The sequence below is a fragment of the Pseudoliparis swirei genome, chromosome 23 (assembly GCF_029220125.1).
Source record: "Pseudoliparis swirei isolate HS2019 ecotype Mariana Trench chromosome 23, NWPU_hadal_v1, whole genome shotgun sequence".
Classification (NCBI taxonomy): domain Eukaryota; kingdom Metazoa; phylum Chordata; class Actinopteri; order Perciformes; family Liparidae; genus Pseudoliparis; species Pseudoliparis swirei.
In genome coordinates, this window is record NC_079410.1 from 2960249 (window position 1) to 3021196 (window position 60948).

At 41.8% G+C, this 60948-nt stretch overlaps 4 protein-coding genes and 1 long non-coding RNA gene across 5 annotated transcripts in view; all 5 read right to left on the reverse strand.

The window, feature by feature from the left end:
• hlfa (HLF transcription factor, PAR bZIP family member a) overlaps positions 1–6272 on the reverse strand; it is a 7140-nt gene extending 868 nt beyond the window's left edge. The window contains exons 1-3 of the mRNA XM_056406744.1: positions 5960–6272; positions 4739–5071; positions 1018–1232 (exon numbers count right to left, since the gene is read on the reverse strand). Of these exons, the coding sequence (XP_056262719.1) occupies positions 1018–1232; positions 4739–5071; positions 5960–6074 (663 nt within the window). The 5' untranslated portion in view covers positions 6075–6272. The remainder of the gene's footprint in view (positions 1–1017; positions 1233–4738; positions 5072–5959) is intronic.
• A 20960-nt stretch (positions 6273–27232) lies between these two features.
• foxk2b (forkhead box K2b) lies at positions 27233–42299 on the reverse strand. Its single transcript, XM_056406712.1, has 9 exons — positions 41920–42299; positions 37842–38036; positions 34461–34614; positions 34153–34299; positions 33327–33520; positions 32603–32811; positions 31771–32013; positions 30862–31074; positions 27233–28862 (listed from the first exon to the last, which is right to left on the reverse strand). The coding sequence occupies exons 1-9, from the start codon at positions 42213–42215 to the stop codon at positions 28702–28704; spliced, it is 1812 nt and encodes a 603-aa protein (XP_056262687.1). The 5' UTR covers positions 42216–42299; the 3' UTR covers positions 27233–28701.
• Positions 36181–37834, reverse strand: LOC130188412 (uncharacterized). The gene is made up of 2 exons (XR_008830616.1): positions 36872–37834; positions 36181–36521 (listed from the first exon to the last, which is right to left on the reverse strand). It is a non-coding gene; the product is annotated as an uncharacterized LOC130188412 (long non-coding RNA).
• Positions 42300–47799: 5500 nt separating the features above from the next.
• On the reverse strand, positions 47800–51499 carry LOC130188400 (transmembrane protein 238-like). The gene is made up of 2 exons (XM_056406759.1): positions 51004–51499; positions 47800–48206 (listed from the first exon to the last, which is right to left on the reverse strand). Exons 1-2 carry the CDS (start codon positions 51478–51480, stop codon positions 48162–48164), a joined length of 522 nt encoding a protein of 173 aa, XP_056262734.1. The 5' UTR covers positions 51481–51499; the 3' UTR covers positions 47800–48161.
• Positions 51500–54142: 2643 nt separating this feature from the next.
• LOC130188464 (phosphoinositide-interacting protein-like) lies at positions 54143–55703 on the reverse strand. Its single transcript, XM_056406838.1, has 2 exons — positions 55558–55703; positions 54143–54566 (listed from the first exon to the last, which is right to left on the reverse strand). The coding sequence occupies exons 1-2, from the start codon at positions 55701–55703 to the stop codon at positions 54143–54145; spliced, it is 570 nt and encodes a 189-aa protein (XP_056262813.1).
• Between the last annotated feature and the right edge of the window lie 5245 nt (positions 55704–60948).

Sequence of the window (60948 nt, forward strand, 5' to 3'; positions counted from 1 at the left end):
AAATATCTTATATATATATATATATATAAATACAAATATATATATGTATATATAAATATAGTTTATATATATATATATTCATATATATAAAATAATATACATATAAAAATATATTTTATATTTATATATGTACAGGACTGTCTCAGAAAATTAGAATATTGTGATGAAGTTCTTTATTTTCTGTAATGCAATTAAAAAAACAAAAATGTCATGCATTCTGGATTCATTACAAATCAACTGAAATATTGCAAGCCTTTTATTCTGATTTATTGCTGATTATGGCTTACAGCTTAAGAAAACTCAAATATCCTATCTCTAAATATTAGAATATCATGAAAAAGTATACTAGTAGGGTATTAAACAAATCACTTGAATTGTCTAATTAACTCGAAACACCTGCAAGGGTTTCCTGAGCCTTGACAAACACTCAGCTGTTATAAATCTTTTTTTTTACTTGGTCTGAGGAAATATAAAAAATTTATGAGATAGGATTTTAGAGTTTTCTTAAGCTGTAAGCCATAATCAGCAATATTAAAAGAATAAAAGGCTTGCAATATTTCAGTTGATTTGTAATGAATCCAGAATGCATGACATTTTTGTTTTTTTAATTGCATTACAGAAAATAAAGAACTTTATCACAATATTCTAATTTTCTGAGACAGTCCTGTATACATATATTATATATAAATATATATTTTATAAACAAAACACATTTTATATATATATATATAAATAAAAGATTAGATATATATATTATATATATATATTTAATATATATAATATATACATATATAATAATATACATATAATAATATATATACAAATATATATATTAGATATAGTTTTTGATTTATATACATACAGATATTTGTAAACCTATATAAAAACATTTATTTAGTGAAATAAAAAGGAAAATGTGGGATTTTAAAAAATATGCTAGACTTCCCTTTTCTTTTTTATGTATAAATTAAATCCCACGACCCCTGACCCCCCCCCTCCCCCGCAGCAGCCCCTCACCTTCAGGTCCTCGGGGATGAACACCTTGCGGGCCTTCTTGATCATGGGCTGCGGCTTCAGCTCCTCGGCGGAGAACTTGCACTTCCTGGGGTCGAACATCTCCTGGCCCGGCACGCTGGACAGGGCCAGGTCCTGGGGGTCTGGCTCGTAGACCAGGGGCACCTGGATGAACTCGAGGTCGATGGGGGGAGGGGAGTCGCGGGCCGAGGCCGGCGCTGCGGAAACACCAAATCATACCAATTATTGGAGCTTTGTTACCTTCGCATTGAAAATGCCGGAAGGTTATGTTTTGATCGCCGTGTATTTATTTATTTATTTGTATGCGTGTTATTCGCAAAACTCAAAAAGTATTGAACCGAATCGCATGCAATTTGGTGGGATGATTGTTTATTATCCGGGGACCAGTTGATTAGATTTTGGGATCGATCGGGTCAAAGGTCATGATCAGGTCAAAATCTTTCGCAGAACTCAAAAAGTATTGAACCGAATCGCATGAAATTTGGTGGGATGATTGTTTATTATCCGGGGACCAGTTGATTAGATTTTGGGATCGATCGGGTCAAAGGTCAAAGGTCATGAACAGGTCAAAATCTTTCGCAGAACTCAAAAAGTATTGAACCGAATCGCATGAAATTTGGTGGGATGATTGGTTATTATCCGGGGACCAGTTGATTAGATTTTGGGATCGATCGGGTCAAAGTTCAAGGTCAAAGGTCATGAACAGGTCAAAATCTTCTTGAATCGCATGAAATTTGGTGGGATGATTGGTTATTATCCGGGGACCATTTGATTAGATTTTGGGATCAATCGGGTCAAAGGTCAAGGTCAAGGTCATGGAAAGGTCAACATCTTTTTTTTACCATAGCACGATACATTTTTGTCCAATTGGCATGCAATTAATGCCAAAATGTTCATAATTCAATGCCCAATCTTGTGATATGCGAAGGTATGCACTCTACCGAGTGCCCATTCTAGTTTATGTTGTTTTGATGTTAAAAATAAACAGCATTATTACTATCACTATTTTTAAATTATGTATATCAAGTATTATTATCGTGAGTACACGTCATGATGACATCATCAAAAAGTCAAGATGACACTTTTATTACCTTCGCATTGAAAATGCTGACGGTAATGTTTTGATCGACGTGTATTTCTTTATTTATTTGTATGCGTGTTACTCGCATAACACAAAAAGTATTAAACCGAATCGCATGAAATTTGGTGGGATGATTGGTTATTATCCGGGGACCATTTGATTAGATTTTGGGTTCAATTGGGTCAAAGGTCAAGGTCATGAAAAGGTCAACATCTTCTTTTTACCATAGCTCGGTCAATTTCTATCCAATTGGCATGCAACTAATGCCAACATGTTCATAATTCAATGCCCAATCTTGTGATATGCGAAGGTATGCGCTCTACCGAGTGCCCGTTGTAGTTTATAGGGTGTATTTGGTCACCAGGTGGAGAGGTGCAGTGCCTCATCCGAACCGGCAGGGGGAGCCCTCTCATAGCGTTTCATTGGTTTTCATACATCTTTAACTCGGCTGATCCCAGACCAGCAGACCGTCAGGCCAACGGCCTCCTGGCTTTGGAGAGCTTTCATAAAAACAAATGAATAAAAGAGAAAAAAGGTGCATCCGGAAGGGAGTAACGGGCTTCTTCATAACAACAATAACAACAACAACGAGAAAGAAAGTCATGAATTTGGGTTTTAAACGTGTTTATAAACCCGGAATGCAGAAGAACCGGCCGAGTCCGGGATTCATTTAGGGAAACGTGTCACGTCGTAATTCCTCAAATGTCCAAAAGTCCAAATCACAAAAGATGTAAAAAGAGGGGTTTTTAAAAACATGTATTTAGTTGTTATTGTGGATGACTGATGTTCAAGCACTAAAGTAAACAAGACAACAAATGTGTTTGGAAGTCTCCTGATGAGTCATGATGTCATACTTTGAGTCATGATGTCATACTTTGAGTCATGATGTCATAATTTGCACTCAGTACAATTTTTCTTTATAAATTAGCATCATTTTACGTGATGCTAATTTTTTTTTTGACCTTGAAGGACATGAACGTGTTTCTGACACGAAAAGAAGACGAGGCGATCCTCATGTGCCACACACACACACACACACACACACACAGATTGCACAGCACCAGCGTGCCCTTTAGCCACGAATAGACTTTAAACTAGTTTCAAAACGTTAACACGAAAAACTGTCACATGACCCAGTAAGAAACACTCACACACACACACACAAACACATACACACATAGGGATAAAACCTGCACGACAGGAAAACCCGCGGCTTCACACGCTTCTTCACACCTCCTACAGGTCATGAAGGCTCCAGAAGGCTGTGACACACACACACACACACACACACAGCAGTTCAATGGGATTAAAGTCACACACACACACACCAACACACACACACACACATCGTCCTGCTGCGGTCCAATGTGGCTTAAGCCGCCGCTGAAAATAGTCCTCAACAAAAGCCCTCTTTCCTTCCTTCCTCCTTTCCTTCCATCTTTCCTCTTTCCTTCTTTCCTCCTTTAAAGAATTTTTTTAAAGAAAATAATACGTTACACAAATGAAAAATACTCTTCTGTGATTGGACATTGGGGCTTTTATTGTGAAAGGTCCAAGTGAAAGCACTAAAGAACCAACCACAGCCTGCGGATGCGCATTTACTTTGAAGGACACACACTTCCTGTTCCTGCAGGTCGCTCATGACATCATCACATGACACCCGAGAGGACGATCATCACCCAGCCACCTCGACCTTTGACCCCCCCTCGGTCGTCATAACAACGCTATTTGCTGCAGGGCAACAGAGGTTTGTGTTTGTTGTTGTGGGCGGTTAGACGGGGCGAGCTGGAACAATATTGCGCCTACATGACAGAAGCAGCTCAAGCGCTGCTGCACACGGCGCCTGCATGTGTCCATCACACTGCACATACACACACACACAGACACACACACACAAACATAGACACACACACACAAACACATAGACACACACACACACAACGAGGCACACCTGACATAAAATGAGGATTTATGTTCAGCAAACATCACAAAATATCACAGCTCTCCTTCTAGACCTCCAACATGTGTGTGTGTGTGTGTGTATGTGTGTGTGTACGCGTGTATGTGTAGCTGCATACTTGTGTTTTATAGTTGTATTGAGAGGTTATATAAATGAAGCTGTGTTAACCCTTTAAACCACGAAGTCCAGCAGGACCCATGAAGTCCCACAGAGCATGACTCTTCTTCTCGGTGTGTGTGTGTGTGTGTGTGTGTGTGTGTGTGTGTGTGTGTGTGTGTGTGTGTGTGTGTGTGTGTGTGTGTGTGTGTGTGTGTGTGTGTGTGTGTGTGTGTGTGTGTGTGTGTGTGTGTGTGTGTGTGTGTGTGTGTGTGTGTGTCACAGCCTCCTGGAGCCTTCATGACCTGTCGGAGGTATGAAGAAGCGTGTGAAGCCGCGGGTTTTCCTGGCGTGCAGGTTTTCTTCCGTGTGTGTGTGCGTGTGTGTGTGTGTGTGTGTGCGTATATGTACATGTGTGTATATGTGTGTGTGTGTGTATATGTGTGTGTGTGTGTGTGCGTGTATGTATATGTGTGTATATGTGTGTATATGTGTGTGTGTGTGTGTGTATATGTGTGTGTGTGTGTGTGTGCGTGTGTCTTTCTCACAGCATGTGGTTTTCCTACCTGCTGTTCCGGGGCTGCGGAGGCAGGTCTGAGGCGCCATGCCCGCTGCACGGCGCCCGCCAAGATCAGCCGCGGTGGGCGTGCCGGCGGCGGCGGCGGGGGTCGTGGCCTGCGGGCCCCGGCGGGCCTGCTCGCCCGGCGCCGCCGTGCTAGCCGGGATGCCGTTCTCCGATAGGAACTCCTCCAGGTCCATGTACTCCAGCTGGAAGCTGTCCCCGTCGTACGCCAGCGTCTTGTCCCACAGCGTCGGGCCGAGGAACGCCGACTGGGGGTGGCTCGCCTCGCGGCCGTCGTCCTCCAGCTTCTTCTCCTTCTCCTGGGCCTTCCCGAAGCCTGAGAGTATACGCATATGTATGGATAAACATATATATATATATTTTCTTACATTTTTATTTTATTATATATATATATATATTTATTTCAAACATTAAATTAACATTATATATACATATAAATATATATATTAATTTTTTTAACATTAAATTTATATATATTGATATATATTCATTTCAAACATTAAATTAACATTATATTTATATATGTATATATTATATATATATTTTAAACATTACATTTATATATATATTTATATATATATAATATATATATATATGGTCAGTTTAACCAATTTACCAAAACGTTTGTAATTTTCCATAATACTGACGGCCATGAAGTTATTGTTTTGCAACCAAATACTACATTGCATGATTATTTTTAATTGTTTTATTTGATTTAACATCACTACAATACAAACGACGTCCTCTATCGACAGATTGCGGTACCACTAATATAAATCCCCCTGAAGACAAGGTCTTAAAGGTTAAAGACGCACCGGTACGCTTAATAAAAATAGCACAACAACAATAACAACAACAACAAACGCTAATCGGTCTTCAATTGTGCATTTTTAGATATTAAGTACGAGCTAACACGAGCTTGTTAGCCTGAAGTGAAGTTCATGCCAACTGAAATCCAGCCGAGACAATCATCTGTCTGTTTGTTCATATCTCTGCTGTCCTCGACTCTTCAACAATACGTTCTTTTTCGCTCAAAGATCGCGTATAATTAAGAGGGGTCACTCGGCGCGTATTTAGTTAAACTGTGTTTAAAACCGGAATTTAAATGAACACACCGGGAGAGGAAGCGAAGGCAGAGTCGGTGAAGACAAGTTTATTAGAATTTATTTGAGTTTATTTGAGTGTTTACTAAATGAACACGTACCGTCATCGTGGTGGAAAGGCAGCTTCAGCGGGTTCTCCAGCAGCGACTTCAGCACGCCGTGAGGCGGCGGCGCGAACGACGGGTTCATGGCGAGAGCTCTGGCCATTTTCTCCATTCTGTCTTTTAAAGGGCAGGTGGAGAAAGAAGAAGTGTGTGTGTCTGTCGTGGTTTTCTCCCCCTCCCCTCCTCCTCCCCTCCGCCACCAAAAACAGACTGATGGATCCTCTGGAGTCCTGAGGGGAGAACCGGCGGCTCGGAGGCTGAAGACGGGACTCCGCGCGGCAGCAGGACGGAGAGAGGCTGGCAGCCTGGAGACCGGCGGCTGGAGATGGAGGGAGGGAGAGAGAGGGAGGAGAGGGAGGGAGGGAGGGAGAGAGGGAGAGAGAGAGATGGAGGGAGAGAGAGGGAGGGAAGCGTCGTTCATATAATTAAATGAATATATATATTATATATTATATATAAAACATATATATATATATAATATATATATTAATATATACATTATAATATATATATTATTATATAAATTATTCAATACATAAAGCATAGACTATTCAAGCAGAGGAATAATTATTTTGGTAATTATTAGCATGCATTTGTGATCGAAGATAATGCCTCATTTGCATATTCGATCATTTCAGAACACTAAATATTGTCTTAATGTAAAGTATTAAACTGGAGATATCTTTTATTTACATTTCATTTACAAAAAGATCAATACCAGTAATGTATTATCTTTGTTCCACTTCCCCCCGCTGGCTTCTCCTCTCACACGTTCTCCTCTCACACGTCTCCGATTATAAAAAGTGAGCGTTTGTGTGTCTTTAATTTTATTTATTTTAAATGTTTAGATGTCAGAATGAAGCCGGTCGGAGTGCCACGGTGACGTGGAGCCTGACCTACTTTCAGCAAATCGGTGTTGTCACACCGCAATCCAATCCCCGAGGCCCATAACTCATGCTCTCTGCTGGAGTAGTTGCTGAGTCATGGTTAAATGTCTGTATCATCAGTACCACTTCTTACCCCCCCCCCCCCCCCCAAAAAAACCACACAAATAACATGAATGACAAGATATATATATGCTATATTTCAAATATACGATGAAAAGCTTCATGAGAGTAGCCGATGGACGAGAGCGAGGCCCGACCACTGTTTTTATTTATTTGTTTACATGAAAAGTTAATATTTTTTAAATAATAACAAGAAGAATTTAATAATAATATGGTTTTTTTATTGATGAAAATGTTGTTGTCGTTAATCCTATTTTTATTTATTTGTTCACCACATCAAAAGTTTAAAAAAAATCTTTAGCATCACAAGTATAATTTTTTTTTTTTAAATGGATGAAAATGTCTCAAACCAGGTGAATTTGACCTTTAAAAAATAAATAAGTGTCTTCGTGAAGAAGGCTCCTGAACTCCTTTGAGCGTATTTTAATTTTAATATTAAATATTTTTAAAATTTGTCTCACACTGATTCACCTGTATGACTTTGTGTCCTGGTCTGAACCGTGAGAGCCAATCAGATTTCATCTTAATAGCGATGACTTTGGTTAAAAGGCAAAGTGTGTGTCGTTTGTCCGTTCTGGGCTCCCGTAGAAACATGGCGGCACAGATACCCGACTCATTCTCAGGGCACGAAAAACACAAAGGATTCTTATTTTCTGGTGATTACACACTAAAGAAAACGTATCCGTCATCCTCCTTTTCCCTACGTGCACTGTACCTTTAAGACTAGGGCTTTTAGCAAATCTATTTTCTACATTGCACACAATCAAAAATCAATATTTCCTATTTTTTACAGTCCTTAAATGTGAATAAGTGGCAGAAGAAAGAAGCAGACGCGTGTTGGATTCCCCGGAGATGAAGCCGTGTCTGAAAGCTTTCCCTTAAAGACAGGAGAGCGGTGAAGAGCTGCAGGGAGGCCTCGGGTCAAAGGTCGTGGGTCTGAGGTCACATGCAGTCAGCTGCAGGTAGAACGCTGACGTTGCTCTCTCTCTCTCTCTCTCTCTCTCTCTGACGGGGAGGAGGAACAGAAGTCCGTTGTGTGGAGGCGTCAGCAGCCTGAGTCAGGGACACACGGAGAGAGAGAACACACGGAGAGAGAGAGAGAGAGAGAGAGAACACATGGAGAGAGAGAGAGATAGAGAGAGAGAACACACGGAGAGAGAGAGAGAGAGAGAGAGAGAACACACGGAGAGAGAGAGAGAGAGAAAGAACACACGGAGAGGGAGAACACACGGAGAGAGAGAGATAGAGAGAGAGAACACAGGCGAGAGAGAGAAAGAACACACGGAGAGGGAGAACACATGGAGAGAGAAAACACACGGAGAGAGAGAGAGAGAGAACACACGGAGAGAGAGAGAGACGGAGAGAGAACACACGGAGAGAGAGAGAGGGAGAACACACGGAGAGAGAGAGAGAGAGAGAGAACACGGAGAGAGAGAACACACGGAGAGAGAGAGAGAGAGAGAGAGAGACACACGGAGAGGGAGAACACACGGAGAGAGAGAACACACGGAGAGGGAGAGAGATAGAGAGAGAGAACACACGGAGAGAGAGAGAGAGAGAGAACACACGGAGAGAGAGAGAGATAGAAAGAACACACGGAGAGGGAGAACACACGGAGAGAGAGAGAGATAGAGAGAGAGAACACACGGAGAGAGAGAGAGAAAGAACACACGGAGAGAGAGAGAGATAGAGAGAGAGAACACACGGAGAGAGAGAGAGAGAGAGAGAGAGAGAGAGAGAAAGAACACACGGAGAGGGAGAACACACGGAGAGAGAGAGAGATAGAGAGAGAGAACACACGGAGAGAGAGAGAGAGAGAGAGAGAACACACGGAGAGAGAGAGAGATAGAGAGAGAGAACACACGGAGAGAGAGAGAGAGAAAGAACACACGGAGAGGGAGAACACACGGAGAGAGAGAACACACGGAGAGAGAGAGAGAGAGAGAGAGAGAGAGAGAGAGAGAGAGAACACACGGAGAGAGAGAGAGATAGAGAGAGAGAACACACGGAGAGAGAGAGAGAGAGAGAACACACGGAGAGAGAGAGAGATAGAGAGAGAGAACACACGGAGAGAGAGAGAGAAAGAACACACGGAGAGGGAGAACACACGGAGAGAGAGAGAGAGAGACACACGGAGAGGGAGAACACACGGAGAGAGAGAACACACGGAGAGAGAGAGAGATAGAGAGAGAGAACACACGGAGAGAGAGAACACACGGAGAGAGAGAGAGAGAGAACACACGGAGAGAGAGAGAGAGAGAAAGAACACACGGAGAGGGAGAACACACGGAGAGAGAGAACACACGAAGAGAGAGATAGAGAGAGAGAACACACGGAGAGAGAGAACACACAGAGAGAGAGAGAGAAAGAACACACGGAGAGAGAGAGAGAGAGAGAACACACGGAGAGAGAGAGAGAGAGAGAGAAAGAACACACGGAGAGGGAGAACACACGGAGAGAGAACACACGGAGAGAGAGAGATAGAGAGAGAGAACACACGGAGAGAGAGAGAGATAGAGAGAGAACACACGGAGAGAGAGAGAGAAAGAACACACGGAGAGAGAGAGAGATAGAGAGAGAGAACACACGGAGAGAGAGATAGAGAGAGAGAACACACGGAGAGAGAGAACACACGGACAGAGAGATAGAGAGAGAGAACACACGGAGAGAGAGAACACACGGAGAGATTGCACCGTGAATTTAAAATTTCAGGGGCGAAGATTCTCTTTTTTTTTACCCCCCCACACACACACACACACACGCACACACACACACACACACACACACACATTAATGTCAGGGGGAAAACTCAATCCTCTTTCTGCAGCTTCCAGCTGACTGCCCACCTACAGGTGAGAGATGTTGAGGTGTAGGGTTGCTCATCTCCACATCCCACACACTGCATTAAACACTCTCATCCCAGCCACACACTCAGGTGCCCACACACACACACACACACACACACAGAGGGCTGCAGGATGAAACACTCAACGATATATATCTGGACCCTGGGATGTTCTGCGAGTCCGTATATAGCGGGAGGAGAGTCTGCTGGATTTCTTCCCGTCATACAGAGACACTGAAGGAATATGTTGTTGTTTTTTAAGTCTCATTTCACTCCAGAAATCTGTAATTTAAAGAAATGCATGAAACACACACAAAGAACCCAGCTCAGAAGGAACAAGGCGGATAAAAGCGATGCGATACAAAGTAATTATTCTGGCGATTGCTGAGATTTATTTTTGGAGCAGAGTGAACAGAGTGACACTTAGAAGAGTGATTCAGCAGAGAGCCGCGGGAATTATTCACATTCAATTCCATCAAGTGCCGTGGAAATGGGGACTTCTTTCTGCTCTCGGAATTAATTACACACACACATATATATATATACATATATATATATAGTATATATATAATATATAATATATGTATATTATATGTATATAATATATATTATATTTATATATATATATATTATATATATATTATATATATATTATATATGTTATATATTATATAATATATATATATAAATTGTTCTTTGAATCACATGGAATTTGATGGGATGATTGGTTATTATCCGGGGACCATTTGATTAGATTTTGGGATCAATCGGGTCAAAGGTCAAGGTCATGGAAAGGTCAACATCTTTTTTTTTACCATAGCACGATACATTTTTGTCCAATTGGCATGCAACTAATGCCAACATGTTCATAATTCAATGCCCAATCTTGTGATATGTGAAGGTATGCGCTCTACCGAGTGCCCGTTCTAGTTATTTTATGTTTCTGTTTGTAGTTCTTTTATGTTTCTGTTTGTAGTTCTTCTAAGTTTCTGTTTGTAGTTCTTCTATGTTTCTGTTTGTAGTTCTTTTATGTTTCTGTTTGTAGTTCTTCTAAGTTTCTGTTTGTAGTTCTTCTATGTTTCTGTTTGTAGTTCTTTTATGTTTCTGTTTGTAGTTATTCTATGTTTCTGTTTGTAGTTCTTCTATGTTTCTGTTTGTAGTTATTTTATGTTTCTGTTTGTAGTTCTTCTATGTTTCTGTTTGTAGTTCTAAGTTTCATTTGAGTCTCCACCTGATCTGTTATGTGACCCTGTGAGTGACACTGAGTAGGTGAAGGCTAAAGGGGGGGGGGGGGTATTGCACTCATACCGGATGATGGGTTGTGTGTGTGATTGTGTGCGTGTGTGTGTGTGTTTTGTGGGAGGGGGGGGGGGGGTGTTCCTCTGGCTGTGGTCACAGAAGCCCCCCGGAGTCTCTCCCGTCCATCTTTCAGGCCGAGTGATCCTCGCCGTGGCACTGAAGGACTAACACACATTTAGTTGCTATGGAGACGGATCTGCTCAGTGACACACACACACACACACACAGGGACAGGAAGTGCTTGAGAAGTGAGCTCCACCGGCTTTCTGAGTCACATATTAACGCTAATAGCTTCTAAATGGAGATTTATTGGTTGTTTGGTGTTGATATTCAATCTCTTCAAATGAGTTTTCTCTTTTTTCTTATTTTTTAAAGCAATTTACAGTCACAGCGTAACGATGCGACCAATAATATAAACAATACATTCAATGTTAGTGACATGACGGTAGAGAAGAGTAAAAAGGTCATTTAATGGTGTTATATTTTGACCGACACAACTTTAGTTTCGTTGAAATGTGAGTAAATATGCCTCAATGTCGGTTTCTTTTCTTCCTAATTCAGTCAATCTGTCATCACATGGTTTCAATTAAAATAATAGAGTGCAATGCAACACTACGTCTACAAGAGAGGTCCATCGTAATAAATATGCAGTGTCGCTTCTCTAGAGGTAATGACGCAACTTTTGTTTTGCTTTAATCGTGATGTTCACCGTGGAAATATCTCAAATCTAAAGGTGACCACGAAACCCCCAAAAGTTAATCCATTAACAGTAGAAGCAGTAGAAGTCTATGTGACTCGTCTGGTTGTATAGAAGTCTATGTGACTCCTCTGGTTGTATAGAAGTCTATGCTCCATGTGTTAAAGCTGCATTCTCTCTCCAGACCACCAGGGGGCGACTCCTCTGGTTGTATATAAGTCTATGCTTCATGCGTTAAAGCTGCATTCTCTCTCCTGACCACCGGGGGGTGACTCCTCTGGTTGTATAGAAGTCTATGCATCGTGTGTTAAAGCTGCATTCTCTCTCCTGACCACCGGGGGGCGACTCCTCTGGTTGTATAGAAGTCTATGCATCGTGTGTTAAAGCTGCATTCTCTCTCCTGACCACCAGGGGGCGACTCCTCTGGTTGTATAGAAGTCTATGTGACTCCTCCGGTTGTATAGAAGTCTATGCTCCATGAGCGTGAAGGCTTCAGCTCGGGGCCCAAAGCTTCTCGTCCACTGAACCCGAACATCGAGGATTCAACTTCGTAACGTCGCTCTGATGTCACCGCGAGAAACAAGATGGCGGCTACACCTGAGTCCCCCCCCCCCCCCCCTCTGAAGCAGACATGAACATCACAATCGTGTCTGTATCTTTTCAGAGACGATGTCTGAGACGTGACACCTCGGAGAGCGTCTGCTTTCCTCTGTTGCCAGGCAACGATCCAGAGGCCGAGGGGAGCGAGTTCTCCTCGCCGCCGCCGCTCCTCTTACGTGTATCTTCTCTTCCGCGACCTCGTTTCCCCGCTGCACGCCGCCGGTCGGCCTCTCAGCCGAGCTTACCGGCTTTGCCTTCTCCGACTTCTCCACCTTGTTTTGCGTGCCTGGTGGTTTTTTTTGGCGTTCCTCCGCCTACGAGAACGCCGATATATTCCCCGCTGTACCCGTCTGACCCCGATGCGAGGCCGGCGGTGTGGGAGGAGCTTCTCCTCCTCCAACTGTGAGAGGATTCTTCTTGTAAAGAAATATATAAAAACGAATAATTATTCCTTTTCATAAATAAATAAATCTAATCTATTAGAAATAAAATGGTGACATTTGTTTTAACTGTCCCTTTTAAATAGAAGATATACGTAAAAATAATAAAATTGAGGTCGCTGCAGTTTAAAAAGATCACATTAAAGACAATAAACCAGGAAGCAGAGAACGTGTCGGCTGACAAGTACCTCGCGTTTAGCTTTTTAAAAGTATCAGACAATCAATAATTATTATTTAACAGCGCTAACGCTAACCCTACTGGTGGCTAGTGGTATTACTCAAAATATATTTGTTTTGGGGGAAACAAAAAACGCAATGTCTCCATCTGCCGTGTATTGAATTGAGAAGTTTGGTTAGTGTGTGTGTGTGTGTGTGTGTGTGTGCGTGCGTGCGTTAGGACCGATGTTCAGAACCGGCCGCGCAGCTTCACTCGTCTGGGATGTTTTTAATAACTGCCCCCAAAAACAAAACTGCCGCTTGTTGTTGGCAGCTCTTTGTGTGGAGTGAGAGGTCGTCGACACCTCCCGGTGACACCGTGTTCCTTCAAAACCTGCAAGCAGCTCGGAATGTTAGGGGTGAGCAAGGCAGGAACCCAAAAGCAGCACAAGGAGTCCTTCTTTCAAAATAAAAAATCAGGTTTCTTTAATTGTTTTCTGAGCAGAACCACAGTCTGGCAACAGGAGAGAAACTAACGATCCAACAACATAAAGGGGTATGAGGACAGTTTAAGTAGGCAGCGTCCTAATTGACGATCAGTCCCAGCTGCTCCGGCAATCACCGCCCAGGGGAGGGAGGAGACAGACAGGGTAAACACACAGGAGACAGAAGGACAGGGAAACAGAGGAAACACAGGGAAACACTGTCTTGTCTTGACGACAACATGACACGGAAGACAAAAGAAGAAGAACAACCTCTGGCGCGGAGCGAGGGCGGATGTTGGCCGGAGGTGAGAGGAGCCGCTGCACCTCAATCTCAGAACGCTCCTCCGCCTGCAGATGGAAAGACTCAGAAGCAGCGTGTCAATCAGACGTTTGATGGGTTTCTATCACGCTGAGAAAAAAAACAAAAAAAGAGATGGAATTCTATTTTAAAAAAGGTAATCTCCATCTGTTAAAGAGGAACAGGGGAAAGGTTATCAGAACCCCAGCAGGAACAGAGAGAAGAGCTATTTATTCAGCCCGAGGAAAAAGAGAGAGAGAGGAATCAGGAGGGAAAGAGACGAAGAGACAAAGAAACTAAGAGACTAAGAGACAAAAAGACTAAAAGACAAAGAGACAAAGAGACAATGAGACAAAGAGACAAAGAAACTAAGAAACAAGGAGACTAAAAGACTAGGAGATTAAAAGACTAAAAGGGAAAGAGACTAAATGACTTTGTATGTTTCTCTCTCTTTTTGCTCCGTGTTTGTTCTCCTCCTCCTATAATCCGTCTCTCTTCACCTTTAACGAGTTTCATCAACGAAACAAGAAAAGCTTTTTATCCGTCGTGTTTATCGGGAGAACAATTGTCAGTTTTTAACGTATAGATCAGAACTATTTAATTTTTTTATCGGAGCATTTCGTTAAAAGTTTGGTTTCGGGCAACAAAAGTGACGACTGGAATAAAACCTCCATGTTGGATTAAAAAGTGAGAAAGAACTCCAGGAGTCCTAGAACTCTTTCCTCAGATCTCCGATTTTTTATGAGCTCAAGTTTGTTCTTGCTGTGTTTTCAGATGGAGTCGGTCCAAAAATCAATCAATAAATGCATCCAAAAAAAATTGCGTAACATCGGGACTAATGGACTGGAGTCAGATTAATTTAGTACAACAACAACAACATGTCACACAAATTGTGCACATGCACACACACGGTTTACATCAGTAATGAGACCCTCATTAACACTACACACCAGAACATATTCTGTGAATATCTATGGCCATGGTGTATATTTTATTACATTGTTTTATATATATATATATTGTATATATATATTGTATGTATATACATATATATATATATTGTCTCAAAAAAGTGTATATTTTATTACATTGTTTTATATATATATATTGTCATGATGTATATTCTATTACATTGTTTTATATATATATTGTTAATACTTTCTTCTTTTTTTGTGTGGATATTGTATAGTTTATTCTCATTCTTATTCTTTTTTTAGTCTGCTACTGCTGTCGGGTGTTTTGCACATAAGAATTTCACAAACCGATTATACTTGTATAAAAGGGGATGTGACAATAAAAACTTGAAACTTGAAACTTGTGCTGCAGGAAGAGATCAACCTCATGTCAGGTCATCAGGTCTGCGTGAGTGTGCGTGTGTGTGCGCGTGTGTGTGTGCGCGTGTGCGTGTGTGTGTGTTTTAACGCTCTAACGTGTTGTTTCATGTCACGGTGCCCTCCCCTCGCTTCACCTTCACTGTGTTTAGTCCCTCACCTCCTCGTGCGCGCGCATTGACTTTTTTTCCTCGGTGACATTTTTTCGTGCACGCGGGTCACGCGCTAAGGTCGCATGTGCACGAGCCTCGAGTGCCAAAAAAAACAAAACCTGATGATGGAAGTTGATTATTATGATTGATATTAATGGGACTCTCTCTCTCCCTCTCTCTGCGTGTCACCCGGATGAAGAGCCCTCACCACACAATCATTCCAGTTGCTGAATAAAACAAAGCAAACACTGACCTACTTTCAGGGAACAAGCGCGAGGGGAAACCCGGAGTGGAGTCACCGGGGGAGGAGGAATGTGGGCGGGGCGAGAGCGGGGGGCGGGCGCAACGCTGACTGACGGCTCCGGCTATTGGTTCGCGTTGCCGGATCGAAGGAGGGGGAGAAAAGGGGGCGTGGCCTCAAACGGTGTCGGTTGGGGGAGCGTGGTGGATCCGTGTGAGAGTCCGGTCCCGGTCCTGGTGCTGGTCCCGGTCTTGCGGCCTCCTTTGAGGTCTGATTAAATCCCGCAGCCCTTCATCCTGCAGCCTGTGCGCGAGGAATGCGGCTCCTCGGAGCCGCCGGCGCCCCGCGGAGCCGCCGCCGTGCAGGACGCTGGAACAGATATGAACGTTTCAACACTTTGGCACTCGAGTTCAGACGGTGTCACATTTTCCCTCTGGAGTCAGAAAGTTGCCCGACTGCAGATTTTAGTTTAAGATGAAGCGTCGTGACCGCAGGTGAAACACACCTCTGATGAAATAAAAGACCAATAAAAGAAAACTTGTGAAGGCACGTTGGATGTTTTTTGGGCTGCAAAAAAAAAAGAAACAGCTCACTATCATGTTTAAAGTTCTCAAAAAACTTTATTTAAACATTTGGCCGTTACAGAGAACCAATAAGCTCCATTGTGGAGTCTTCGTGTTGGTGTAAGGACTCCAATATGTAAGTACTCAATCCCCCCCCCCCTCTCTCCATCTCTCTCTCTCTCAATCCCCCCCCCCTCTCTCCATCTCTCTCTTCCTCTCTATCCCTCCCTCTCTCTCCCTCTCTCTCTCCCTCTCTCTCGCCATCTCTCTCTTCCTCTCTCTCTATCCCTCCCTCTCTCTCTCTTCCTCTCTCTCCCTCTCTCTCTCCCTCTCTCTCTCTCTCTCTTCCTCTCTCTCTCTCTCTCTCTCTCCTCTCTCTCCATCTCTCTCTTCCTCTCTCTCTCCCTCTCTCTCCATCTCTCTCTTCCTCTCTCTCTCTCCCTCTCTCTCCATCTCTCTCTTCCTCTCTCTCTTCCTCTCTCTCTCTATCCCTCCCTCTCTCCCTCTCTCTCATCTCTCTCTTCCTCTCTCTCCCTCTCCCTCTCTCTCCATCTCTCTCTTCCTCTCTCTCTCTCTCTCTCTCTCTCTCCATCTTTCTATCCCTCTCTCTCCCTCTCTCTCTCTCTCTCTCTCTCTTTTAGTTCCACTTTTGGTCTCCTCCACCTAAAATCTGTGTCTTTAGCTGCTAAACGCTGAAAGGAAAATCAATAAAAATAGTGTACAGGAGCTTTTTTTCAGCCCTCCAGCAGCAGCAGCAGTGTGTGTGTGTGTGTGTGTGTGTGTGTGTGTGTGTGTGTGTGTGTGTGTGTGTGTGTGTGTGTGTAAATTATTCTCTTAACGTACAAAGCCTTGATTGGTGATGCACCATCATATCTTAAGGAGCTTGTAGTGCCATATTGCCCCACTAGAGAGCTACGCTAACTAAATGCGGGGCGACTTGTAGTTCCTAGAGTCTTAAAAAGTAGAATGGGAACCAGAGCCTTTAGTTATCAAGCTCCTCTTTTATGGAACCAGCTTCCACCTTCAGTCCGGGAAGCAGACACAGTCACCTCGTTTAAGAGTAGACTGAAGACCTTCCTCTTTGACAGAGCTTATAGTTAGGGCTGAATCAGGTTCACCTGGTCCAGCCCCTTGATATGCTGCTATAGGCTTATAGCTGCTGGGGGACGTTTAGGATGCACTGAGTACCTATCTCCTCTTTTCTCTCCTTAAGGATGAATTTTCATCTCTCAATCACACGTTACTAACTCTGCTTTCTCCCCGGAGTCCTTTTGACTTCACGTCTCATGGGGTCATCGGACCCTATGAGACGGCATAGATCCTATCTGCTGATGGATCATCGAGGTCTGGGCTGTGGAATTCCTGCTCCTGACTACGCCACTGTCCTGTTGAGACTCCGCCCACTGTTGAGACTCCGCCCACTCCTCCTCCCCACCGCCATCTGCCTGATGGATCGTGGAGGTCTCCATCGTGGAATATGCCTACTATGAACTATTCATCCACTCTGTCATATTCATTGAATGTATTTTAACTCTAAATCTGTCCTTCTGGTCACATGACATCTATTGTTCTGTCCATCCTGGAGAGGGATCCTCCTCTGTTCTCTCCTGAAAGTTTCTTCCCTTTTTTTACCCCTGAAGGGTTATTTGGGAGTTTTTCCTGATCTGATGTGAGGTTTTGGGGCAGGGATGTCTATGTGTACAGATTGTAAAGCACTCCGAGACAAATTTGTAATTTGTGAAATTGGGCTATACAAATAAACTGAATTGAATTGAATTGAAAAATAGACCAGCGTACACGTGAACGGTATATTTGTTGGTGTATATATTTCCATTGAGCACAAAGTCATAATAATGTCACATATAATAATAAATACATCCTCCTAAAAAATTTAAGTATTACAGAAATCTGGAAAATGTTTATTAAAATGATCCAAATGGAAAATAAATTGACTTTAAATGAAAAAAGGTCATATCTAATAACAAGTTATTAAGTAAAACAACAAATAACAGGATTAAGACGTTTTACAGTTTATTTTATTTTATAGATGTTTTGGTTAGGACCAAAGTCGTCAGAGTGGTCAGAGGTGATTCATTTCACAGTTTGGTGTCGACATCATGCCCCCTAGTGGCAGTGAACAGAAACAACCTCTTAAATCACATTTGTTTCCTTCCATTAATCATAATATGATTTTTGCTCTTGTTGATGATCAATTAATTGACCCAAAAATGAACTAACCCAATATTTACATTGTTTTATTATATAAATTACATTTTTTATGTGTTTATTTTAATTTTCCATTCATTTTGTTTGCATTTTATTCCTAATCTAGAAACACCGATACAAACTCCTTGTCTGTAAACTTTTCCTTGGCATGAACTTCATTCTGAAGTTTTCCTTCGATATCGTTCACCTGAAACACAGAATCCAGCTTTAATAATCAATAAATAGTATTTATTACACATAGAAACATCTGGAACCGGAAATGGTTCTTCAGAGTGATGCCATAGAGCAGGGATTCCCAAAGTGTGGTGCGCGCACCCCTGAGGGTGCGCGAGCTGCCTCTAGGGGGTGCGCGAGAGGAAAAATGTAATGGTGGTCTAATGGTGTAATAATTAATATTAAACATTCTCAGGGCTCTCAAGTGTCATTTCGGTCTTAACTCACGCACTCCCGCCACACATCGTATTTCTTACGCTGAAAAAACTCTCGGCTATTTAATGTTTGAATGCAGGGGTGCTCAATACGTCGATCGTGGTCGCCGCAGAGCTCCGACGCCGGTCTGCGCGCATCGGGACGGAGCAAAGAAAAAGTCACTAGCCCCTGCCATAGAAGAACCATTTATGGTTCCAGAGAACCTTTCAAACCAGGGTTCTTTAAAGAACCATTTCCTTAAAGAACCTACAAAGGTGTCTAAAAGAACCTTCAAAACACGTTTTTTTAAAGAACCATGTCCTTAAAGAGTTCTCCCATTAGGGTGTCTCAAAGAACCTTCTAAACATGGTTCTTTAAGGCACCATTTATGGTTCTTTGTAGAACCTTTCAAACCAGGGTTCTTTAAAGAACCATTTCCCTAAATAGTTCTTCAAAGAATCTATAAAGGAGTCTCAAAGAACCTTAAAAAATGGTTCTCTAAGGCATCATTTATGGTTCCTCAAAGAATCTCTCAAACCAGGGTTCTTTAAATAACCATTTCCTTAGAGAGTTCTCAAGAGAACCTATAAATGTGTCTCAAAGAACCTTTAAACATGGTTCTTTAAGGCACCATTTATGGTTATTTGTAGAACCTTTTAAACTAGGGTTCTTTAAAGAACCATTTCCTTAAATATTTCTACAAAGAACCTATGAAGGTGTCTCAAAGAACTTTAAAAATGGTTCTCTAAGGCACCATTTCTGGTTAACTAAGAACCTTTCACACCAGGGTTCTTTAAAGAACCATGTCCTTAGAGAGTTCTTCAAAGAACCAAAAATGTGCCTCAAAGAACCTTAAAAATTGGTTCTTGAAGGCACCATTTCCAAACAGGTTCTTCAGTAGGTGATGGCTCTTCGTAGAACCACAAAGCCTTTCAAAGAACCATTTAGGAACCCTCATTGTTCTGTGTGTGTTATTAGATGTCCCCGGGCGTGTTCTAGTGTCCGGCGGTAAAGAACCGGAGCCCGGAGCAGATGGAGTTTATCTCCCGTCGTGGATTACCTGGAACACTAGACGCTCCTCTCTGGGACTGAATGAGGGATTATGGACGAGGTTTGACCTTTGACCCCGGACACCCCCGAGCAGCTGTCCACACAACAGACCCTGGATCAGCGTTGTGTGGCCACTAATCAGCTGCATTGGTCATCATGATATGAACCTTAGAGAGAGAACAAAGAAGAGGAATCCACTTCAGAGCAGATCATGTTTCTGAAAACACGCATTCAGTGTTTCATGTTCGGGATTAACTGAGACCACGTCGGAGAGATCTCTTTATTCCTGTCTCATTAAATCTGAAATAGGGAAGTTTAATGTTCACTTTGACTGTTTTGGTTATATTTCATGCATATTTTGAACAACGATGTCCGTTTTATGTCAAAATTCATCGTCGATCGTCGGCTGCTCGGAGGGTTTTAAGTTAGTTTTTTTCAGTTCGAGAGGTTAACTAGTTAAAGGTGAAAGTGAAGACACAAGTCGAGCTGCTTGAATAAACGTGCGGTCGTCCAGGTGACATTGAACGGGGCGAACTTTGATCGATGAGTAGGTGTTGAGACACTTCTAATCAACCCTGATGACGTCATCGGCTCAACGGAGGCCGGAGTGCCGCGGTAACAATCAGACGTGAGGAGTCTGAGTGGTCACGTGACCTCGGCCGCCGGTGTAAGTCATCTTTTGACCGACGTCCTTGAAATGGAGAAGAAACCGTTCAAGGTCGTTTCACAGGGAAACGTTTTGACGTCGGAATAAAATGAAAAATCTCCACTCAGAATGACTGCTTATGGTTATTTTTTATTTCTTACATTTTATACTATTTTAGCCCTCCTTTGAAAAAATAAAAAAAATTAGGGCTGTCAGCGTTAACGCGTTAATCTATGCGATTAATTTGGCCGCGTTAACGCACTAAAATATTTTAACGCAATTAACGCAACTTTGTTTACTTCCGGTGTTCGTTGAAGTTTTTACACTCAAACCGAGTGTCAAACCGCGGCAGTACGGTTTAACACTGTTTCCGTTTTTAAAACAATTATTTTCCCGCGAAAATAAGAAGCAGAAATCAGTTTAAACTCGTGGATGAATCAGTCGGGTTTCCTCCTCCGCTCCTTCCTCCCGTCTCCCCCTCTGATACACAGAGGAACGAAAGGGCGACGTGTCGGGTGACGCGGCGCGGAAAGAACTCGTCACACGAAACCTTCAACGTGATTGGTCAGTCCGTTTGTCTGTCAACATTTTGGGAAAAAAACAACCAATGAACACTCAGTAAATCATAAAGGACCTCCCACCTCACGGCGAGGCTCTATAGCAGCCTGTCAGTCAGAGAGCAGAGAACACGGCACCAGGACACCTGAGCCTCATTGAATAGAGCTGAGATTGTTCTGGAATGGTTGATGTATAACACGTGGGGGTGTGTCATATGCAAACGCCTTTAAAAGGTGAATTTAAAAATGTTTGTAAAATGGAGAAAATGCCCCCAGCCTCCAGAGGGTGAACAGGACATATTTGAATGTCAGTCAGTTTACCAAGGCCACTGGTTCTGCTGTTGTTCAGCGTTAAAGATGACAGGACCAATGGGGTCTCAATATAGGCCTACTTCTTTTTTTTTACTAATCTGATGTTTCACTGAAGAAACAATTTATCATCCACAATATTAAATACCTCGCTGGCACTTTATAGGTAGGAGCCTCTTTGAAACACAGCTCTGTGTGAAGTTTGGTCTTTAAAAAGAATGAACTTTTAACTTTTAACTTTTAATTGCGATTAATTAATCGCAATTTCAAAATGTGCGATTAATTAGTTAATTTTTTTTAATCGATTGACAGCCCTAAAAAAAATACAAAAGTTAAACATCAGGGTTTAGTTTGAAATTTCTACAAATATGTTGAGGCAACAAAAGTACTTTTAAATATGTAAAAGTGTTTTTAAACACATCCACTTCAGTTTAATACACGACAAAATACGAATAATACTTAGTTCACAATTCAGTTTATTGATTTTCTTCAGTTTCACTGAACAAAAAACATCTCGAAAAAAACATCGTAAATGACCAAAAGAAAAATAAATAAATAAAAAGAATAGAATAAAAAATAAAAATTTAAATTCGTTAATCGTTCCTTCCATTAAAAAATGTATTAAATAAAATATATATATATATATATATTGTCATTAATTAAATCTTTCATTTGTGGAAAACAAGAAGCTTTTTATGCGTATTTTAAATTGTGTGCGTCCAGTAAAAAATAGGAAATAATTCATATTTGTGTAACCACGGTGACAAATTAGCATCTCGCACTTACATTTATAATAATAAACGGAATTAAATGTCACGGATACGAGGCGGAGCCTCAGCATCATGAAGCGTCTTTGAGGTCGTCAGGAAGTACAATAAGACTCAACACTAACAACACTGCAGTGAGAGTGGCTTGGTTTCCATGGTAACTGAGCTGGGAGAGAGTGACACGGACCAATTAAGGAAAAATTATCCTCAAGAGTCGTTTCAGTGAAGAGCCAATCAGTGAAGACGTGGCGACACGTTTACTTTCTCTTCATGTTCTCTTAATTGACACGTTTTTCTTCTCATTAGAGTTTTTATGATGCATTCAGGGAACAAGGGAAACATCGAGATGATACAGTCACTTCACGACATCATGCTAATACACTTTTGGATAGTTTACAATCAGAACATTTGTATTAATAAATAAATGTCTCGTTGCAAAGGTCATTTTTCTCCACAGCAACTGGTGTCGCTTCCTAAAATAAAAACCCTGTTAGCGACGTAAAAGGACGACTTTACTTCACGACTTCACGAAGTCACAACTTCACAACGTTACGACTTCATGACGTCACGACTTCACGACTTTATGACTTTACGACTTCACGACGTCACGACTTTACGACTTCATGACGTCACGACTTCACGACTTCACGACGTCACGACTTCACAACGTTACGACTTCACGACGTCACAACTTCACGATGTCACGACTTCACTACATTACGACTTCATGATGTCACGACTTCACAAAGTCACGACTCCACGACTTCACAACGTTACGACTTCACAACATTACGACTTTACGACTTCACGACGTCAAGACTTCACGACTTCACGACGTCACGACTTCACGACTTTATGACTTCACGACTTTATGACTTTACGACTTCACAACGTCACAACGTCACAACGTCACGACTTCACAACTTAACAATGTCACAACTTCACGACGTCGCGACTTTACGATTTTACGACGTCACGACTTTACAACGTCATAACGTCATGACTTCACTACTTTACGACTTTACGACTTTACGACGTCACGACTTTACGATTTTACGACATCACGATCAGGAACCTGAATTCTCTTCATGGAGTTTGACTCAAAGCAGAAGAAGGAGTGATGTCATGAGGTTTATTTTTATTTTTACCATTAAAACCAGCAGAACTGAGCTCTGAGCATCTCTCTCTCTCTCTTTCTCTCTCTCCCTCTCTCTCTCTCTCTCTCCATCTCTCCCACCCTCTGTCCTCCTCCACCTCTCTGCTGCAGTCCGTCTCAGGGCCATTGAGAGGCTGAGAGAGTGAAACTAGATATATAAAAAAAAGTAGAACATTAGTTTCACCATAGGTGGCGCATCCGGTGCAGCACTTCTCTGTGGACGTTTTGCTCGCTCTGCACTGCCACCGAGCGGCCAGTGAGAGTACTGCACGCACATTTTTTAAATTCTGGCTAGTGTGTGTGTTTTTTGGCACGCAAGATATAAACACAAGTAATTCATGCTGCGGAAATAGTTTTTATATTAACTGCCGGAGATAAGGAGGCTTTTATTTTGAAAAAAAATAGCACATTTGCAACATCCAACTGTTGATTTTGAAACACGAGATAATTTATTCTTGTGTTATTTATTGACATGTTTCACTGAAAGACCCAACAGGTGAATAGTTTAAACTAATAGATTTAGTATATTTAAATATGCAAACATGGCATTATATTGTGAATATATGTGCTGAGTTTCATACATTTCCATAAATGCACATTGTATAAAGCCAGGTCCAAAATGATTGTTGTATTCTGTTTAATTAATTAATTATTCTTTTAAAGTCAATGGTTTGAATAGTGGTTTGTTTTTATCACTCCATTAATACTGTCAATTTCAATCAAATCTATTTACACCCTGTTTTTTGTAATAACCTGAAATATAAAAGAGGCTCTGCATGATACGTGAACAACCCTTCTGTATGAAGCTTCATAATATATAGTTTATATTATTAAATGTGTATAAATGAGTCTCTGGATGCTGTGTGAACTAACCCCTCTGCAGAAAGCTTCATAATATATTTATGAATGAACGTGTAAAGTTTGGTTCATGTAAGTCGTGGATATCAAAGAAAAAAAACTTATTTTAAAGATACATTTTGTAAAATTACACGATAGGAAGACACTCCAGGTGAATAGAGTAAACAATATAACTACTAGTTATCAACATGAAACTTCACCAGTTCATCACTGACATTAAGACAATTGTTTTTTGTATTACAAGTTTTCTGATGTACCGTTTAAATATGCAATGTTTGGTGAATTTAGAAGCAATATACAGACGCAAAAAGACCCCTCAATGTGTATTTTGAATGTTTTATGTTATGGAAGCAGAACAGCCTCAAAACCCCAAAATGTGCCACTGCGTGTCTGTTGTATAACACACTGTTGTCAATTCAGGAAGAAAAACATGATTCCCTAAAAGCAGCTGCAGCTCTGATTGTATCTGAAGTCCTGTGAGGCTGAACGTTGTTATTCAAAAACAGGGATTGTGATAATTACCAAATAACTGGATTTAATCTCCTGAAATAGAAACATCACATTCCTGAGGTTAAAGCGGAAGGCGCCGCAGCTCCACGTGCAGATATCACAGATACGTTCACAGATTCGATCAGAGGATCACAAGCGGCCGGCGGCGGCGGCCTCGGTGACCCCGACGCGACGCTAATGAAGGTCACCGGGGCGGTTAGTTCTGAGAACAATTCAGTCTTCACTGAATGTATAAAAAACTGCTTCTTTGTCTTCCCACTGGTGGCAATATTACACCAAAGACTCAGTGTTTACATCCAGAGGAGCCAGAGGTCAAAGGTCAGAGGTCAGAGGTTGTTACATAACTGGGTATCTTTTTGGCAGGCTCAAGATGAACCTTCTGCCGTCTTATTTTGTTTATTTGACATTTAAAACATTTAAATAGCAGGAAAAAATATTAGGTGAACTTTTAAGTCTTATTTTCTAAATATTCTTTAAACTAAAATGGTGGAAATCGAATTCAGGAGCTCCCGGCAAGACGCTTTATGTTTATTTATAAACTTTTAGAGTTGCAGACGTCCCTCTACCTCACAAACCTGCCGTCCATCAGCATCCAGGGCCAGAGGAATAAAAGGAATACTAAAGAGGAATTCCACAAGTAGCTTGTTGCCGTTTGAGAATCTGTATTTTTAGCTCCTCCCGACACAAGAGCAGGAATGTTGGCGCTCGGCAGGAGGCGGCAAACCGGATTAATTGTCCGGCCGACCGTTTGTCCCCAAACACACAAGGAGAGTTCTGAGGAACTCGGACGACTTTGTTGTGACGCAGTGAAGCACGAGGGACGTGACGTGTGACATTCCTGAGCCGAGAGTTCTTGTTTCATAACATCCGAGTTATCGTCATGGATAGTGGATTTCATGAGCACTATTGGGCTTTTACTTTGAAAGTCTTGCTCTGAGAAAATAACTCCCAAAAAAATTCAACCCTTTAAATATTAGGTTGTTTATATATTGACTTAGTTTTGCCGAAGAAAATAAAATAAAAATATTGAATTATTTTTTTAATTTTACTTTTGGGCTTTTACTTTGAAAATCTTGCTCTGAGAAAATAACTATATTTAAAAAATCTAACCCTTTAATTATTAGGTTGTTTATATATTTACGTTGTTTTGACGTTAAAAAAAATACAAATATTAAATTAGTTGCTTTTACTTTGAAAATCTTGTTGAGAAATGAGACTATAAAATATATTTTTTTTAACCCTTTAAATGTTAGGTTGTTTACATATTTATGTTCTTTTGACGAAGAAGAAAAAAATACAAATAATGAATTACTTTCTTTTCACTATTGGGCTTTTACTTTATAAATCTTGCACTGAGAAAATAAAAATAAATAGAAATCGTACTCTTTAAATGTTTGATTGTTTACGAATGGTTTTGACGAAGAAAAAAAAAAAATACAAATATATATATTAGGGCTGTCAATCGATTAAAAAAAATTAACTAATTAATCGCACATTTTGAAATTGCGATTAATTAATTGCGATTAATCGCGATTAATTGCGATTAATCGCAATTAAAAGTTAAAAGTTAAAAGTTCATTCTTTTTAAAGACCAAACTTCACACAGAGCTGTGTTTCAAAGAGGCTCCTACCTATAAAGTGCCAGCGAGGTATTTAATATTGTGGATGATAAATTGTTTCTTCAGTGAAACATCAGATTAGTAAAAAAAAAGAAGTAGGCCTATATTGAGACCCCATTGGTCCTGTCATCTTTAACGCTGAACAACAGCAGAACCAGTGGCCTTGGTAAACTGACTGACATTCAAATATGTCCTGTTCACCCTCTGGAGGCTGGGGGCATTTTATCCATTTTACAAACATTTTTAAATTCACCTTTTAAAGGCATTTGCATGTGACACACCCCCACGTGTTATACATCAACCATTCCAGAACAATCTCAGCTCTATTCAATGAGGCTCAGGTGTCCTGGTGCCGTGTTCTCTGCTCTCTGACTGACAGGCTGCTATAGAGCCTCGCCGTGAGGTGGGAGGTCCTTTATGATTTACTGAGTGTTCATTGGTTGTTTTTTTCCCAAAATGTTGACAGACAAACGGATTGACAAATCACGGTGAAGGTTTCGTGTGACGAGTTCTCTCCGCGCCGCGTCCCCCGACAAGTCGCCCCTCCGTTCCTCTGTGTATCAGAGGGGGAGACGGGAGGAAGGAGGAGCAGGAGGAAACCCGACTGATTCATCCACGAGTTAAACTGATTTCTGATCCTTATTTTCGCGGAAAAATAATTGTTTTAAAAACGGAAACAGTGTTAAACCGTACTGCCGCGGTTTGACACTCGGTTTGAGTGTAAAAACTTCAACGAACACCGGAAGTAAACAAAGTTGCGTTAATTGCGTTAAAATATTTTAGTGCGTTAACGCGGCCAAATTAATCGCATAGATTAACGCGTTAACGCTGACAGCCCTAATATATATATATATTTTTAACAGTCCTATAAATTGTGACATCTGTCAAAAGGTCTGAATGAGAAATAAAAAGGTAAACAAAGCTCAAAGTCACCAGGACGCAGCCATCTTGAGATCTGCTGCTGTTCTTACTGGCAGGCCAACACCGCCCCCTTGTGGAGGCGAGAGGAACTACAGAAGCAAAAAAAAAAAAATGAAACAAAAAAAGGGGTGCTTTAAATTAATTTATTTGTTTTTAAAAAGAAAAGAAGAAAAAAAGCATTTCTCCACTGAAGCAGAACAAACATCACATTTTTTTCCTTTACTATTGTTTTGGAACGTGTACAATCAGAAAATAAACACTCGCCAGGTCGCCGGAACAGAGTAAATTAATCAAGCAAAACGGTAGTGGAGGGCGCCAACACCACAACGTCAACACAGCCGCGAGGTACGAAGAGGAGGAGATAGGTAGGAAGTAAAGAATAAGAATAATGAAAACAAACATTTAATCAAGTGCAGGTGGTTTGGACAAAGCAGGTATCTTTTCCCTTTTCTTTTTTTCTTCCTCCGTTCAATTTACAGTTAACGACTCCTCTGCTGTCGGACACATGCAAGGTCAAAGGTCAACATCTGGAACTACACATGGAGAGATTTCATATGCTTATAATCGGTTATCTGTGCAAGTATTAAAAATATGACGGTAATAACTAAGCAAATTTCATATGGATATGTCAGAACGAGGGGAAACGATTATTAAGAAATAAAAACTTCAACAGTTTCACCAAACAGAAAAAAATAAAGTCCACAGTAAAAAAATGTTTTTAAAAAAATAAAAAGAAGTGAGATTTCTCTAACTTTAGTTGCCGAAATGTCGCCGACCTCATTATTTTCTCGTACGCTTTTCTTTCTCAATTAAATTAGTATTTCTCCTCTAAGTGAAAATACATGTGAACGAAAAAAGAAAAAGAAAAAAGATCCTAAGCTCCACGAAATACTGCAAGTCCACGTCCAGGAAGGAGTCCGGAGAGAGGCTAGCTGCCAGGGCGCCGACACGGCGGCTCCCAGTTCATCCCAAACTCAGCGCCGCTTTGAAAGCTTTCTTTCTTTTATCTTCTCGCCATTTTTTTAATACAGTTTTTTAAATTTAATATAGTTTGAAACAATTTGGATGCTCGTCGTCTGCGTCTCGACCGGAGAGGATGCTGCTGCTGGAGGCTCCCCGTCTGCTCCGAGGTAGATGCGACAGAAGAAGAAGAAAGATGGCGGCCAGGTCCCCCCCCCCACCGCTGGACCACTCAGAGGTCAAAAGGTCAGCTCTTACGGGTTAGTCGTTGTTAAGGCTTCCTGTGGTCTTGGTTTCTAGTCACTCTCCTGGTTCAGTGGCTCACGGAGGAGGATGGCGAGGAAGAGGGACCTTTTCAAGTTCATCTTCGTCCCATTTCTTTAAATTTGTTCTCGACCCACATTCCAGTCTTTTAAAGGGGGTGGGGGCTTTGGGGGGTGTTATTTATTATTTTTTTCTTCTTGCGACCGCTCTAGAAACAGAAAAGTGTAAAAAAAAATGAAGGAACAAAAATTAGAAAACCAGTATCCTCTCCCTGTTTGGCACCTCTGGGAGTCAAGTGGTGGGAGGAGGAGGAGGAGGAGGAGGGACGAGGTGGTGGGGGGGGGGGGCGGTTGTGTGTTGCGTGGCGGTGCAGGCTAGTTGAGGCCCGAGCCGTTAGCCGCCGCCTCGTCCTCCGGCTTGACGCGCTTGGCGTCCGGCTGCTCGCTGGCCGGCTGGTCCCCGTTGTGGCGTTTGGTGGGGAGGGAGGCGGAGGCCGAGGCGTGGACCGCCAGCAGGTGGAGGGGGCTCGCCACGGCTGGAGGGCGGAGAGAAGACGGGTTAGCGGGCAACAAACCGCCAATCGGTTCAATGAACAGGAAGTGACCATATGTGAACCCGAGAGGAGCGAGGCAGAGACCTGTCAATCAACTGTAGCCCCGCCCCTAAAGCATCCCCTGCTTTATGGTCTGTCTGACTCTAAATGACCATAAAGTATAAATGATGACATCATGCTGTCTAGAAGAAGACTTGAAACTAGAGACTGAGACATAAACTCATGTTTACAATGTTTACTGAGGGAAAACATCAAGAGAAGCAGAGTCACTACATAGACTTCTACACATTATATATTTATATAAAATATATTATAAATAAATATGTATATATATATTTTATATAAATATATACATATACACATATATATATTAAATAAATATATGCATATAAATAATATATTTTTATATTATATTTTGTATTATTTATATATATACACACACACACACATATAACATAATTATATATATATGTTATATCAATATATTGTTTTAATATATATATAAAAAATATATACACATAAAATAATTATCTATATATATAATTTTTTTTTAGTGCTGTGAAAAATAACGCGTTAACTCAGTTAATCCAATTACAGGTTTAACTAGTTTTTTTTTTTAACGCATTTAACGCATGCGCAGAATGAGCTTCCAATCCGTCTGTTGTTGGTCGTCGGGACGAAATAAAAGTCACTTGCAAAATGAGCTTCCAATCCACCACTTCAATCTGAACTCTGTCCGCTCTCATGCAGACGGTCTGTTCATCGGTAATGATCCTTCCGCAGGTTCACCTCCGGAAACCTTGTTACGACTTTTACTTCCTGTAGATCAGGGTCTCAACACGTCGATCGCGACCTGCCAGTCGATCGCGGCGTAGTGTTGGTAGATCGCATGACATTAAAGAGATTGGCCCGCCCCCTGACATGTTCTCTAGAGCACGTCTTTGTTCTTTTATTAAACTAAACGTCTGTTGTTGATCGTATCTCCACAGCAGCATGTCATCTCTGTCTCTTCGCGTTGCGTTAACACTTATCGATCTCCGTCTCGCGCGCCACAGAGCTCCGTGCGCGCGCATCGGGACCGAGCAAAAAAAGAGTCACTTGTCAATCTGTCCACCTTTAGATTGTATCATGGTGGAGTTAATGGTTGACAAACAAGAGAAAAATGCTCTGTTTAACCCTCCTGTTACCTTTACATTTACGAACATATTTTACCCTCGGGGTCAATTTGACCCCAGCAATTAAAACCTCCAGAAAATTATTTGAATTAATATTGCTTCCCAAGTTTAAGTGTGAGGTACTTTATGTTTGTTTGTTGACTACCTAAATAGCCCTTTAAATAAATAAAAAAGTTTATATTTCTGATATGTTATGACACAGTGAAAAACAGCCTGGGGTCAAATTGACCCCAAAGAACACCGACATTAAACATTGAATGGGGTCAAATTGACCCGAAAGGTAACAGGAGGGTTAAACATTCTGTTTAGGATGAAGATGTATTAATGTTCCATATGGAAGAAAACTGCTAAATAACTGCTGAGTTGCAGCACCATTGTATAGAAGAATGTATAAATGTATATATCCGTCTTTTGTCATAAATCTCTATGTTCTCACAAAATATACCGAGAATATCGGTAATATGTGATTAATCATGATTAATCCACAAAAACCTGTGATTAATCCGATTAAAAATTGTAATCGTTTCACAGCCCTAATTTTTTTATATATATATATATACACACACACACACACATATAACATAATTATATATATATGTTATATCAATATATTGTTAATATATATATAAAATATATACACATAAAATAATTATCTATATATATTATATTTTTTAATTATTATTTATATATTTCTGACATCTTTCCAACGAGCCTTGAGGAACCACTTCCTCCACGAAGACGTCCGATCAAAGTTAAGTCAACGCCTCTTCACTGCGTATAAAGGAGTATTTAAAGCGTGACTCCACCTGCTCGGGGCCCCGCTGAGGCCCCGTGGATGGCGGTGGTGATGCTGTGGGTGCCGTTCTGCGTGATGGCCTTGATGGGCAGCTGGTGCTGCCCGATGGGCGCCTGCTGCAGGATGGTGACCGTCTGCAGGCCGCCGCCGCCGGGCTGGGAGCTCTGGATGATGCGACTGGAGCCGCCTATAGAGGCGATGCTGGGGACCGCCTCCACTTTCACTGAGGGGGGAGAACGCATTTACATCGAGAGGGAATAAACGTTTCCATGGACATGAACGCCTTCTCCTTTCTTTCTCTGCCTGCAGGGATTTATTAGAGCTACAGATAAAAACTAAAATACATTTACGTGGATTTTCTTATTCATTTTTCAATCAGATAATATTGATTTGGCACCGATATATTACTACTTCTTTATTTCACCTTTTTCCCTACAATGCATTTCCTTACATCACTAAAATTAAGCTTGTAAATAAAACACTAAAAAGCTATAGATTAAAATGTATATATATATATAGAAATAATATACATTATAATATATATTTTATATATATTATAATGTATATTATTATATATATTTTTAAATATATATTCTATAGAACATATATTTTATAATATATATTATGAAATATATATTATATATACACACACATATATAAAATAACATATATAAAATATGTAAATAAAATGTATTATATTAAATATATATATATTATTTTTCTATTACATAAAAAAATTTATATATATATATATACACACACGTTTTATTTAATAATAGTATCAATAAAAGAAAAACATTTTCAAATAAAAAAATCTGAAATAATACTTTCAGTTTCAGTTCTCAAGTAAACAAGAACTGGTCAAATCATTGGATGCCAACTGCCACCGGACGGCAACATTTCCCAGCATGCCGCTCACCTTTGAGCCCCGTGTGCTCGCCGTTCTCCCGCGGCTCGCCCTTGATGATGGCCACCTGCTGGGCGATGACGGTGGCGCCGAGGGACCCGACGGGGATCTGCTGCAGCACGTGCACCGTCTGGATGGTGGGCTGGGAGATGCTGGTGCTCACCGGGGACGCCATGGTGTAGGTCACGGGCTTGATGCTCTGAGGTAACTGGCGCTGGACCGCTATGAGGACCGGCTGGTGGTTCACAGGCGAGCCTGGGGCGGAGACACGGGGACGGAGGCGTCGTTAGACACGCCGCGTGCCTCTGGGAGAGACCTGTCAATCACCGGGTAGCCCCGCCCTTAAACAGGGCTCACACACGGGGACCAATGGGTGTCCAGGACTTTAAAAACAAACGTTTAGTGAAGCGTCCGTGAAAAGTGAGAACGTGTCATATTTAAACTAACGAGAAGTCCAGAGCATAGAGGAGGGAGAGAGAGAGAGGGATAGTGAGAGAGGAAGGGAGAGGAGGAGGGAGGGATAGAGGAAGAGGAGGAGGAGATAGGGAAAGAGAGGGAGAGGAGGAGGAGATAGGGAAAGAGAGAGAGGAAGGGAGAGAGAGAAAAAGGAAGAGGGGGGGGGGGGGGAGAGAAGAGGAAGAGAGGGGGGAGAAAGAGGGTCCATGATTTTTCCAAAACTTTGGGATTTTTCCCAGGACTTTTCCACACCTGATAAGACCCATTTGAAATTCCAGGACTTTTCCAAGTTTTCTGTCAATCACCTTTAGCCCCGCCTCCAAAGCATCCCCTGCTTTACGGTCTTTCTGACCGTGATGAATCATTTATAAAGACTCAGACCTCGTACCTGTCGTGTTTTGTGCAAAGCGTGCTTCCTGGATGACCGCCAGTTTGGGCTGGACCACCGTGGCGGCGGCGGGCGGGGGGGCGGGGGCCGAGGAGATCTCCAGCTCCAGGGGGACCGGGGAGCCCTCTCGCGACAGGCTGTCGGGGGTCTGGACGCCACTGGAGTGAGCGGAGAGGACCCCCGAGTGACTGGGGGACGCCGGGGCGCTCCTGGGGGAGGTGGGGGAGGAGAGAGACGGGTTAACGCTCCAATAGGTAAGTTATGCAACGTTCTCATGATGCGTTCACGTGTAATCTGGTAAAACGTAGTGTTGGTGATGAACTAGAATAAATCCAGATGAATTATGAAACGCTCCAAGCTCATTATTAAAGAATTACTATGAAAAATACTGTCTTTCATTTTAAAAAAATTTAAAAAAGAAATTAGAAAATATATATATATTTTTTAATTTTTTATTATTATTATTATTTATATATATATATATATTTAGTTAGTTACCACGATGAGGCATTAAAAAAAAAATTATAAAAAATAAAAAAAAGATTATCAAATTGAGAATGTTCTTAATGTGTACTGTACCTTTAAATGTAGTTCAGATTTAAAAAAAAATGCTTTTTAAAAATGTTTCTAAAATTATTTGCAACTCCAACGATGCAAAACAAATACAGTAACGGTGCTTAAGAACTCTAATTATTGACAGAGAGGAGGCGGTCAGAACCCAGACCTGGAGGAGAGGGGTCCGTGGGGGGTCCTGAAGCAGGGGACTCCCCGGGGCCTTCGTTTCCTGAAGGCCTGCTCGATCAGCTTGCCCTCCGAGGACGGGTCTATCCTCCAGAAGGAGCCTTTGCCAGGCTCCTCCTGCGACCTCGCCACCTTGATGAAGTAGCGGTTCAGCGACAGGTTGTGGCGGATCGAGTTCTGAGGAGAGACGTCGACACGTTGAGGCGCGGTGAGGTCACACGGGAACAACATGGCGACGCGGTCACGGCTTCAAATGTCACTTTCATGTAAACAAAGTGCTTCTCAACGACATCACGTCCAGAAGGAAAGACAACGGGTCCTTAGTGCAGAACAACGGGGCATATTGGGTTATATATTTATATAAATTACAACATAATCAAACTTTGTCCTGGACTTTTTCCCTAATTGTTCACCAACTAGGGACGGGACGATCTTATTATTATTATGTAAATATATAATAAATACATATATATGTAATAAATATATTTATTATGAATATATATCTAATAAATATATACAGTACATCTATATATTCATTATATATATATAAAATAAATAAATATTTATTATAATTATATAGATATATTAAATATTAATAAATCAAATAAAAAACGAGTATTAATAAAAATATTATAATATGTATAATATATTATTATATCAATATAAATATAAATTATACAAAATAATATGTGCAATTGTAATAATTTGGGGGATAGTTTAAAAAAAGAACATGCTTTTCCATCCGACAGGCGGGTTTCGGCGCTTGGAGGTTTTTCTCACGGCGGTTTCTCTGCCGAACACGGACTCACCTGCCAGCCCTTGTCTGCGGTCCTGTAGTACGGGTAGTTCTTTGTGATGTGATTGTAGATTCCATTCAGTGTGAGCTGCTTGTCCTGAGCCAGCGTGATGGCCTGGACGATCAGCTGTGCGTAGGAGTACGGGGGCTTGGAGTCGTCCTGCGGGGCAGAGGTTGTGGAAACAAGCCGGTCAGATGGCGGTTTCATTCCAGAGCCCCGAGAAGACGTCTTCAAACGTCATGCCCGCCACTCTCAAAGGGTCCGAATGCATGCGGACGACGAACACGATGTTTTCCATACAATGTAAAACCTCCTCTCACCTTGGGACTGTCCCCTCCGGAGGCGTCTTTGTCGTTCTCCGGCTGCGAGTTGTCGTTCATGAGCTGCAGCTCCGCGGAGCTCACCATGCGGCCGCCCATCCGGTAGCCCGACGAGCCGGCGCCCCGCGGGCTGGACGGGCACGAGTTGGCGGCGCTGCAACGCACAACAGGGAGACGGTCAAGAAACTTCAGTCAGAAGATCGGGACATCGGGATGTTTCTGTGGCCTCCGATCATGTGACTTTGTGAACAACCAATCAGTGTTTGGACCAACAGGAGGAGAGCTAGTAACGCTAGCTAGTAACATTATCTAGTAACATTATCTAGTAACGTTAGCTAGTAACATTAACTAGTAACGTTAGCTAGTAATGTTGGCAGCACCGCTAACTGAGAACCAGCGGAGGTTTACTTCAGTTACGTGGTGATGATGCGTTCAGGCTCCGCTCAGGGAAAAGGAGTGTCGGCTGAAGGTAAATTATAAAACACTCATGGTGCGTTCAGGTGTAATCTAGTGAAACGTAGTGCTGGTGATGAACTGGAATAAATCCAGATGATATGAAATAGATATTAGAGATGAATCATGACGCTCATTATTAAAGTACTATTAAAAAAATACTGTCTTTTATTCGGTTGTTTTTATAAAGAAATAATTAACTATAAATGACTTTAACAAAGTAAAAACATTTAAAATCTGCTGATGTTGGAGCGGTTGAAATTATATTTGGGAGATCTGACTGAATATGGACCATAAACGATCGGCATGTAAAAGTCATGTTTGGCACTGATCCGACCCGTGACTGATGATCCGCTTTAAGAACCGCGGTGTGTGTGTGTGTGTGTTGGGGGGGGGGCTTAAGTCGTGGGAGGATTTCCATGTTCAAGGCGCCTCTGAGGAGACGTCTGTGAACCCAAAACCAAACCCCAAAAGAAGGGACGTGCGCTCCACCTGCCGCCGTCACGGCGACGGGTCGCCCGACGACTCGTTTCCATCCCGTAACCTCGGCGACGGGAAGGAGCCATCTGGCTGGAGATCAGGAGCTGAGGGTCTGAGATGGAGGCGCCGCCCTCTGAGCCCTGCAGCCTCTGAACTAAGCCTAAGATGATCACCGTGGAGGGGCCGCGTCAAGGTCGGCCGCCACCTCAAGGTCAACCAGGGCACAACAAAGCCCCCCCCCCAATTATATATACACAATCAGACATATAATATATTATAAATATTTATTATAAAAATTAAAATATATATATTGATATAAATATATATATATGTAATATATATATATATTCATTATAAAATAAATATATATATATATATTCATTATAAAATAAATATATATAAATATATTCATTATAAAATAAATATATATAAATTTATATCAATATATATAAAGATATATATGTATACATTATATATTTACTCTATATATATAATAAATGTATTATATATAGTGTCACATTAGAGTTAAAAACAGCTGTTTAGGGTCAAGAGAAATTAACAATAGAGCCTGATTTAAAAAAATTATTATTATTATTATGTGACAGGGTGTCTACAGGAATAAACCAGTGAAATTTAAGACTTTTTAAGACCACGTCGAAATAAAATTTAAGACCTAACTTACGATGGAAATATACATTAATCTAAATAAACTAATTCAAAGTAAACACACTGATGTCTGTTTAAAATTAACAGTATGGTGTAATGCAAAAGGATAACACAAATGTCATTGCTGTTGTAAATTATATTTATTAATACATTTTCAGAACATTTAAGTCCCATGAACAAATGCTTATATCAAGTAAATATATTTTAAAAATACAGGCAACATAGTTCCTTTTGAACAAAAAAATCTATAAAATAACATAAATAACTATTCCAGCTGCTTTTAAAATGCAAATTCATTTACATAATAGAATGTATGTGTGTGTGTGTTCTTATGTCTCTATGTGATGGATGTTTGTGCACAGGTTCATGTCTACTCCTGAGCTTTTGTGAATATACTAGGAAAACAATCCTTTTCAAACTGTATTAATATAAAAACTTCCAGTTGACATTTGGTCCATTCTCCTGGAAAAAAGAAAGAAAAAAGGCAGACATTAGCCAAACAACAGTCACCACATCTCTTCATGACACCACCACTTCAGATTAATGTCAGACTGGATCAATATGAATGAAAACTATTTTTACAAATTAAGCAACGTGAGCCATCTCTTGAGCCTAGTGAACACTATGTAGACATATTGACAGGTAAACACCACTCTACTACCATTCTAAAACTATTTTTAATTAGTCTAATTAATGTGTAGTGCGCCTATGCATAGCGGTTATTAACTTGACACACGAGTAAAGCTTAACTATATGAAACACATACTCATATACATGAGGATAGTTAATACATATATTTATGTTAGACTTACTTTGAGGTGCTGAAGTAGGTCCTGGTGTCATGGCCCATGAGCTCCAGAGGATCCTGACGGGACGTGGTCATTTCACCAATAACGCACATGAAGTCCAGCTGTCTGCTCGCGGTGGTCTGGTCCAGAGACTCGTGGAACAGAATGAAGAACACGGCGCCCTGTTGGACTTCGGTGATGAGCTCTTTGTTGCAAGGCGCTGGATTTCCTCCGGTGACCTCCAGCGTTTGTAGCGTTGACGTCGTTGCTGGCGGCGGAGCAGCAGCTAGCCCCGCGGGCTGCTGGCGGCCTTCGCTAGTCTCTGTGCTTCTTGCTCTGCTCGTGAGATTCCACCGCTGGAAAGTCTCCCGACACATAACGCAGCTTCAGAAGCATTTCACCGACCGTGACCAGAAACATTCGTTCTTTTCAAGCCGTTGTTGAACTTGCATCCTGCCATGTTTTCTAAAGTAGCCGATGCTTCACGTTGTCGGGGATGGGACCGAATACGCGGGGCCCCTTTAAGAGAAGGGGCGTGGCCCCGGTGACACCAGAGACACCGCAGAGCGACCGGAGCAAACTACGGACCTGGCGGAACAGATTGCCTCATATTCGTAATGACATGACACCCAAAAAAATTTAAGACCAATCCAATCTGAATTTAAGACTTTTTAAGACTTTTTAAGGCCTTATTTTTAGGAAAAGCAATTTAAGACTTTTAAAGACTTTTTAAGGACCCGCGGACACCCTGTGTGAGAAAGACACGATGTTGCTTTCTTATTTATTTACTCATTCATTCTTTATTCATAATTACCGTATTTAAGTTTGTTTTTTGCGGATCCGTCCTTTCTGTGATGCAATAAAAATGATGTTTCTTAATAAACACGTCGGGTTGCAGCATATTTTAGTGCCACTTTAAGCGTTTTGAGCCCGTTTGATCACCTTTATGCAGCTAGAGGTAATTTAAACGCCCCATGAGCTGCGGAGGCGTTACCTGATGGTGCCGGTGGGCGACGGCAGCGGGCTCATGAGGTGAGCGATGTTGTCTGGAATGTTGATGGTCAGCGGGGCGATCAGCGGCTGCACCGGCTTCACCGGGGACTCGGGGGCGTCGCGCTTCCCCTTCTTCCCGCTGGACAGGGCCGTGAACGTGATCTTGATGTTTGTGCTGGGGAACCTGAAAGTGCACCTGCAAAGACAACACACACATCATTTAAATAAAGCTGCTGCTAGTTATCTTTTTTAGGGTGTTTTTCTTTCTCCCTGTCGTCTCGAGTTTCACTCAAATGTATTTTTTGTGCAGAATAAAACCGTTTCCCAGCCATGAGAAATGAAGAAAAACAAAACAATCATATGTATATAGAACTATTTGATGTACATGTTTTTTTTAAATCTTTTAGAAAGCATGTACATGTGAAATAGTTTAATTTAGTTCAAAGGTTAATTCGGGGCGGGATTTTAAATGAGACCTGAAAAATCATGAAATATCGCAATTTGAAGCTTTTTCTGACAGAAGGCTTCGTCACACATGACGCGTTCAAGGACCGTCGGAAAGATGAAAATCTGACGATTACTATGTTTGTATGAAAACGGGCGTAAAGCCTCGGCACCGCGTCAACATGCACGTCGCTTAAAAGTGAGCCGATTGACAAGAGACATTATTATATATATATATATACATACACACACACACATAAATACATATATACATGTGTATAATAACAGATGACTTTAACCCATTCCTGTTGTTGCTTCTCCATTAAAAAAACTACAACGACCAGGGGAACGGACTCTGGACGCCGCCAACAGAAACCGATGCGTGGAGGATTCCTCCTCATCAAATGTATGTCGTGCACTCGATGAAGACGAGGACACTTTGCTCGTGTTCCTCGTCAGGAGCGGCCGGACACCTCGCTGAGGAGGGATCCTTAAATAACATCAGAGCACTTCTCACAATCTAAAAATATAAATGATCAAAGATGGCATAAACAATCCCGTTACAGCTCACCGTTGAATTGTTTAAATATAGATTCACAACAACAGTCACCCAGCAGCGCCAATAATGAAGGGAATATAGAATAAAGGGGAATATAGAATAAAGGGGAATATAGAATAATAAAAAGGGAACATAGAATAATAAAAGGGAATCTAGTGCCGATAAATACCAACTCTTCCTCCACATAGACGCAACCGAGCGGCAGATCACCGTCCGGCTGCTCGTTTAATCTAAAAATGTCCCAGAAATGAATTCCACAACGATATAAAACACACGTGGAGCGGCGATGTTCTGCATTTTTTTGCACATTTGAAAGACAAACCGTTGGATGGAGGGGAAGAGAAGAGTTTGAAGAGCGTCAACACTATAAAAAAGGCTTCTTAAATACCATATATTCACACATCTAGGGAGCCCGCGGAGCTTCATTTCGCCAAAAAGCTTCACTTAGAACTGATAAATTAGAGATGTTTAATTATCCGAGCTAGGCCGCGGGGGGGGGGGGGGGCGTCCGTGTTGTCGAGCCTCCACCTCAAAGCATCCACCCATCCACCCATCCATCCACTCATCCATTCATCCAAGCCTCTTTATTGACCCTATTTTCTCTCCCTATGAACAATGAGGCCCCCGAAAAACACACATACAAAACGCACAGTTGCTCCGCTGCTAAGCTGCGAGGACGGAAACAAACAAAGCTTGTTTTCCCGAGTGGGAAAGAGAGAAAACGTTCCCTTGATTTTACCCCCCCCCAAAAGAATGTAACCAAAGGAGACGGCAAGACAGGAAGAGCACCAACTTGGGAGAGGATCTGCAGGGTGTGGGAAAGGGGGAGGAGGGAGGGAGGGAGGGAGAGAGAGAAGTGAAGGCCGATGATTCTTTCTTGTTTACGTCACCGGAGAGGAATCTCTGGAATACAACAGACAACCTCGCGAGCTGTCAATCTGCTTCTCTGGCTGGGGGGGGGTGATGTCAGCGAGTCTTACTCATGGAGGCCCGTGATTAAAAGCTCTTTGGTGGATCAATAAGACGACTGTAATGCATCGGTATGCGCGCATGAAGAATTTCATTCAACTCTTAAAAAAAACTAAACGTCTTCGCCTGCAGGTGATTTTTTTTTCTTCTTCTGTAAACATAATAATATGCAAAAGTCAAAACAAGCTTCTTTTTTTTTACGGCTTCGTGCAGAACAAACAAGTGGTTGCACATCTGAGGGATTGCACAATAGCCAGAGAGCATTGTGGGAAGTCTGGCCCGCGTTAGCAGGTCGGTCTGCATCACAAGTTGCTTTAGTTGAATCAAGTGAAGACGCGCCGAGATCTCTAATGAATCCACGTCCCGACACGGCTGGTTTCTGCACGGCCACGAAACCGAAACAAAGACATAACAATGGAAAAGAGAAAAGGAGAAAATGGTAACAACTAAAAATAGTTAGAATAATTGTGTATTAACTTATTTAGTAATTATTGGAATAACCTCAGTTAGTTGTACTCAGATTAATTTGGTTTATATGGATATAAAACTGGTAAATCTTCTTTATTTGAGAAGTTGCCTGTCGTGATGCCTGTTGATTAAATTGTAATTGTTATTATTGACTTTTCCTTAACTTTTAACAAAAGAAAACAAAGATATAACAATGTAAAAAAGAGAAAATGAGAAGATGGTTGACAACTGAAAAGGTTTAGAACAATTGTGTATTAACTTATTTAGTAATTAATAGAATAACCTCAGTCAGTTCTACTCAGATTAATTTGGTTTATATGGATATAAAACCGGTAAATCTTCACATAAGAGTTGCCCGTTATGATGCCTGATTAGTTTCCTGTTGATTAAATTATAATTGTTATTATTGACTTGACCAAAACAAAGACATAACAATGGAAAAGAGAAAAGGAGCGGATGTTAACAACTAAAAATGGTGAGAATAAGTGTGTATTAACTTATTTAGTAATTAATAGAATACCCGTGTGAGTTCCACTTAAACAGTAAGAAAAACTCAGATTAATTTGGTTTACAGGGATATAAAACCAGTAAATCTTGGCATACGAGTTGCCCGTTATGATGCCTGATTAGTTTCCTGTTGATTAAATGATAATTATTATCCTGACTTATTAACTTTATGTGACTTTTACAACCCTTTCCTAAAGTTTAAGAACAGTACAATTGTGTATTAACTTCCTGCCCATCAGCATCATAATTAATAGAATAACCGTAATAATGTATTCCAACCTAACAGTAAGAAAAACGTATATTAATTTGGGATATAAAACAAGTAAATCTCCCCATTTGAGAAGTTGCCTGATAGTTTCCTGGTGATTAAATTATAATTATTATCCTGGTGCAACCTGACTTATTATTAACTGTGTGTGACTTCTAAAACCCATTCCTAAAGTTGAAGAACATTACACTTCGTCATAACTCCATCTGCGTGATGCATGTTGCTTGAGGAGCGTCACAACAACCGCTCGCGCTGCAGGCCACCAGCTTGCACGACGTGGCTTTCCCAAAACCTCCACGAGCAAAAAGAAAAAATCCCTTTTCTTCACTTTTAGTGGAGAATTTCACATCCGACGTTATTAATGGAAACACGACCGGCTCGCGTGACTTCGGCTTCCCGGGAATCGGGGCTGCGACGCTCCCGCTCGCCGCGCCGCTGTGCGCCGGCAGGGCGGGGACCGGGAGCCGGTTTGTTTACGTTTAGGGGTCGAGGAGAAGCCTCCATTCACAACTACACGGGGAGCTAACAGGCTAGCTGTAGCTAGCATGTTTGCATGACAACATGGGGAGGGGTGAATGTTTACACGCTCGCGAGGCATACTTTGACGTGGGGGGAGGGGGGGTGTTTACACCGTTTTGCAAAACAAAAACATGTCAACAAAAGATGTCGGCTTTCGGGGAGAGGATACGGGAGTTCTTGCTAACATGCTAAAACACGTGGTCCCTTCTCGACCCTGCTGGGCAATAAAAAAAACCAAAAAAATGTTGTTGACTACTTCATGTCGGCTCGCGCGCGCGCACATGCGAGGGGCAATGCGTGTGTGCGTGTGTGCGTGTGTGCGTGCGTCTCGGCGGTTACACTCACATTCGCGGTAGTTGCAGGGGGGGGGCGCCCCGGCGGAGGAACACTCCGTCCACGAACACCCCGTTTTTGCCGAGGCACCGCAGGTAGAAGTCGCCGCTGCCGGCGCCGCCGTCGTCGCTGGCGGTGAAGATCTCCAGATGCCTCCGCGAGATGAAGCTCGAGTGGCCCATGCTCACGTCCACGGAGCCCTGCGACGAGTTCCGGCCGATGGTCACCGAGCGCTTCTTCATCATGTACTCGAATTCGCGGCCCTCGAGCCGGGCGACCGGCCCAGAATATCCGCTCACCACGGCCATGTTCTGGGGAAGATGAGGAGAGGGAGGAGGGTGGTGGTGGCGGTGCGTGGGGGAGGTTTGAGGTCTCCTTAAAACGCCTAAAAATATGGGGCGGGGGGGGAAACCAAAGAAAAGACACACCGGTCGGCGTGTCGGACGCCCGACTGTGGCCCGACGGAGGCGTGTGAAATATAAATAATCAAAAAAAGAGGGGCATCGAATTCAAAACAGGAATTTTAGAGGGGAACATGCGAGGCCGAGGGACAGCGGCTCCGACCCACCGCCGAGAGAAAGGGGAGCGGAGCGGGCCAACCGCACGGAGCGAGGGGCGGATGTGGTTTGAGTGACGGGCGCGCTCCGCCAATGGGAAGAGCCCGGGGTGAGCGAGAGGCGGGCCGCCGCGCCCCGCAACCAATCACAAGCGAGAACTAATCTGAGGACACAGTCAAGGTCGGTTGGCGGGTAGTAATACGCGCATATGCCTTTTTTTTCTACACACACACAGGAAAAGGAGTGGAGCAAACCGGTTTACACGTGCAAATCAGTCCCGATAACCACTACATTGAAATGGAATCGATGAGCTATGACGATGCATCGACGTTATTTAATATTCACGCGTTCACAACCAATAAGTATTATTGTATTGCAGGTTCCATCTTTCCCCCGTTCAGCTTCTCTCCACGTCGGTAAAAAGACAGAGTGCATGCTGGTCCTCCGGCTCCACTACGGGGTCCATGCCGGGTTTTGCACGTGGCTCCCTTTGCAGCATCTTGTTCGCTGTGTTTTTTAAATGATCCTCGTTAGTGATCAGTACCAACACATATCTTTATTGTGTGTTATTATTTATGCCACCACAGCCTGATCCGGTCCACGTGACGCTGCGGGGCTGCAATCCCGGGCTCGTCCCGCATGAGGCCTCGTTATCATCCGGGTGAGTGACCCTGCCATCTGCAGGCCACTTGTAAACAGTGAAGGGGAGAGGGGGGGGGGGGTATTTTGCCAGATACAATTTGTTTTGGTTTTGTTGCCATGTGACTTTTTAAATATATTTTTGCCATGTGCTTTTTAAAATACTTTTTTGCCATATATTACTTTTAAAATATTTATTTGCCATATATTACTTTTTTATATTGTTTGCCATTTATGACTTTTTATACTTTTTTGCCATTTATGACTTTTTAGCCATATTATGACTTTTTTATACTTTTTTGCAATATGTGACTTTTTATGTTTTTTGATATATATCATTTTTTATATTTTTTGCCTTATATGACTTTTTAAAAACTTTTTGCCATATTATGACTTTTTTTACTTTTTTGCCATATTATGACTTTTTTAATACTTTTTTTTCCATATGTGACTTTTTTTATATTTGTTTGCCATATATGACTTTTTGTATTTGTTCAACAAACTAGGACTTTTTTAATTCTTTGACATACACTACCGTTCAAAAGTTTGGGATCACCCAGACAATTTTGTGTTTTCCATGAAAACTCACTTTTATTTATGAAATGAGTTGCAAAATGTATAGAAAATATAGTCAAGACATTGACAAGGTTAGAAATAATGATTTATATTTGAAGTATACATTTTTTTCTTCAAACTTTGCTTTAGTCAAAGAATGCTCCTTTTGCAGCCATTGCAGCATTGCAGACCTTTGGCATTCTAGCTGTTAATTTGTTGAGGTAATCTGTTGAAATGTCACCCCACGCTTCCTGAAGCACCTGCCACAAGTTGGATTGGCTTGATGGGCACTTCTTGCGGACCATACGGTCAAGCTGCTCCCACAACAGCTCAATGGTTGAGATCTGGTGACTGGCCACTCCATTACAGACAGCAGCTGCCTGCTTCTTCCCTCAATAGTTCTTGCACAATGTGGAGGTGTGCTTTGGGTCATTGTCCTGTTGGAGGAGGACATTGGCTCCAATCAAGCGCTGCCCACAGGGTATGGCATGGCGTTGCAAAATGGAGTGATAGCCTTCCTTATTTAAAATCCCTTTTACCTGGTACAAATCTCCCACTTTACCAGCACCAAAGCAGCCCCAGACCATCACATTACCTCCACCATGCTTGACAGATGGTGTCAGGCACTCTTCCTGCATCTTTTCACCTGTTCTGCGTCTCACAAATGTTCTTCTGTGTGATCCAAACACCTCAAACTTGGATTCATCTGTCCAGAACACCTTTTCCAATCTTCCTCTGTCCAATGCCTGTGTTCTTTTGCCCATACCAATCTTTTCTTTTTATTGGCCAGTCTCAGATATGGCTTTTTCTTTGCCACTCTGCCTAGAAGGCCAGCATCCCGAGTCGCCTCTTCACTGTCGGCGTTGACACTGGCGTTTTGCGGGTACCATTTAAAGAAGCTGCCAGTTGAGGACCTGTGAGGCGTCTATTTCTCAAACTAGAGACTCTAATGTACTTGTCTTCTTGCTGAGTTGTGCACGGGGCCTCCACTTCTCTTTCTGCTCTGGTTAGAGCCCGTTTGTGCTGTTCTCTGAAGGAGTAGTACACACCGCTGTAGGAAATTTTCAGTTTCTTTGAAATTTCTGCATGGAATAGCCTTCATTACTAAGAACAAGAATAGACTGGCGAGTTTCACAGGAAACTTCTTTTTTCTGGCCATTTTGAGAGTCTTATCGAACCCACAAATGTGATGCTCCAGATAATCAACTAGCTCAAAGGAAGGCCAGTTTTATAGCTTCTCTCATCAGCAAAACAGTTTTCAGCTGTGCTAACATAATTGCACAAGGGTTTTCAAGGGTTTTCTAATCATCCATTAGTCTTCTAAGGCGATTAGCAAACACAATGTACCATTAGAACACTGGAGTGATAGTTGATGGAAATGGGCCTCTATACACCTCTGGAGATATTTCATTAGAAACCAGACGTTTCCACCTAGAATAGTCATTTACCACATTAACAATGTATAGAGTGTATTTCTGATTGATTTAATGTTATCTTCATTGAAAAAAACAGTGCTTTTCTTTGAAAAATAAGGAAATTTCTAAGTGATCCCAAACTTTTGAACGGTAGTGTACGTAGACTTTTTAAAAAACTTTTTTTACATAGTATGAATTTTATAATTTGTTCTGATATACTATGACTTTTTAATATATTTTTTGATATACTGTGATTATGATAAAAACAAAAGCTTTCCACAATAAAAAAGCAGAACTGTATTAAATTAATTGATGACAGTTGAAGTTGTTAACTTTAACCACTAGAGGGCGACATGCACCATCACAAGAGATGACGTCATGCTTCACCAGCCATTTTAAGCTTTTAAGTGAAGAATAATAAAAACGTTATCACTTAAAGTCTGACAACATTTCTCTATTCATCAATAACAGGTGCACTGTATGTAAAAGTTCTTTCTACTTGTATTATATATATTATATATATTTATATTTATTGGCTTCATCCTCTCCACTGCTGTGGGACTAATACATTAATAATTTATTGTGCAGTAGCAGCTTAATGAGACACTTCTTTAACTGATAACACTTCACACCTCATTGATTGCTTCATTTAACGGATCCATTTGATAGTTTATAAATATCTGATCATATTTATAACAGGATTAAATAATGAAGTCTGAAGTTTCAAAGATAACGTGACTTATTTATTTATAGACTGTGTTGTTGTGGTATTTTATTTTGTATTTCTTGGAGGTTTTCAACGTATAATTTTTTCAACAGAATATTTTTCCTTGTATCTTCACGTTTATATTTGGATTCTCGGTTTTTCTAGTAATATTTTAACATTTACATATAAACTATCTGTGTTTCTAGTAGTATTTTTACATTTATATTTGGATTCTCTATGTTTCTAGTAGTATTTTAACATTTACTTATAAACTTTCTGTTTTTCTAGTAGTATTCAAACGTTTACATCTAAACTATTTGTGTTTCTAGTAGTATTCTAACATTTATATTTGTATTCTCTGTGTTCCTCGTCGTATTCTAACGTTTCTCTACGTTCTATCTGTGTTCCTTGTTGTTCTCTCAGTGTAAACTGGTTTTCCGTGTTCCCACTGGAGGCTGCGGCTCGGCTAATGGAAGATAGCCGAAGCTTTCTGAAACCACAGGAGGGGATTACACCAAACCAGGATGTGCTTCATCACGCTTCCTGATTGGATTGAAGCTGGAACCGACCATGACGGGGAAAAGTAAACATAACAATAAGTCTTCCATACCAGTGCCATGACTAGGTGTGTTATGGTTTATTGGGATTTACTGTGTCTAAAATGTCTGCGCAAAAATACGACACAATCACCCAACATTTAACATTTCAATGAGATGTAGGGGCGTGTTGTTAGACAATGCATCTTGTTAAAAAGTAAAATAAATAACATGTTGAGCTAATTATGATGCAATGCTTCCTTATACTAGTGAAAAACAGCAAATATTTTACTTTTTTTCCCAAAAAATCTTATCTAACAATGTTTACTTCCATTGGCAGATAATTATTCAACTTATTACAAGCAAAAACAACTTAATAGTTTGTTTTTTTATAATTTTTTAAGTGGCCTTTCCCCAGTTTTAGTATTATTATCATAATCATATTGTTATTATTATTATCATTATTACTATTATTATAATTGAAATTCGTATTCATTTATTTTTACAATTTTATTATATATTTTTTATTATATATTATTATTATAGCATAGTTTATTATTATTATTAGAATAGTTATTTATTTATTTAGGTCATTTTTAATTTTATATATTATTATTAATATTACTAGCATTGTTTATTATTATTAAAATGTATTTATTTTTGTAATATTGTATTATATAAATTATTTGTATTATTATTATTACAAGCAGTTTACTATTATTAAAATTATTATAATTTATTTATTTTTCTAATTTTGTAATAAATATATTATTATTATTATAATATATATATATAAATATATATTATTACTAGCATAGTTTACTATAATTGTAATTGTTATAAAGTATTTATTGTTATAATGTTGTATTCTATGTGTTATTATTAATATCCAGAGTGTCTCGTCTCTCGGGATGATGTCATTACGCAATGGACGAGTTCAGCTGTGATTAAGATTAGAGTGACGCAATCAAGACAACCTGAGGGACTTGAACACAACAGAGAGGGCGGCGTCCTGCTGGGGGGGGGGGGGGGGGGGGGGGGGAGAGAGAGAGAGAGAGACCCATTACCTCTCCTCCATTTCCTCAGGAGCAGGACCCAAATGGACACATTAATAACTCCATGTCTGAGGGAGATAATGGAGCCTTGAGTGCTGATTAGAGGAGGAGGAGGAGGAGGAGGAGGAGAGGGGAAAGGAGGAGGAGGAAGAGGGGGAAGAACAGGAGGAAGAGGAGGAGGAAGAAAAATAGGAGGAGGAGGAAGAGGACACTTCCACTCTTCTGAGGACAAACTACTGACGCACTGCGTTTACTTCTCCTTCTTCTCCTTTGTCGTTAATTGGCCTCAAACCCTGTGACACGAGCACTTCCTGTTTCCTGTCTCCTCCCTCTCGTCTCCTGTTTCCTCCTCCAGGTGACCGGGCCTGAACCCACGGCTCCTGTTGGGCCGGTTCCTCGTGCAGCGTCACAAAGAACAACACAAACACGTTAAAGCTTTAAAATATAATATACCACAAACACTTCATCAGTTCAAGCTTTAAAATATAATCTGTTGTAATTTGTAATATAAATATATATTATAATACATCGACCAATCAGGCGACAGCAGAGAGACACGATGTGAACCAACAGAAAGAAGAAGAAGAAGAAGAAGAAGCCTCCCGATTTAAAGTGCCGAGAAATATAATTTCCAAGAATCCCTGCTGTCCATTTAAACCATGTTGTTGTTGTTGTTGTTGTTGTTCACCGAGGAGTCAGAAGGTGGGATGGAGTCAAATGTTACTTCCTGGGTTTTGGGTTTCATCTCACGTCCTTCAGGCGCCACAAAATCCTTCATTTCCTTTCCCCCTTCATAACCCTTCATCCTCCTCTTCCTCATCCTCCTCCTCCTCTTCCTCCCGGAGGTCACAGTATGTCCGACTTCAGGAGGTTGAGCTCGTCCTCGGGCACCCTGAGGTTCCCCATGTACCAGAAGATCCAGAAGAAGGTGCTGAGGAAGATGAGCAGCGGGCCCGACAGGACGAAGAAGTCCCAGTAGGAGAGCGGCGCGAAGATGCCGACGAAGAAGAGCGTGAGGCCGGCGGCGTCCAGGATCACGGCCAGCGACAGGAACAAGATGGTGTACTTGCCCTGCTCCGCGGCGGCCATGGTGGACGGCGAGCTGGATGTGTGTGTGTGAATCACAACACGCCTCACTCTCTACTGTCACACACACACACACACACACACCCTCCGGTATGCAGGCTGCGGCTTCATTCCTCCGCAGGGTTGACTGGTTTGGCACCTTTTGGTGATGTCATCAGGAGACAGGCGGAGTCATCCCCTGCATGACGTCATCGAGACGCCTGCTCGGTAGTTATTATAATCGTGCAGCTCGTCTTTTTATTTATTATATTATATATTTTAGATTTAATAATAATTGTGTCGCATTTTTTATCGTCTCTTTCTGGATTTGTACCTTTTTTAAAAAACATTTTACCCCTAGAGAAATTAATCCCGCCCCTTTTATATTACATATTTAACTCCGGTGGACGTATACATTCAGGCCTTTCCTTTAAACATGTGACGGATTTATTAATGCACGTATATTTAATAATCAATATGCCTGATAGTAATTAATAATATTTGTGTCACATTTTTTATCGTCTATTTCTTGACTTTTCACTTTTTTTTTTACCATTTTACCCCCAGAGAAATTACCCCCCCCCCTTTTTATATTAGATTATTTCTTTTACGGACTCATGCAAGCACGTATATTTAATAATCAATATGCCTGATAGTAATTAATAATAATTGTGTTGCGTCTTTTTATCGGCTTTATTGATTTTTAAGATTTTTTTTATTTATTCCATTTTATCCCAAGAAAAATTAATCCACCTCCTTTTTTCATTATATTATATATTTGATATATTCAACTCCGGTGGACGTATACGTCTTCAGGTCTTCTCTTTAAACATGTGACCTATATTTAATAATCTAGATTCCATTTGTTACGCCTGATAATTAATTACTAATAATTGTGTCACATCTTTTTCTGGACTTTTACATATATCTTTTTAATCGATTTTACCCCCAGAGAAATTAATCCCGCCCCCTTTTCTTACACTATGTTATATATTTGCATTGGAGCCTTCCTATTGGACGGTTCACGTGTCACCATGACGACACCTGTTGTCACAAAAGAGGAAACGGGCGTGATGGAAACTTCCCCCAGAGACTCGTCTTGTTTGACCAGCTGAGGAATCGTGTTGTATCTACTGTAGCGTTGTCCTGTGTGTGTGTGTGTGTGTGTGTGTGTGTTAAAGGCCCGTTTCACTTGCAATAAACAAAAAGAGCCCTGGCCGGCTGGACATGTGCATAAGGCGTGATCGTTATTAAGAATGTGTCTGCACATCGGTCTATATGTCAAAATGACATGTGGACACACACACACACACACACACACACACACACACACACACAGCCACACACACACAGTCACAAAGCGTGACTCGTTATCTGTGGAGGATTTTCTGGTTTGTTTACCCAACACCAGAAACCAGTCGGACCAGTGTTCATGTTGCACTTGCAACCAGTTGAAGAGCAAACAGGACTTCAGTTCACGGTGTGTGTGTGTGTGTGTGTGTGTGTGTGTGTGTGTGTGTGTGGGGGAGAAATAACATGGAAAAATACATAAAAAGGATCATGTCTCCGAGTTGAATGGACGAGACATCAATACAAATATATTAAAGCAACTAGAAAAACAGGAAAGTCTCGAGTTATATTCCATCGTTGAGCTTTTGTGTTTATCAACGTAACGCTGACCTGTGATTGGCCGGCCGAGGCAACCTTTACAGCCCATAAGGATCTGGACCACTGAAGGGTTCTCGGCATCATAGTTTTATTTAATGAGGATTCAGAGCTCACAGCGATGTGCTTTATAAAACTTATTCACGTCAAACGGTCCAATATCAAGTGACATAAGGTTCTGAATCTGGACTTTAACCCTGGAACTCTTTCAAATAAGACATATATATATGTCGTATATATATATATATAAATATATGTTATATATATATTTATGTGATAAATATATATATATATAATATATATGTGATAAATATATATATATATTATAAATATATATATGTGATAAATATATATATATATATACATAAATAAATATATATATATATATTTGCTAAACATATTTGGTATATATATATATATGTGGTAATATATATATGTGGTAATATATATATACACATACATATATAATATATATACACATATAAATATATATTCTTAAAAACACACTTCAATCCAGCTTCGTATAGCAGTATAAATATATCTTTGAACTGTCATTTGGACCTCGATGTTTGGAAATAAAATATACAACAACAAAAATAAAGTATTTTTTTCTCTCCAGGGTCACAATTCCAAAGGTTTCTTGGAAAGAACCATGAAAGTTGGTTTTAAGTCAATTAAAAGACTTCAAACTCAATATAAATCTTTCTTTTGTTTACCAGCATAAAAGTTATTGACTTATTGACCTCTTATATAATCACAGGGTCTAGGTGCAGGTCTACATGTGGCGCAGGTCTACATCATGTGGTGCAGGGTGTGGACGTCAGTGTGATAACAATAGAGCATTGTTCATGAGCCATGGCGCTACCCTCAGGTCTTCTCCTCCGGGCCCGGCTGGCTCTCCGCGGGCTCCCCGTCCACGGACTCCTCGTAGCCCTCGTTGTGGTACGCCGTGGACCGGCCCCACGTCACCCGGCTGGCCTCGCGCGCAGGTACAGGTGTGCCCTCCTGTCCGCCCCCCCTTCCATCCTCCATATCCTCGTCCAAGTACTTCACGCGGGCCTCCTCCGCCTTCAGCTTCTGGCTCAGCCGCTCCGTGAGCTTCCGCGCCAGGCGCGCGACGCTCCCCCCGCCGAAGCTCCTCTTCCCCCCGCCGCCGCCGCCGTAGTCCTCCGCCACCCGGACGTTGCCCACATACCAGATGAACCATAAGGCCAGGCTGGTGAAGAGCACCAGCGCGCCGGTGTAGATCAAGAAGTCCCCGTAGAAGCGGCCGCCCGCGCGCACGTCGCCGAAGATGCCGACGAAGAGGAGCGCGGCGCCAAGCGCGTCGAACAGCACGGCGCCGAGGAACGGGGCCAGGCAGCTGCCGATGCACTTCATCGGGCCTGCGGAGCTGCTGCTGGAGACTGGGACCGGGACCGGCGCTCCGGAGCGCGTGTAACGGAGAGGAGAGGAGGATGGCGAGCCGGGGCGCGCGGCGCGCGACACACCTGCAGAGCCCCACCCCCAAAGGGTGGAGGTAAACAAGGTGTTTCCACAGGCAAGTGTACACACACACACACACACACACACACACACACACACACACACACACACACACACACACACACACACACACACACACACACACACACCAGAAACTCATCTAAATGTCTAGTCACGGATGCAAAAGGACTCTTTAAGATGTGATTTGACATTCAAATTGATATTCAGGGCCTAGATGCACCCGGACTGAGTCTTTCTCTGAATGTCACGCGAACACACACACACACACACGCACGCACACAAACACGCTATGTTTGTGTAGTATAATAAACCACTTTATAATCCGTAAAGGGCCAGTGTTGAGAGCATCTGTTTTCAGAGTTCTACAATAACTCACATTGTGTTTTCATTGGTTGCCCTTCATGTTGGATCATACGGTGGCCCAGAAGGGTCAAACTTTGGGGCCACCGTAGTTCTCGGAAACTCTTGTTTGTCTACTTCCTGGCTGTGACCCTCATCCAGAGTTTCAGTCACGGAAACTTCTGCACACAGAACAGTAAAGGTTCTCAAATGGTTCTCTAAAAGGCTTTGTGGTTCTACGAAGAACCGTCAACTACTGAAAAACCTTTCTTTCGTTTAAGGTACTGTGGCAGCGGGGTGTGTTTAAGCTCGGCTGCAGAGTGGGTGGAGCGGGGGTGTGGTTCAGGGAACGGTGTCTGATTGTCATCAGCTGGTCTGATGACAATCAGACCAGCTGATGACAATCTGGGTTTGTGTATCTGCGAGGCTTTGTCCCCATAAAGGAGCTGGACAGGAGGAAGAGGGGAGCCATGAGCAGAGACACAGTCGGCGGTCAGAACGCTCAAATAAAGAAGTTTACCAACATTCCCTCTGGTTGCTCATTCCTTGGTGCTTAGGGGGCGGAAACCTACTGGTGACGGCCACAATCGTGTCACATGTACCTTTATAGAGAACCCTGGTTCGAAAGGTTCTTAGTGGAACCATAAATGATGCCTTAAAGAACCATTTTTTAAAGGTTCTTTGAAACACCTTTATAGGTTCTTTGAAGAACTCTTTAAGGACATGGTTCGAATGGTTTGAAAGGTTCTTGAGGAACCAGAAATGGTTCTTCTATGGCGTCACTCTAAAGAACCATTTTCGGTTCCAGATGGCACCTCCATGTTTCCATGTTTACCAAAACCACTTCCAGGTGACTCAACCGAGCGTTGACCCATTGACCTCCTCAAACGTCACTTCCTGTTTGTGTTGGTCTGTGTCACATGTTAAGAACTAAACGTGTAAAACTACGAGCTCAAAGACACTAAGACGCTCTGCGGTTGCACTAGTTTTGTTTGTTTGTGTAAAACATGATTAATCACCAATACGTCATTCAGCATTAATGCTGAGTCATCCTTAACGGTCATGCCCATAAAGCGTGTTGAATGTGAGGTGCTGGTCGTCATGTGATCCATTACGTATTGATTATATCTCAGTTTCTCCCCCTGAAGACACGTCTGGAGTGCTTTTTCAATGCCGATGCATATTTCATGCTCGTGCTGGACGGCGGTGGTCACAAGGGCCTCGTGGAATTTAATATTTAAATCTTATGAAAATGGGCTTCCAGGTCACTGCAGTCAAATGTGAATCCTTTACATATATTTCAGGGCGGAGGCCCGAGGACTGGAGGGCGGCGGTGGACTGAGCAGCGGCACGCAGTGGGAAGGAAAAGAAAACCGGGAAGTGACAATTAGAAGCTCTCACGGCCTTTAATCATTCATGAGTCGGCAAATTCTGCACCGCAAGGCATTAGGACCTCCCCCCTTGTCCACTTCCCCCTTATGACATTCCCCCTTGTCCACTTCCCCCTTAGGACATCCCTTTTGCCTACTTCCCTCTTAGAACATCCCCCCCTTGTCTACTTCCTCTCTTGTCCTTTTCCCCCCTTGTCCACTTCCTCATTAGGACCTCCCCCCTTGTCCACTTCCCCCATGAAGACACAAACCCTTTTTGCAATTCCCCGTGAGGACATCCCCCCTTGTCCACTTTCTCCTCAGTTCATCCCCCTTATCCACTTCCCCATAAGGACCTCCCCTTTTTCTACTTCCCTATTAGAACATCCCCCCTTGTCCACTTCCCCATTAGGACCTCCCATCCTTGTCCACTTCCCCCTTATGACATTCCCCCTTGTCCACTTCCCCCTTAGGACATCCCTTTTGCCTACTTCCCTCTTAGAACATCCCCCCCTTGTCTACTTCCTCTCTTGTCCTTTTCCCCCCTTGTCCACTTCCTCCCTTGTCCACTTCCTCCTCGCGTCTCCTCAAGAGGACCGTTTGGCCGTCTCATTTCCCCGCCCGCTATGTTGGCGAGCGATCTCATTTTGCGTGAGCACGTTGTCGTCCACGTGGTTATTAATGAAGAAAAAAAATGTTTTTCATGCACCCCTCAAGATAAATCCTGGGGAAAAAAAAAACATGAGACGAGTTTCCTGCGCTGAAAAATAAAAAACAAGTTTTGTTTGGATCCGGCGATCTGAAGGAGGTTCTGGCCTTGGGGTCCGTCACAGGTTGAAGACCGGCGGCCGGTAGTAGCTGTGCGGCTTCTTCATGTTGGACCGCTTCCGGTTCTCCTTGGTGATGGGGATCAGGACCACGCCCACCACCAGCACCATCAGCCCGATGGACAGCAGCACCGGCCCCAGGATGGTGGTCACGTTCTTGCAGTGGCCGGCGAACCACAGGCCGCTGATGATGATGCCGCACGCCAGGAAGCTGCCCCCGGTGGTCATGATGTGGATGGCGTACCAGAACTCCGCGCACAAGCCGCGCGACGCCTCCGCCGTCCACACGGACTCGCTGCGCGACAGGCTGAACACGGTGCTCTCCGTGCGGCTCGGCGGCGTCAGTTGGTCCCGGGACTGGGACAGGGTGCACACCCCCAGGGGGATGTTCTCCGGACAGCCCTGCATGTCCTCCTGGGGGACTCTGGGGAGGGGGGTGCACAAAAACCACATCTTGAGGTCTCGGATTGCAATGCACGGAGTCAAATATTCATAAAACTCATTTCAAGATATTTATGACAGTTTTAAAATCAAACTGACGCACGTTGACGTGAAATTGAGAATACTCGGCTTCGCATTTATCACAAAACGTTCAATTTTTATAGTTTCCTTTTAGAGAAATGCTCCGTGTGAATTTGAGCGACATGCTTTTATTGTGAAAAGGTATTGCGCGTTGTCTCGTTTCAGACTACCCCACCTTCGTATCGTTGCACACTGTACGAGTTTAGAGGCAACGTGATTGGCCGATGCTTTTATTTGCGGTTTGAAAGCTAAAAAGAAAATAAATTGGAAATCAAATTTTTTTGCCTCAAAAAATATTCAAATTCAGTGTAAAAAGTACTCATAACAAAAACAGCAGTAAAGTATATAGATGCATAACCAAATTCTTAAATAAATGCTACCACTGTTAAAAGTAAATATGTTGACTCGCATAAATCCGTCTCACGGAATAACACATATTCTATATCGTAAAGTCTTGGAGCGACGGTTCAAAAGCAAGAAGACCAACACCCACCTCTAGATCTGGATCAAGTCTTTTTTGTTGTCTCTATTTATTTTTGAAGAATCAACAATAATTTTGAATCACCATCACAAATATCCAGGAATGTGAAGGAGAGGACGCCGACAAACAAAATTAAAAAATGTCCGCCCCGGCGTAGCGACCAGAGAAACCAGTAACGAATGCAGCGCTCCAGATTCCCACCATCCATCCATCCGCCCTCCCTCCCTCTTTCTATCTCCACCTCCTCCAGAGAAACCCCAGCATCCCCTCATCACCGTGTCCCATCGTGGGCGGTCAGTCCGTGATGCTGCCTCCAGGGCGAGGAGCATCTCCGGTCCCCCTAGAGGATGGCCGCAAACCCCCAGAACCACTTAGGCCGACGCCCTCGTCGGCGTAAAACCATTCCACGAACTTCCCGCTCGGGTGTTTCCATTTTCTTTTCTGTTTGAGGAGCCTGAGAGGGACAATGAGGTGGGCAGAGATCTGCCTCCATTGTCTCTCCACACAAAGAGGAGCAGGGCGGCGGCTCTCCGGCGGGTTGACGGAGCGAGACGCCATCGGCCGACGCTTTCCAATACACTTCTCCCCCTCGATACGTTGGCGGTGTTATTGATCCCAAAGTACCCCCCCGAAGTAATTATCATCCGCAAGTTTGTAGTTCTGTTCCCGCCGAACATGAGATCGATGAAGTCAGAGGGAATTTAACCCTCCGAAAACGCCAAAGAAGTCACGTAGAATCTTTTGGGGTCAAATTAAAGATTATTTATTGTTATCCAACGTCTAAAAGGTCTTCAGATTCTCAGGCCCGTGGGGGGAGGGGGACCACAAGAGGAGGGGGAGGGGGGGGGGATGCTTCTGCAACACTACACTCCCGCCTCCATTAGGCAACCCTTCATATCACATTTGTGTCTTTGTCGGGCGCCCTTTGGGGAACACGAGCGTGTGAGGGCGTGTCGCCATTGATCCGAACACGATATCTCTCTCTCTCTTTAGTCCTCTTGTACTTACTCAACACAACACGGACACACTCCTTAAATTACTGCTGCGATCGGTTTGGAGCGCCCCTCTGTGATCCGCGTCGGTGCGTGTAATGAGCCGCTCCAGCCAGCAGAGGGCGGTACAACCATGTGGGTTGAATTTATCTTTTAATGGAATATTTCTGTGCAGGATTAAGTTTATGAATCGGTTTATTCAGAAGAGGAACTTTGAACTCAAAGATAGAACCATGAAACTTCACCCAGTTGATATTAAGACGATTAGGGTTTCTATTATTTCATAGTTAAATATACAAATTGAATGTTTTGTATATATATATATATATATATATATATATATATATTATAACACAACATTCTTGTTTGATGTTTGATATATATAAGAGACTTTTAGAGATTACTCCATGAATCTGAACATGCTGTAACAGCCAGACACATCTTATTTACTCCATCTTTTTATTCGTAATTGGTTGAATAAATCAGGCTGTGAATGACATGTGAACAAACGCCTCTACAGAAACCTGCAGGATATCTTTATGAATGAATGTGTAACGTTTGGTGAATGTAAGAGCGACTGAAGTGGAGAAACGGAGAAAAAACTCATTTCAAAGAGATGTTTTGTAAAATTACTGACACTTTGAAGACGCTCCGGATGAATATGGTAAACAAGAAAACTAATAGATGTCACCATGAAATGACATGTTTGAGGCAATAAGTAATGGTAATTAGTAAAATAAACACCTCAATGTGTATATTGGATGTTTTTTCCACTAGTCTGAGAGAAAATGTGATTGACCAATGCATAAAAAACAATGTACCGTATAGCCTCTATTTAAATCTGAAGCGCCTCATGGATCCATTTCTTTTTTATTATTATTTTGCAGCCACTTATATGAGAAAGTAATTAACCATTCCATGTGATGTGCTACAGTATCTTGTGATTATGATGGGGCTAATTCCCTTTAATGGTCCCTTTAAGTGGGTCGGGTCCCACTCACTTGATCACAGTCAACCGAGGGCGTCTCGTAAAGAAAAGCATTGTGCAAGGATTTAATGTTTCTCTCTTTTATGGGATATTAAATAGAATATGTGGACGTAGACATGAGCTACAAGCAAAATAATTCAACCGCACTGAGATGAAACACATAATGCTAATGTTAATATTAACCTTTCTTTTAAAATCTGCATTTCCCTGTTGAATATAGCTAAAATCGACCATATTCTCTGAATGACCACTTGGCACCAATCTATGATTTTTTAAATACCTTTTTCAGTCATGATTTGGGAACATTACGATCACAGCACACGTCTGTTCTCTATTTCATGTGACTGGAAATTAAGCAACGGGCACATTACAACATCTGGTGAATCGGTATGTAAATTAACCATTAATATATTTATTTATATATGTATATATACAGGACTGTCTCAGAAAATTAGAATATTGTGATAAAGTTCTTTATTTTCTGTAATGCAATTTAAAAAAACAAAAATGTCATGCATTCTGGATTCATTACAAATCAACTGAAATATTGCAAGCCTTTTATTCTTTTAATATTGCTGATTATGGCTTACAGCTTAAGAAAACTCAAATATCCTATTTCTAAATATTAGAATATCATGAAAAAGTATACTAGTAGGGTATTAAACAAATCACTTGAATCGTCTAATTAACTCGAAACACCTGGAAACACATTTTCAAATGTTTGATTTTGTTTTGCTGTTATAAATCTTTTTTTAAACTTGGTCTGAGGAAATATTCAAATTTTATGAGATAGGATTTTAGAGTTTTCTTAAGCTGTAAGCCATAATCAGCAATATTAAAAGAATAAAAGGCTTGCAATATTTCAGTTGATTTGTAATGAATCCAGAATGCATGACATTTTTGTTTTTTTAATTGCATTACAGAAAATAAAGAACTTTATCACAATATTCTAATTTTCTGAGACAGTCCTGTATATGTATATGGCAGAGATAACCCAATATGGAGGTATCCTAAAAGTTGCCTTGCACTCCTCTGGTTGTATAGAAGTCTATCCTTCTTGTGTCTAAGCTGCATTCTCTCTCCTGATTACCAGGGGGCGACTCTTCTGGTTGCATAGAAGTCTGCTTCATGTGTTAAAGCTGCATTCTCTCTCCTGACTACCAGGGGGCGACTCCTCTGGTTGTATAGATGTCTATGCTTCATGTTAAAGCTGCATTCTCTCTACTGACCAGCAGGGGGCGACTCCTCTGGTTGTATAGAAGTCTATGCTTCATGTTAAAGCTGCATTCTCTCTACTGACCAGCAGGGGGCGACTCCTCTGGTTGTATAGAAGTCTATGCTTCATGTTAAAGCTGCATTCTCTCTACTGACCCGGAGGGGGCGACACCCCAGGTTAAAAAACGAGGTTCAATCAAAATAAAGTGGCGTGTTTCCCAGATGCATGTTCCTCCCCGTAGCATCTCAGGTTTATTTGACTTGTTGGTGTTACATTAAGTTAAAAGTTGAACCAATATGTTGGTAAACCCACACACAGGTATCCCTCTAATCCCATTGGATAACACAAACACAGAGCTAATAAGCCCGGACTCGAGTCAGCACGCCGGGTTTAGGACTGGATTCAAATGAACTGTGGACTTCTGAGGTTAAAGCCACCAGAACTAAGACGCTCTAACAACTCCAACTCTTGCGTTTTTTTCCGAGGCCGCGGGATTAAAAACAGAAAAATACTTTTCGGGGCCAAGTGGAGCCTCGTTAGCTCCGGAGCAAATATCAATGAAATCATACCGACGTGTCAGAGCTCTTCTGTGCAGGTGACCTTGGGAAAGTAATTAATCCCGCTTTGCATATTTACAGCTTTTTGTTGCGTAATCCCGGGGGAGGAGGCTCGCAAACAACCGCCGCGTAAAGGTTCCTTCACACATGGAAACTCCGAGAGAGACGAGGGAAGTTCAGAGTTCTCTTCTCAGGAAAGAGAGTAAAACGCTGATTATTGGACTCTCGATATCGTCACTCTGTCCGTTAGTTGGTGTTGAAGTTAGTTTACTTTGTCGACGTGGCCACTTTCACTTAACGTACTTTTATGAGCAAATAACTTGTTTTCAGCGGCCTTGAAAGAACAAACAGGAAGTTACGGAAACGGTGACTTCCTGTTTGATCTGATCTGTAGGCGACTTGTAGTTCTTGACCCTCGTTTGGATTTATTCACGTGTCTGTAAATGTATATTAATATGGAAATGTGTGTGTATCAGCATTGCATGCTCGTTAAAATAAGCTCCTCGTCCCCGTTCACGACATCGAGGACGCATTGGGATCGATGGATTTGTTTGAAATGTTTTTTTTCATGCTGGTTAGTATCGGTCTGGAGAAGACAGACAATATCAATATCTGAGAAAACGCAGTAAAATGTTATATAAAAAATACATTTATTTAATTGAATTCATAACTAACTTTCTCACAAAGTTTTGCAGAACTTTTTCCATTTGATTACAGCTTTTCAAATGTGATACTTTAAAATGTACATTTTTTAAAACACTTATTCTCTAAAGTTTATATAATAAAAGCAGTTGTGATATTGACATGTAAGACGTGCTTTGAGTAGTAGAAAGAAAACATTCCAACTGAAAAGTGAGCGGCACTTTGAAATAATTAATACAAAAATCATTAAAAAAACACAAACTTTATATAAAAAGAGGCAGCAGGTTAACCAGGTGAGACACCTGAGAGTTTTAGTGTGGATGTCGACTCTTTTGAGGAGATTTGACCTTTAATAAATCCCAAGGTCCGCTTGTTTTTCTGATTAATTCTAATTGCGTAGCAGAATACTGCATTTCATCAGCATGTGTAATAATTGAACATATATCAGTAAGTTATGGTGAATTGTCTCTTCACTGTGCAACAAGCACAACAAACACAGGTCAACATAAAGGGCATCCTCATCCACAGAGATTACGGTTTATTACTACTAATATAAAGACCAGCTCGAGGTTGTATATACATGTAAAGTGGATGTATTCGGTTTGAGGACGGCCCGTTTTGAAGCCTCCAGTTCAGCCCTATGGCCGCCACCATTTTGGTTTTTGGCCACCATCTTGGTTTTTGGCCACTGTTAGGTTGTAATAGTTTATTTTGATTCTGTAGTCTTGTGCTTTAGATAAATACATATAGAAACATATTATAATAGTTAATATTAGGGAGAACATTATAATTATGAATGTGTTATGAAGCATAGGGGTACTGTTTACTCTGTGTATATGTCAATGGCAAGAGGTTCTGTTTCTATGTATGAGCATGGAATGAATGTCAGTTATTATTTTAGAATCGTTTAAGCCGGTTGAAGCCCGTGAAGTGACTTTAATGCGGACAATAACAGACAGGACTTTTATTGTGAAAATACTTGTTTAGTAACTTGACCTGAAGTGACGTTTTGACCCGGGGGTCGTGACCTTTGACCTCTCCATTTTGATAGCAGGCTTTGAGCCAACAGGAAGGTGTTAGAGGCTGAACTACCTTTGAGAGGAGCTGATTGGCTGATTAGCGACTAAGACTCTCTGTACTGGGAGAATATCGTTCTCTTTGGTCTTGACCCGGTTAGACAGCAACACCTGCTCGCTTCGAGCTCGTACCTGTGGAGGTCGGATCACCACGAAACCCACGATCCTGAGCCTCGATTGTTTCTTTATACTTCTTGCCGTTAAATATTGTTAAACTTAATTCACGCTAATCCGGAACCTGATGTCCATCATCTGAGAAGTGCCCAGTTTAAAACTCTTATACCACCATCTTGGTATTTGGCCCTCGACATCGCATCGAGTGACGCGACGTT

Coding starts and splice junctions, on each gene's coding strand:
- LOC130188464 (XM_056406838.1), bottom strand. CDS start 55,703: ATGGCGTCTCGCTCCGTCAACCCGCCGGAGAGCCGCCGCCCTGCTCCT. Junction 54,567..55,557: donor TGGAAACACCCGAGCGGGAA/GTTCGTGGAATG, acceptor CCCCCTCCCCAG/AGTCCCCCAGGAGGACATGC.
- LOC130188400 (XM_056406759.1), bottom strand. CDS start 51,480: ATGAAGTGCATCGGCAGCTGCCTGGCCCCGTTCCTCGGCGCCGTGCTG. Junction 48,207..51,003: donor AGTCCGTGGACGGGGAGCCC/GCGGAGAGCCAG, acceptor GACCTCCGGGAG/GAAGAGGAGGAGGAGGATGA.
- foxk2b (XM_056406712.1), bottom strand. CDS start 42,215: ATGGCCGTGGTGAGCGGATATTCTGGGCCGGTCGCCCGGCTCGAGGGC. Junction 34,300..34,460: donor CCGGAGGGGACAGTCCCAAG/GTGAGAGGAGGT, acceptor TCTGCCCCGCAG/GACGACTCCAAGCCCCCGTA. Junction 32,812..33,326: donor CACGGACCCCTCTCCTCCAG/GTCTGGGTTCTG, acceptor CACCTCCCCCAG/GAGCGCCCCGGCGTCCCCCA.